The 72,089-nt window shown below is 35.9% G+C and overlaps 4 protein-coding genes and 1 long non-coding RNA gene across 10 annotated transcripts in view; 4 read left to right on the plus strand and 1 right to left on the minus strand.

The window, feature by feature from the left end:
* LOC111374842 overlaps positions 1-505 on the plus strand; it is a 10,964-nt gene extending 10,459 nt beyond the window's left edge. For all 6 annotated transcript variants that reach the window (XM_022997580.1, XM_022997583.1, XM_022997584.1 and 3 more), the window contains one exon: positions 1-505. This exon is cut by the window's left edge and continues 214 nt beyond it. In XM_022997580.1, the coding sequence (XP_022853348.1) occupies positions 1-21 (21 nt within the window). In that variant the 3' untranslated portion in view covers positions 22-505.
* An 11,279-nt stretch (positions 506-11,784) lies between these two features.
* On the minus strand, positions 11,785-13,635 carry LOC111374828 (ubiquitin-like-specific protease ESD4). Its single transcript, XM_022997564.1, has 5 exons — positions 13,038-13,635; positions 12,733-12,790; positions 12,558-12,642; positions 12,013-12,479; positions 11,785-11,926 (listed from the first exon to the last, which is right to left on the minus strand). The coding sequence occupies exons 1-5, from the start codon at positions 13,633-13,635 to the stop codon at positions 11,785-11,787; spliced, it is 1,350 nt and encodes a 449-aa protein (XP_022853332.1).
* A 6,599-nt stretch (positions 13,636-20,234) lies between these two features.
* Positions 20,235-23,476, plus strand: LOC111374843 (protein Asterix). Its single transcript, XM_022997587.1, has 3 exons — positions 20,235-20,420; positions 20,645-20,745; positions 23,106-23,476. The coding sequence occupies exons 1-3, from the start codon at positions 20,280-20,282 to the stop codon at positions 23,170-23,172; spliced, it is 309 nt and encodes a 102-aa protein (XP_022853355.1). The 5' UTR covers positions 20,235-20,279; the 3' UTR covers positions 23,173-23,476.
* Positions 23,477-23,749: 273 nt separating this feature from the next.
* Positions 23,750-25,367, plus strand: LOC111374823. Its single transcript, XR_002699209.1, has 3 exons — positions 23,750-23,930; positions 24,285-24,335; positions 25,128-25,367. It is a non-coding gene; the product is annotated as an uncharacterized LOC111374823 (long non-coding RNA).
* A 6,866-nt stretch (positions 25,368-32,233) lies between these two features.
* On the plus strand, positions 32,234-34,086 carry LOC111374844 (UDP-glycosyltransferase 83A1-like). The gene is made up of 2 exons (XM_022997588.1): positions 32,234-33,008; positions 33,143-34,086. Exons 1-2 carry the CDS (start codon positions 32,513-32,515, stop codon positions 34,030-34,032), a joined length of 1,386 nt encoding a protein of 461 aa, XP_022853356.1. The 5' UTR covers positions 32,234-32,512; the 3' UTR covers positions 34,033-34,086.
* Positions 34,087-72,089: the final 38,003 nt, after the last annotated feature.

Genomic DNA, 72,089 nt, shown 5'->3' on the forward strand with positions numbered 1-72,089 from the left:
GTACAATGTCTATCTCTATAATTGTTATATTGATTGGTTTTCTCAGGTCAACTGTCTCCTTGGTTTTTTCTGTTTCCCCTTGGTTACGTACTGGCAGTTGCCTGGACACAAATAGGATTATAGTATGAAATTGCAGAAGGATGGACATGAAGTTGTCTCCTCATACATGATTGAGGCTGTTTGTTCTTTTGAATTTAGGCCATTGATGTCATTACCAAGAAATACCAGGTTCAGTTCATGTACACCTGTTTAAAACTGAGAAATTTCGGGTGCCCCATCATTTTGGCTGACCAGAGATAGAACAAGTGCGACATGGTATTTCAAATATATCTACAAGTAGAAAAATTTCTTTATATATAGCAGCAGGTATAAAATGTCTTTTGATTGACAAATTATGGAGCATATTTTTCAATTTGCAGATTAATGGGTTATTTCACTCTGGAGTCTTCTATAAACTCAGTTTATGATTTATGAGTTCTTTTTATGTGTAAGAAAGTTATTTATATACTTTTTGTTCTTGAAATGATCATACGTACAATCCCGAGCAATGTTTGTGCGTGCCACCGTCGACTTTTCTTTCAGAATTCAATTTTCACATCCTTCACGGCATTTTTCAGCGGGCGACTTTGACGTTCTTTCAGGATTCTGTGGTATCTTCGGTGTTGCTTAGTTTTAGAATCATATTTGATGGTTATCTCATATAAGATTGACTGAAAGTTGTAACAGGTTTCTTTATTATGATTCCACTTTTTAAAGGTTTCTGAATTTAAAGAAATTTTTGCCCCATTTCCCCCAAAGGTCATTCAGTTGTCAGGTATGAAAAAATTAGGGCTGAATTCCCCAGCATTTCAGTTGAAATGATTTTGAGTCCTTGACCTTCAAAAGAAACGTTCTATGCGTTCAATCTAAACTTATTTAAATTTGGGAATTTGGAAGCTAAAACCGTGAAGGATAAATCTTCTTGGACAAGGGCATATAGCATTTCCCAATTGCAAGACCACTTTGAGTCGCTTTATTGTCATGTACGATTTTCTCATTGATTCTTTTTATCATGATTTCCTTGGGGATTCAAATTAAGTCCCGTTTGGCCTTCATTCTCATTCTCATTCTTTTTCTCTCTTATTTTAAACAACACAATCTTTCATAAAATAATATTATACATAAATGAAAATTTTTTCATTCTTTTTCAACCATAAATTATTTAAAAAACATTATTTCAATCATTAAAATTTGGCAAGAATGAGGGCGAAACGGGAGCTAAATAATTGAAGAGATTAGCGATTTGGAACTTTACTCTCGAAGGTTAGAGACGTAAAACCTCTCTAAATAAGTTGTGGAGTCCAACACTAATTTTCTCATTTAGGATTTTATGATATATATGATGTTTAGTGACCATGGCCCACAAGTCTCCTCAGATATTATTAACTGTCCTACTTGCGACTATCTTACAAAGTTGTCACGAGGATGTGATAAAAATCCAACTCCAATATGAGAAAATAAATGTTCATGCACAACACATACTAAAATATCTACAAAGCAATATATTTCACTTCAACAATAAAATAAAACAGAATAGAAGTTTTATTTTATATCCCAAAATTAAGAGTTTTAAGATCCATACACTGGCCGGAGTCAATTTGAAGCTCGGAGGATTATAATATAATGTGATTTGTTGACGACCAAATGAAAATGTATCATGCTAATATAATGTTCGGGTTAATTTACGTACACATCCACTAATCCCACGGTGCCTTACATCAGTGATCCTGAGGGACTCGAACTGATGATCATTGTGAGCAAATTAAAAGTTTGACTACTGAAATATCCCTCAGGATTGTCATTTGAGTAAAATATGAACCATCTGCCTAGTTTATTGCCATAGGTCGATAATTGGTGTAAATTTTATCGCATTGTACAACGTGAATCCTTCTACAAATTAAAAAAAGGATTTTTGTGATTGAGACAAATATGCACATTGAAAATTTGAGATTAATTGAGCTGTAGATGGCTTATTCAGGTTACAGACTTTAATTAAATTATATTTTTCCAATATTTAATGAATTTATTAAAAATAAAATTCTGTTTCATAAGTATTCTAATGCATTTATTAATCGAATAACTTCAATCTTCAATTATTATATATGCCCATGGTTTATCGCTCACTGAGTACGACTCTTATGTCACAAAGGCGGATTTAGGTGGGGCTGGGCTCTCAGGCCCAATAGCTTTGTTTTTAAGGTATTTTTTTTTTATGGTAAAAAATCAGTTTTTTATGTGATTTTTTTTTCATAGAAGTCTAGTTTGAAATTTTGTAGCTCGATCTTGAATCTAAGCCTGGATCCGCCCCTGCTTGTGTACGTATTGGTTAGCAATTAAATTAAAAATAAATTCTCAGATTTCCTCGATATTAATATAAAGGAAAATTTTGTTGGTTAGATAAACTTTCAGATTTCCTCGCGGCTTCAATGTTATTGCACAACTATTCTCAGTGAAAGATTTCCATCTCAAAATACGTTTAAAAGTCAGTTTTTACTTGAAAAATGTTATATCTTTGTTTTAACTAAATTAAAAATAAATTGACATGAAAGGAAAATAATTTGAGAAAATGAAGGAAATGGTTGTGCCAAATTCACTAGTTTTACCCCAAATTCAATAATGCTACATAACACTAGACTAGAACACTAGTATGGGAGGTATAGTATAAGGAAAAATTTCATATATAAGAAATTAAGTATAACATATTTCAAAACTAAGAAACAAAGTTTAAAATTTCAAAAATAAGATTTTTTTTTTAAATTTTATTTATAAACTAATTAATTAAACATATATTTTATTAATTAAATATACTAAGATCACAATTCTATACAATTTGGTCACAAAGTGTAAATTAATTAGTCACAAATTATTCATTGACCACAATAAAAAATTTATAGATCACAAATTATTTCACGATCACAAATAATTTTTTTTATATATCATAATTTATTCATCGATCACAAATTTATCAAATTAATAGGTTACATATTATTCATAAGTTACAAATCACAAATTTTACAAGTCATAACTTATTTTATAATCACAAAATATCTAATTAATTAGTTACAAATTAAATTTCGATCGCAACTTATCAAATTATTGATTAGAACTTATTTTTCACTTACAAATAAAATTTCTTATAGGTTACAGATTATTTTTCAATGACAAATCAAAAATTTTGTAAGTCATAGATATCAAAACTTTTATTGTCACAAATTTTCGATCAAACTTTAATTTTTAGTCACAAGATATCCAAATGATTGGTCACAATCTCAAATAATTGGTCGCAAATCCTCCACCGTAGTACCAGCACTTCCAAAAAACTACCATTTTCAATTTCACCACTACCACTTAACCCACACAACCACTAACAAATCACCGTTTTCAACTACAAAACCACAACTGCCATTGACATATCCATGCCAGATCCACCACCAAAAGCCACCCACCACCAGATCCAACAAATCCCTTTCAAATCCACCATTTTAAACTACAAAACTAACACTGCGATCGACACATTTATGCCAGATTCACCACCACCACCATTTCTACCAACAAAAGCCATCCCTACCACTAGAGATGGATTGGGGGGCTGGGCTGGGCTATAGTCCCCCCACTTAGGCCCAAGAACATTTTTTTAAAGGTATTTTTTATTTTTTTGGGTAAAAAAATCAATTTTTTATGTGTAATTTTTTCCGTGAAGTAGTCTAATTTGAAATTTTGTAGCCCCAATCTTGGATCCAATCCTGGATCCATCCTGCCCACCACCAAATCCAACAAATCATTCTTAGATCCACCACCACACCAACAAAAACCATCACCAAATCATGATGCAGAGCACAGATGCCACCAACATTGCACTCCACCATCGTTGTCTTAGCAACGATTGCGAACCATTGGGCACCACAAATCGGTAAAACACCAAAACTTAGGATCTGGTACAGATCAGGGGCCCCTACGAGGTTGGACTGTACAGATCATTGCATCTTCTACACCTCTGCACGTAAAGGCTCTGTTGTCGTACCTACCATGTTGCTTTGTGCGTCAATGCAACGGTGTTGTGAGGGAGGAGAGCAGCGTCGTCGGAAGGGGTGGTGGTGCTGTGAGTGGCTGATAGAGTAAGACGAGAGAAGATGAAGAGAGGGAGATAATGGTGGAGAAGGTTTTAGGATTTGGGAAGAAAAAGACGTGGGTACGGATAGATATAGAGAGAGAAAGAAGAGGGAAAAATAAGGGGGATTCATTTAAAAGGCTTGGACAAACTAAACACTTGTTCAAGAAGACCAAGAACTAAGACTTTTAGTTGATAGACCTAAAGTTATTAAATATGAAAAATAGAATTTGTAAAAGACTAAAATATCCTTGTATGTGAAATGATGATATTGCCCTTATTTTCATTTCAATTTCCTGTCAACCTTAATCTCCTTCCCTCTTCTATGAACGACTCAACCACAGCAGATGCCTCCATGCTGATTTTCTTATCATCATTTTCTTCTCTACTTAATGAAATCACAAAATCTACATTCTCATTCCCTTGAACATTCATTTGGTTGAAGTGAATAATAAAGTCTTGCTATATTTTTATTGAGCATTTGGAGAAGAAGAGAGGGTATGGTAAATTTTCGATATTTGAGCCACTTTCTTTCTCCATTGTTTTGAATCATTCGTTCATGTTGTTGTATATGTGTTTGTGGTGTTCATTTTTCAATAATGATTTTGAATTTATTTTATGATTTGATTGGATTTAAAGGGTTACTTCCCAATCTTATTCTCATTACCCCTTATTTGTATTCCTTAGTATTAATTGAAGTGAAATGTAAAGTGGTGAAGGATGATTGGCTTTTTTCACATTGTTTTCACGTGAAACGTGTATTTGATTTTTTCAGTACAGAACGACATTCATATCGTTTTATGAAATTGTGAACGACATAGATATCGTTTTCTGAAATCCATGACAATGTACATATCATTATCAATACTATATGATGTTTGAAATTTGATGAAATTTATATGTTGAGTTACAGGTTATGAACACCATGGACATGGTATGGATATCGATTTGTTATCCAATTGAATATGAGCAGACAGTTGAAGGTAGATGGAAATGAAAGTATTCTGGAAATGGCAAAGGGAAAACAATACCTATTCTTGTTGCAAAAACAATTTCTTACATGGAACTATATGATAAAGTTAAGGAGGCATTGAATATCGATATGAGTCTATACAAAATGGAGATTTCAGCTTTTGTCCCGATAATGTCTAAAGCTCCAGTTGCACCAATCATAATTGATTGTGACAACAACGTAAAGTGGTTTATATCTGCCTGTACAGAAACTTTTCTTTGTGTAAGTATTTTAAATGAAGTTGTTGAGAATCAGGAAGATTTTGGTGATGAAGGATGTTTATTAGTAATAGATGGTGGAGAACAAATTGGAAATATGAACAACGAGGAGGAACAAGATCGAACAGACAACGATGGTAATGATGACAATGGTGATAGAATATTTGTAGATTGTAATGGTTTTGACGTAAGTGAAGATAGTCCCCGAAGGGTAGATGACGAAGTTAATTCTCCTGTGGCAGATGACAATAATTTTGAGTTACGCAAGCATGAACCTCGCAGTAGGGATATAGTGAATGGTAATGATGTTGAATGTACTCAGATTGTATCTGAAAGTGTAAGTTCGCTCTGTTACGAGACATCAGTAAAAATTTTGGAATGATTAGATGTGCGAGTCAACCAGTTGTTTCCATCGAAATATGACCTAATATCAAAATTATAGTTGCTAGCTGTGAAGTGCCAGTTTGAGTACAAAGTTAAGAAGTCAAATAAGAGCACTTATACAATTGTTTGTATTGATGAAAATTGCAAGTGGCGCTTATGGGTAACCAAGATCGTAGAAAGTCCCATTTTCGAAGTTCGAAAGTACAATGGTCATCATTCTTGCTCCATGAGTGTTCGTCACAGAGATCATAGGCATGCTTCATATATGATTATTGGAAACCACATCGCTCCTAAGTATGAAGATGTCAACCGAGTTTACAGACCAAGGGACATTATTAATGACATTCGTCGAGAGTTCGGCATAACCGTAAGCTATACTAAAGCGTACATGGCTAAAAATTTTGCTTGTGGACTGATTCGTGGGAAACCCGGGGAGAGTTATGCGAAATTGCCAGCGTATTGTCATGTTTTGGAGATGCAAAATCCTGGTACACTAACATTCATTCATACTAATGATGATCGGTGCTTCAAGTACATTTTTATGGCATTGGGACCAAGTATACATGGATTTGTAAACTCAATGCGAAAGGTAATTTCTGTAGACGGTGCATTCTTGACATCGAGAATGAAAGGTACTCTACTCGCAGCAACTCCTCAGGATGCAAATTTTCAAATATTTTCACTCGTATGGGGAGTAGTTAATTCGGAGAATGATGAATCCTGGACTTGGTTCTTTTAGAAGTTGAGGTTAATAACAGGTGATACGGATGACCTCGTGATTATATCTGACTGTACAACGTGCATCAAAAATGGAGTTAGAAATGTATTTTGATTTGCTTATCATGGTAATTGTACATATCACTTGCAAAAGAACTTGAAGACAAATTTTCCACGATGTGATGTTGCAACTTTATTTAGGGCAGCGTCAGAGGCTTATACTGTAATCGAATTTGAGTCCTACATGGCAGCTCTATGCAGTAAAAAGGAGGGCATCAAAGAGTACCTATTAGAAGAAGATTTTCAACGTTGGGCTAGAGTGCATTTTACCGGGGTACATTACAATATCATGACTACAAATAATGCGGAATCTATAAATGGTTTGTTGAAGAGTGCTCGAGAATTTCCAATAGTTGGTTTACTAGAATATATTCGTGGGATACTACAAAGGTGGTTTTATGAAAGACATGTTGAAGCAGAAAAATGTGTGACCCAACTCACGCCAGCATTAGAGAAAAAGATGTGCATGACATATAATGAGTCAAATGGGTTGGAGGTAAATCAGGTTTCTCCGGACATTTATCAAGTTGGTGACAATTTAGAACACCACTTTGTGGATTTTTACGAAATGACATGTACGTGTAGAAGATTTGATTTGGACAAGTTTCCATGTGCGCATGCAATTGCTGCAGCAATGTTTAAAGGAGACGAGGGCTATAAATTATGTATCCCCTTTTACACTAGTATTTGTTGGAAGCAAGCTTATTCTAAATTCGTATATCCTTTGCCAAATGAGGTCGAATGGCAAATTTCTAAGAATGTGATAGCGAGAGAAGTATTTCCACCATTGGTACGAAGACAGGGTGAACGACCATCAAAAAAGAGGAAAAGGTCGGCCAGAGAGACGCATGTGGCTCATAAGTGCAGCAGGTGTAAGAAAATTGGTCATGTTCGATCCACTTGCACGGGCCAAGCAGCTAGTAGTGAACATTAATGTTATAACACTATCCTGTTTTGTAACTGTACGACTTCGTACTTATTATATCAACTGAATGAAATCACTTATTAGATTTTGTACTCATTGTGTTATTGAAATATTTTTGTACCGTTGGAATCAAATTTTAGTATTTTAGGTATTCATGTTCCTATTTTCTCACAGGAAATGCAAACTACGTTCATGTCGTTACAGTAAACATGAATGTCGTTCCAGTTCAAAAAATGTACAGATTAACATAACGAGTTATAAATCGTTTCTGAGACACAAAACAACATTCATATCGTTTCAATGTTAAATACACACTGCTTCTCTGATTTTTTGTAACGACTTAGAATTCGTTATGAACATAAATAACGACTTAAAAGTCATTTCAGTTAAAATTAATACTAAAACGATTTCTACCTCGTTTCTGGGACACAAAATGACATTCATATCGTTTCAATGTTAAATACACACTGCTTCTCTAATTTTGCGTAACGACTTAGAACTCGTTATGAACATAAATAACGACTTAAAAGTCGTTTCAGTTAAAATTGATACTAAAACGATTTCGACCTCGTTTTTGGGACACAAAACGACATTCATATCGTTTCAATGTTAAATACACACTGCCTCTCCGATTTTGAGTAATGACTTAGATATCGTTAAAGGCACACATAACGACTTCTAAGTCGAGTTAGTTAAAATTGATACTAAAACGATTTCTAACTCATTTCTGGGACACAAAACAACATTCATATCGTTTCAATGTTAAATACACACTGCTTCTCTGATTTTTAGAAACGACTTAGACCTCATTATGACAAAAACTAACGACTTAGAAGTCGTTTCAGGTAAAATTAGTACTAAAACGATTTCAAACGCGTTCTTGAGACACAGAACGACATGAATATCGTTTCAATATTAAATACACACTGTTTCTCTGATTATCATTTCTTCTCGTTCAGAACGACATTGATATTGTTCTAGCGTAATTGTTCCTGAAAGTTGATCCATCTCGTTTCATTATAAACCGGCCGAGTTCGAAATCGTTTTAGCTGAAATTATAAGTGCAACGACATCAGTATCGTTTCTTCACAGTTGAAATGACATTAGTATCATTATGCTTAAAAATAACGTTTCGACCATCCACGACCACCGACATACCTCCCACCGTACGTATGACGATGAAAACGGGTCATCGAGCTAGCTCAGTCTCACTCGAACGACGCTATGGTAACGTTTGTTATTTCATAGTTGTCTTTCACACTCAGATTGTTTCCATGGAAACAGGGCATCTCCGTTTGCTCTTTCGGGCCATTCGCGAGCTACCAGCCCACTTGTTACGCTCTTTCGATCATCATACACATTTCGGAGGTATGTACAGCGATCGAGGAGGGTCGAAACGTCGTTTCTAGGTATAATGATATAAATATTGTTATGTTCTTGAAGAAACGACTTTGAGGTCGTTGTAGATATTATATAAACTGAAACGAGTTAGAAGTCGTAAAATTACACAAAGAACGACATACATATCATTATGTACCAAGTACTGAAATAACGTAACGTTGTCCATCTCGTTTCTTTACAAATCTACGAGTTCGAAGTCGTTTCACCTGGAATAATAAGTACAACGACATCGGTATCATTTCTTCACAGTTGAAACGATATTAGTATCGTTATACTTAAAAATGGCATTTCGACCAACCACGGCCACCGACATACGTCCCACCGTACGTATGATGATGAAAACAGGTCATCGAGCCTGCTCAATCTCACTCGAATGACGCTATGGTAACGTTTGTTATTTTATAGTTGTCTTTCACACTCAGATTGTTTCGATAGAAACAGGGCATCTCTGTTGGTTCTTTCGGGCCATTCGAGAGCTATCAGCCCACTTGTTACGCTCTTTCGATCGTCATACACATTTAAGAGGTATGTGGAGTGATCGAGGACGGTCGAAACATCGTTTCTAGGTATAACGATATAAATATCGTTATGTTCTTCAAGAAACGACTTTGAGGTCATTGTAGATGTTATATAAATTGAAACGAGTTAGAAGTCGTAAAATTATACAAGGAACGATATAAATATCGTTATGTACCAAGTAGTGAAATAACGTAACGTTGTCCATCTCGTTTCTTTACAAATTTGACGAGTTCGAAATCGTTTCACCAGGAATAACAAGTACAACGACAACAATATCGTTTCTTCACAATTGAAATGACATTAATGTCGTTATACCTAAAAACGACGTTTCGATCCTCCTTGATCGCTCCAAATACCTCTGAAATGTGTATGACGATCGAAAGAGCATATCAAGTGGGCCGGTAGCTCTCGAATGGCCCGAAAGAACCAACGAAGATGCCCTGTTTCTATCAAAACAACCTGAGTGTAAAAGATAACTGAGAAATAACAAATGTTACCATAGCGTCGTTCGAGTGAGATTGAGCCGACTCGATGACCCGTTTTCATCGTCATACGTACGGTGGGACGTATGCCGATGGTCGTGGATGGCTGAAACACCATTTTTAAGCATAACGATACTAATGTCGTTTCAACTGTGAAGAAGCGATACCGATGTCGTTGCACTTATAATTTCAGTTGAAATGATTTCGAACTCGACCGGTTTATAATGAAACGAGATGGATCATCTTTTAGGAACAATTACGCTAGGACAATATCAATGTCGTTCTGAACAAGAAGAAACGATAATCAGAGAAACAGTATGTATTTAACATTGAAACAATATTCATGTCGTTCTGTGTCTCAGGAACGCGTTTGAAATCGTTTTAGTACTAATTTTACCTGAAACGACTTCTAAGTCGTTATTTTTTATCATAACGAGGTCTAAGTCGTTTCTCAAAATCAGAGAAGTAGTGTGTATTTAACATTGAAACGATATTAATGTCGTTTTTTGTCCCAGAAACGAGTTAGAAATCGTTTTAGTATCAATTTTAACTGACGCGACTTAGAAGTCGTTATGTATGCCTATAATGATATCTAAGTCGTTACTCAAAATTGAAGAGGCATTGTGTATTTAACATTGAAACGATATTAATGTCGTTTTGTGCCCCTGAAACGAGGTAGAAATCGTTTTAGTATCAATTTTAACTGAAATGACTTTTAAGTCGTTATTTATGTTCATAACGAGTTCTAAGTCGTTACGCAAAATCAGAGAAGCAATGTGTATTTAACAATGTCGTTTTGTGTCCCAGAAACGAGGTAGAAATCGTGTTATTATCCATTTTAATTGAAACGACTTTTAAGTCGTTATTTATGTTCATAACGAGTTCTAAGTCGTTACGCAAAATTAGATAAGCATTATGTATTTAACATTGAAACGATATGAAGTTCGTTTTGTGTCTCGAAAATGATGTAGAAATCGTTTTAGTATCAATTTTAACTGAAACGACTTTTAAGTCGTTATTTATGTTTATAATGGGTTCTAAGTCATTACGCAAAATCAGAGAAGCAGTGTGTATTTAACATTGAAACGATATGAATGTCGTTTTGTGTCTCGAAAATGATGTAGAAATCGTTTTACTACAAATTTTAATTGAAACAACTTTGAAGTCGTTATTTATGTTTATAACGAGTTCTAAGTCGTTACGCAAAATCAGAGAAGCAGTGTGTATTTAACATTGAAACGATATTATTGTCGTTTTGTGTCTCGAAAAGGATGTAGAAATCGTTTTAGTTTCAATTTTAACTGAAACGACTTATAAGTCGTTATGTGAGGTTATAACGATTTCTAAGTCATTACTCAAGATCAGAGAAGCAGTGTATTTAATGTTGGAACGATATTCATGTCGTTTTGTGTCTTGGGAATGAGGTCGAAATCGTTTTAGTAATAATTCTAACTGAAACGACTTAGAAGTCGTTACGTGTGGTCATAACGATGTCTAAGTCGTTACACAAAATTAGAGAAGCAGTGTGTATTTAACATTGCAACGATATGCATGTTGTTTTTTTTATCTCAGGAACGAGTTTTAAATTGTTTTAGCATCAATTTTAACTGAAATGACTTCGGAGTCATTATGTGTGGTCATCGCGAGTTCTAAGTCGTTATGCAAATAAGGATAGCAGTGTGCATTTTACATTGCAACGATATGACAATGGAAGACAATGGAAAACATGTAGGCTTGTACATGTAAAACTCAACAACCTGAAATGGACAATATCTAAGCTTTAAAGTTATAGAAGACAATGGAAAATATGTACATTGAAATTGTATTCAAACTCCAAAATAGATGCTACTCCAAAATCAAATCTACCAAGTGACTACATAATGTTATAAAAATATAAAAAAATACGAGCAAAGCACAATCTACGGCTCAAAATCCCAAGCCAACAACTCTGCAACCAGTTTCTTTTTCCATACTGGTATGTAATCCGATCGAATTGTATTTACGTCCATATTTGCGTGCAGAAATTCTATGAATTTAATAGCGAATATTCCACAATCGGATCTACAAAAAAGTTGTAAAATTTTTGTATTAATTTTCAACACTCAAGATAATATGGTACTACTAATTATGAAATTAGTTATTCTTACCCGTTCACTTGTTGGGGAATATCTTTTACGTTCATAACTTTGAAGTTCTCCGTACTATATTTGCTTTCACTGGTGACATGAGATTTTATTATCAACGGAATAAGCACCTGTAGAGGCAAAAGGTAAGCTTCCAACGCTGCCTGGCGAATGTGACCCTTCAGACTATCAAACATTAAAATGGCCCGTTCCTCCATGTCAACTTGAACTGCAAACCAATGGTCGCGGGACCAACAAGGAAGATACAAATATTTACAGTCCTTCCAAGGTTTACCGAGCTCCGTAGTAGCCCTTCTCACAGAATTCATTAGACTCTTACTACATTTGAGCTCTTTACTGGACTGTAATTGGCCATATGCATTGACAACAAATTGATAGAAATAAGTGTCCAATATGCAACATTCTTGCCGAAACAAATTGGGAAATCTGGAAGCCCTTTTTCGTATCTGATATAGGGCCTCGTTCATAATCTACAAAAATAAACTAATAAATTCAAACTGAATTCTTTTGTGACATTATCGTAAAATCATTAAAGTTGGATTACTTACACTGTCATTAATCCAACCATCCTCTTTCGAAAGATCCATCAAACTTTTTGCTTGAACATCATAGAAGCGCAAAGGTATAATTTGGCTGTACATACAACAAAATCAACACGAAGTTATATTTAGGTAATACTGTCATTACTTTCACATGTACTTACAACTATATGTAATAATTTACCACAAAGATGTAGTTTCTATCCATTTGCAAAAAGCCTTAACCTTGCTGGGATCTACTTCTTGATAAGGATTGTATACATTGATGTCCTACAACTTTCTCCTCTTCGTCGGGTCAGTGTACGGAGAACTCAGTAAGCGCACTTTTCTCTTCCGACGATACCCTCATCCTTTCGATGGATCGGATCCCGCCTCATCGATTTCTACAACGTCCCCTATATGTTGCAAATAACAACAATTAGAAGTGGAAAATTTGTTTCATTTGGATATAAAGATGTAAAACTTAACTTTGAATTCATTTTTACATACCTTGAGTGGATTCATTTGTATCTACATCATGCTTTTCAGGTGTCACAAAATCAGCAGTCCCTTTCTCCACGTCGGGATGCTCTTCCTCTAATATTATTTCTCTTCCAACACTCTCCTTGATCATTTTTTCATTTTCTTGCTCATCTATATCATTCCCAGATCCAGCTTCATTTTCCAAGTCCTTCCTTCCTACATTTTTGCCTCTAACCTCCTCTTCTAACTTTGGGTCCTCCTCACGCGCTTCTACATTTGCTTCAGCGGCAGGCACATCTCTCACATCATCAAATCCAGGCTCAGTTTCCAACTCCTTTCCTCCTACATTTTTTCCTCTAACCTCCTCCTCCTCCTCTAACTTTAAATCCTCTTCAGGCAGATCTACCTTTCTTTCAGCAGCATGCACGTCTATCACATCATCAAATCCAACCTCCTTTTCCAACCCATCCTTCGGTTCATTTTCTGGTACATAAGTTGTGCTACTAGTGGCACCATCAAATGCACTAGTTGCTAGATGGAACTGACCCGCCACAGCCAATTCAACTAACCTGTTAACCTTTTTTTCCACCCGATCAAGTTGAGTCGATATAACTGCTTGTAGCATTCCCTCAAGTTTTTCAATTTCCGTTCTCAATAAATCCTCTATGTTGATCTCAAAACCACACTGTGGTGGTTGAGCTGCTCTAGGAGACTCTTCGTGGTATGCATGCTGTGGCTCGACATTTTGCTTAGCCTCGTCTCCTTCGGAATGATGTGAAACACTCTCATCTTCTTCCACGATTGGTTATAACTCTTTCCAATAGGCCTCTTCGAGTTCAGCTTCGGTGGGAATCAATGTGGAATTAACCTCCAACTACAAATATTAAAAGGTGGAAGTCATTAGCCATTCATGAAGCTAATTCCACAATTTGTTCCCATTAAACTTAATAAAGACAATCTTACCTCCTTCGAATTCAAAACTTTCTCAATAGTAGCAGACATTAACCTCTTTGGCATTTCCCAAGTGACCATTCTTGGTATTACGTATGGATATTTCATACCAAACTTCATTCCCAAAGTTGGGATCGCTTCAAATGCCCAGATCTATTGCAAAACAAACATTTATATTATCTCACAACACAAATTTATATATATATAAAAAAAAATACGAGTCAAGTGTATTATTTGTTCATACCATTATAGCGAGGGGAAAGGCGTGCAATGAATATCGGCAACGTGATTCGCCTCCGACGTCCGAACTTTTCAATTTATCTCCCATCTCATGTTTGAATATACTGATCATGTATTCAAATGAAAACTATCCTCATGGATACGTCTCGAACCTATCAAGATCGTCCACCAAGTCTAGCCACCATAAATCGATGTATGTATTCTCCTCCGTAGCCTACAGGACGTATGCCAAGATTACGATCAATCCTAACTTACATCTCCCCTCGTTATCTTCCCCCCACTATTCTTAAAATACTCTTTCACGATCCGACACTCTTTCCCCAAGGTCTTATCTACATCGTTATCATCACCCGCATTTAAGCCCGTAACTAAAATAAATTCTTCCAACCCAAATTTTGCATTTTTCTCTCCTATCTTAAACCAAACTTCTTTTTTGTTGGTCCTTATCTTTTGCAATAATACCTGATGTATAACTTGTGAAGCCAACTTTATGTCCTTCAACCTAAGGAGAGATCCAAAGCAGCTTTCACTAAGCTTGTTTTTGTAATTTGTATTGAGCTTCTCATACACATCTCGCATTATTTGCAATCTGCATCTCGTCGTAATCGTAGCATCTACTTGAAGAATCTTCTCCATAGCACCGCAAATTATAAAATATGTACTAATATTAGAACTGATGATAGTAAAGCACATAATAACAAATAAAAAAACTAGAAATATTAAAACAAGCTACCTAGTTCTTCTAGTAGAATTTTTTTGAATATGAAATTTAATAGCAGGTATTATCATTGCTAACAACAAAGTATATTTTATTTGATATTCACTTATTAGGCGTTCTTAGCTTATGTGCTTTATAGAACTTGTAAGTACAATGTATTATAAATTGTGCATGCGGTGGTTTTATAGTTAAATGCCTCACCTTAGTATAGTAATTTGTTTACAAATTCAGCATTTTTCATTTTCTAGATCATTTAAACCTAACATAAAGAAGTCATTTTTTCTTTTAAACATTTGGTAAACTTTCTACAAATTATTCGATCTTTCCTGGAAGAATGAAAAGAGATGACTTTGGACTTGAAGAAAAAGAGTTAAATGTCGAAGAAATAGCTAATAACCCAAACAAAAATAAGAAACAAAAGAATGATGGAAACAAAATAACCATTAATCCAAAACTCATAAAAGAGTTCATGGGCGATGCTATTAAAGAATCAAGAATGATCTCTTTTACAAGCAAAGGCTGGAAATAAATCAAACTTTAAACTATCAAGACAAAATTGAAATTGAGAAGCTCAAACTTTTCATTGCAAGAAAGAAACAGTTAGTTTTAGCCTTGCAAATCACATATATGTAGCCATCACCACCATTAAATTTTTCAAGAAACTACTCCTCTAGTATGTAGCAAACAAATGCAGAAGCAAATCTACCAATAGGAAATCAAATATGTGAGACTTTTAATCCAATCAGCAGATAAATTACAAAGTACTTATTGCTAGGTGCTTAGGTGAATCATAATAACGCAGATGAAATGAACATTAAAACAGTGGGAAATAGAACCATCATTTTTTTCTTTTCACAAAACATTATGATTTTTCTCTCTTACAAAAAGAGGAAATCAGAACATAACCTTTACAAGCACACCTGAGGCCGAATATTGTCAATTTTGTGCCATAAAACTATCATAATGTAGATTAATCGCTCAAAAGATTTGGCTACAGGTACGTAAAGACCATTCCATATATAATACAGAAGTTTTGACTTCCTAAATCTGAGAAACAGAAGTTTTGGCTTCCTAAATCTGAGAAGGGGGTGGGGAAACAAACTTCTACTACAAAATCGGAGGTGGAGAAACAAACAAAATACATTCAGCTGCGCGATACACATTACCTGAAGGTGGTCCAACGAGTTTCAAATTTCCGAGAACAGAGATAGAGAGTGATCGACGGCGAGCCTCAAAAGTGGAAAAAGACAGTGTTTTGATTCTTCAGACCTCTAATTTGGGAAGTATTGGGTTCTTTCTTCTTTCGTTTGGGGAGAAATAATGGAAGGTTATAATTGTCTTTTTAAATATTTGCATATTTATATTTTATGTTATTTTCAAAATTCTGGTCAAAGGCCTTTTAAACAAAAACCACTTGAAAGCAGCCTTCCCAACTCATATCCCCGAAAAATAATTAGGGTTTTGGATGAAAATTGTATATTTAATATTTAAATATGTAATATTTGATTTGTGAATAATGAAACTTTCTCATTGTTTTTAGACTAATGATCTTTAAAAATAGGATGGGATGTAATTTTCACATAGTGTAATATGTCCAATAAAATTTAATTGAATGTAAGAACATGAAATTCACCTAATTGGACTAAACATATTTTTCCACATAAATTGTCGTTCAAGTATTAGTAGTGTTAGATAACATTAGTCCATCTAAATTACACTACATTTACTTCTCGAAAGTTGATAGTTAGAACATGGATGCTAAGTCTTCATTCAATACATTTTATGGAGTGTTATTTAGGTGGGATAGAAGTTGAAGCTTTTGGCCTACATAGACATTCAAGTCGAAAATTGGTCTCCGATGTATTTTATGGAGTGCTATCTAGGTGTCTCTTTTTCTTAAACAGCATAAATTTGGAGTTTAAAAAATTTAAATTTTGCTAAGTCAATCCGTTAGGCAAAGTTTTTGAGCTTAGACGAAGCTCTAGACATTATTTAATTTTTTTCTCTACCATGTCTGTGTCGGACTTCCTAACAGCTAGCATTAGAGAGGAATGGTTTTAGACACAATCTATTTTACTTATGTGATTTATTTTTAAGCAATCTACGTTGACATTGTAGATGCTGAAGTGCTTTTCTTGTTAGAGATGAAATATATATATCTATAATCTTATTTTTAACAACAAAAGTTTATGTATAATTTTGCTGTAATGAAATGACGATTTTATAAAATTAAATATTATTTTTATTTACTAATGTTATTGTATTTATGTATATTGAGTGTGCGAATATAAGCGTGAATGATCATTTGCAATCCATGGTAGAAGGCATTTAGATAGCATGGGCCGAATAAAACTGTTGAACAATGCGAACTAGGATTTTTCGCATAACACCGTCGCTCGAGCTCCAAGCCAACAATAGGCGAACGACTGGTGCATCGCTCAAGCGATGCCTCAAAGACAGGCAGGCGACAAGGTTACTGTTTTTTCCACTCGAACATCAAATGGGCTATTAAGCTAGCGTAAATTCGGTGACTCCTTCTTCCTCCTTATTCCAAACTCGAACCCTAAGATACCTATTTTATCTATACAATATTCCAACTGACTTCTTGACTTTTAAAACTTTTCATATTAGTCAATTTGTCTAAAGAATTGGCAATACAACATAAATCTTAACACGACTTTTGGACAATTGACCTACGAGAAGCTACTTTGGCGCATGGACAAATAAGTGGAGAAGATATTTCGGAAGAAGTATTGTCCAACATATTCAGTTAATCCTGCATTGGCAACTAGTTTCGTACTTACGCGAGTAACACTGAAAAATAATAAATTTCACTACATATCTGTTTGCAATTGCAAGTGAATGACTACATTTTCTCTCTTTTCCATTAAATGTTCTAAAATAACGAATAAATATCAATAAAAATATTAAGAAATGGTAGAGTGGTGTAATTTTCAAGCATATTGGTTTGTTGCTCTCATTCTGGAAGCCCAACTCCCCTCCTTCTGGGATCTTCTTTTCAATTTTAAAATCTGAATTTCCCATTTATCTCTTGATGCTTCTCTACTTCTTTCCTCTGTGCATTTAGAATCTTCATCCAGCAAATTTTCACAAGCCTTGTGTAAATAGACAAAAATCCAAGTCGATTCTTCAGCCATAGACGGATCACAAACATTGGGATGATAAAGAAGTGACATTTTCCTGTAAGCTTTCTTGATTTTGTCCGGCTTGCATTAACAGAGAGCACTCTGTGAAAGTCGATAGCTGCCATTTTTGCTGATGGTAAGGTTGTCTTGCAAGATACAGAGGCAACCTTAAATTTGAGTTGCATAGGCAAGCTCTTAGAGTGGGAAAATGGCATAAATACAGTGCCACTCTTCAGTGTAAACTCAATTATTCTCTGTGAACATTTTGTTTTGGTTCTATCATAAATTTCATCTCAGATCTCCATTTAAAATAACTTAGTTGATGGAAAACTCATAAAAAAATTAAAATATATCATGTGATAAACTGAAACCACAATATATGAATAAAATACAAACATCCCATGTACTAAAAATGCATTTGTTACAAAAACTAATATTTAAACATGTTTTGATATGTAACCTGATTAGCAAAAGAATTAAGTTCACACAATGAGAATGATAACATACCATGATACTTTAAACCTACTCACCAATGATAAAATAAATAAATAAATAAATAAAAATACAATAGCAATGTGACATATTATATATGACACTAAAATGCTTACTACTACACAACATGTAATTAATTTCATGAAAAAAAAAAATCTAATACGCTGTTATATGAAAAAAGTAACGTATCAAATAAAAGCTATTCCTATATTTGTTACTAACTTTGCAACAAAAATACAATTAAACAAATAATGTTATAGGAGTAATAAATATTATACTTGAAACAATCTTCAATAGATATTCGTTGATAAACAAAAGTAAAGAATAACACATTTTAATTTCATAACATCTCATTATACAGAACAATAGATACAAATTATGATAAATTAAAATTTCAAAAGATCCAAGTTTACAGGACAAATACAGCTTACGTACAAAATATAAATTCTAGCAAACATTAGGATTTTAGAGAAATGCAGTTCACGTAGCCATCAATAGAATGTGATGCATTGTAATAAATTCTTATTAAAAAAAAATAATCCAATAAAATTTGAGAAAATTAAGGATTTTCAGTGATAAGTTGTTTTCTTATTTGAATTCAAAGTTAAATCTAATGTTACTAATCTTCTTTGAACTCTTTTGCAGATGAAGGCTGATTTATAAATTATATGTTTGAAGATGAAATACAATATAGAACACAAGATGTTTAATCTTGGCTTTAGGGATTAGAATTTCTCGCAAGATGACAATTGAAAATGGAATCCACATGCGATCGAAGGAAACTTGAATGAATCACAGAAAAAATTAAAGGCTTGGAAAAAGGGGATTTTGATTAAGGAAAGTCTTTGAAAAGATGTGGTGGTCTTATCGTTTGAGCTTAAATTAGGGAAGCATATATTGACTTCTCTTTTTAATTTTTACTTCTAAAATGTTAGTATTTTTGGTGTGAAAAATGTGGAAATGTAATATTGGAATTAATATCTTAATTAGGGCGTCTTGTGCAATTTCCACTTTTTAATCCTCTAAAACCCACTCTCTAAATTAAAATATTAATTTAAAGAATCTCTTGTTTACATAATTTTTAAGATTAACTATTTAAAATAGAGAGCATCTCATATTTAAACAGTCTCTCGAAGATGCTCAGAACCATATGTACCGTTTAACAAAGGATTGAAAATAAGAATTTGGGAAAAAAAAGTGTGGACGCAAGTGAGATAATAAGCAATTGAAGATTTTAATGCAATTAAAAAGTGGTATAACTAAAACAAATTGTGGCGTCAATGTAGACATCCTTTTCATGTTTCAATTTTATTTTATTTTATTTTAACTAATTTAAACATAAGGCTAAAAACTGTCAAACAAAATTTAGCTCCTCTTTGTAGACATTATAAATAGAAATAAACGTAAAATAATATTTTGAATAGTAATTTTTTGGAAAATGAATAAGTAAAAAGTATGTAAAAATTTTGAATTTACGTGTAAAATATTTTATTGAGTAAATGTGTGATTTAAAATGATATGAGAACTTAGTTAGTTATGAAAAGATAGGAAATGAGGATTTTTGATCTTTTCCAAACGTTGAGGATCAAAGTGTAATGATGATCGAAGAATTGAGACCTCGTCGACTATTTTCCTCAATTTCAATTATATTCTGGGGCTGACTGTGCAATTTACAGTTAGCTCTCGGAAGGAAGAGAGAGAGAGAGAGAGAGAGACAGAGAGATGGCGTCGCAGTCGAACGATCCAAGGCAACCATCGGCCGCGCGGCCATACAAGCCGTCAGTCGTAGCCCCGCAAGACCTCCCCGTAGATTACTCCGGATTCATCGCTGTCGTATTCGGTGTTTTTGGAGCCATGTTCCGGGTTCGCATGCTCTCTTAATCTCCGATCTATTTTAAACTTTTAATCGGTTGATTGGCTTACATAAAAGTGTAGATACATACTCCGGAAACTTGTGCGGATGTTGTAATGATTGTTTAGGTTTAAATTGTTCATTGAAGCATGAATTTCACGAGCTGGTAAATGCGTTATGATGATAGATCTGGTTTTTGAAGTATAATTTATTGATCGATTATTGATTTATTCAGTACAAGCTGTGCTCGTGGCTCGCTATTATATTCTGTGCACAATCGCTTGCTAATATGAGGAATGTTGAGAATGACCTCAAGCAAATCTCCATGGCCATGATGTAAGTTTCAACTTTTCAAGGAATAGTTTACACTTTTACACATGTAAATACACGCAGATACGCAATTTTATGACCCCTAGACAGTTCGGGAAACCCTTCCCCCTTCCCCCCCGGATTTGCACTTTAACAAGTATGATCCAATGCTTTGTAGCTTTAACAGTTGAGAATTTTAGAGCCTTTTTTGCATTTGGAGGTGCTGGATTAATGATGGAGGAGTGGATTTTTCTTTTTTATTTTCGGGAATACTACACAAATAAATGCTTATACTGCATCATGCGTGCATCAGGCTTGACAAAGCTGAAATTAAGATCTAGCCCCCGTTTGGCCCCAATTGTTTGATGTTATGATTTTTGGAATAGTGCTTTTTGGTGAATGTGTGGTTGAAAAAGAAAGAAAAGTTTTTCGTTTATGTGTCATATTATTTTATTGGATAATGTGTGGTTAAAAAAAAATTGCGAGAAAAATGTATTATAAATTTAATGGTGACTTGGCGAAGTCCCATATTGAGCATTCAGATAAATGTCTTTTCAACGGGGCTGTCATGGGCGTATTCTTGGGCATAGTATCTTTCAGGCAGTTTTATTACTAAAAGTTTCTTGAGGCTTTTGCTTAAATTAACTGCTTGTTACTGGCAATAAACTTTCTATTGTTTTTAGTAAATATGTCATCTACATAAAGTACTAGAATCACAAAAAGATGGATCAAAGATCCAAGGAAATCTGAGATACCATTATAAATATTCGAGTTTGTGAACATATATTGTCTGTTTGCGCTTGCATACTGTGCATATCTGTCTGTCACTCCACTCACACTCACACTCACACTCACACATATATATCTCTTCTTCCAAATCCTCTTTAGGAAATTAAATGCTAACTTCCATTTGGTGCATTCTGGATCCATATCTTCAACAATTTTTAGAATGCGGCGAATCAAGGCAAACCTGATTACTGGCACTGAGGCTTCCTCATAATCAATTCCCTCATTTTTGCAGAACCCTTGGCAATAAGATGGGCTTTATACCTATTAGAAATGATTATTAGAAATGATCTCCTAAAGCACCGGTGACATGGCACACCAATTGATTGGTAAACAATTAAATTCATGGGACCAACCATTAATTTATTCACCAATTAGTGATATGCTATGTCATCGTTGCTTAACATAAGCTAAGTATCGTTACTTAACATAAGTTAAGAATCGGTGCTCATTAGATACTTACTACTAGATCTATCAGCCTTGAGTTAGATCTGATGTACAATTTCCCGATCGTCTTACAGATGGGTGTAGAGCTCTCTTCTCGTACTTCCATCGATTTCTTACTAGCGGTTTAGGCTCTTGATCATCACTTGAAGCCATGAATGCATCCTCTCTATCTCAAATATACATGAGATCCCAACATAGTTACTTTATGTAAATTCTTCTGGACGTGTTCTACATAGCTAATCTACTGTATTCATAGCTCATCAATTCACAGAGGCTAAGCCCATTTGGAAAATTTATTAATGATTTATAAGTTGGTCAGGCTTCATTTTCAACCATACATTCTAAGAAATAATATTTGTTCCTCAACTAGCTGACTAAGTGCAACAAGATTTGGATCTTCCATTTTGTTAGGTTCGATACCTTAATCTTTTGCCAACCTCAGCTTTATGGCTTGTTTTTTCCTTGGCTCAAAACATATGAAGAGTATTTATTGGTTAAACAAAACCAAACAAATTTAGAGAACGAACAAGTGTTGCAATCCCTAGCCCTTTACTCATTGCGACCCCCCTATGAAAAGTAGCAAATTTTTGGTGGCAGGAGACCGTCGATGCGTGACTTTTACTGTACTTTCCCTTTTTCTATATATTTTTCTTATTGTTGTGTCTCTATATTTTTTTTTCTTGGGGTTGATTTGTTGGAATAAACTAGAGAATCTGTTGTTGCCTTCGGAAAATTGAAATTTGATAATTTTCATAAATGAAAGGAGATGAACATACGTGTTTATGTGAGTTCATGACTGCATTCTGTGTTTAGATGATACACTTGGCAAAGCACTTACCATCTCATTACCTGCATTTATATTAGATGTACACTGGATGCTTGTGCAAGGTGACACAACTTATTATTTTGACATCATCTTGTTTCAATCAGTGAGGATTTAAGCAATTACTTAAAAAATAAATTTAAAGCCAAATGCTTACTGTAGGTTCAGTAATAACGTATTTGATCTTGTGTCTTTTTTGGTCGAAGGGTAGATACATGTCTGATTATTGACCCTGCAGTAAAGACTTGAAGCTTGCTTTATTTTTCATCTGTTCTCCTTGTGCACGCTTTGTAAATTGTAATGCTTGCCATTGTTATATTTCTGGAACCAGGTTCGGCATTATGGGATTGGTGACAAACTACATGGGCTTAGGACCTCGGGCAAGCCCAAAAAAGTAACTTGGATTTTGGATTTATGCTCTAATCATCATAAGCTTTTACCCGTCTCTGTACCCTCGAGAATGTGAACACTCATTTACAGTATTTCGGTATCTGTTTGACTTTTCCTTTAGATATTATGATAGTTTTAATTTCCATTCCAAAGTAATTGGATATATTGGTCATATTGGGGAGGCAGGGTGGATGTTTCTTATGGATATTCACCTATACTTTAGAAGTTAGACTCAATGTGAATTTACCGTTTGTGGTTTTCATTCCCAACTTGGTTTTACTTTGACGGATATCCCCATTGGATCTTGCTACATATACATCAAAGATTACATAATAATTTACATAATGTTGCATCACATTTTGTCATTTGTTAGTTTAAGACACCGTCAACTTTTTCAACCAATCTTTTCATCCATATCATATTATGTAAATCCTTATGTACAATTTTAATGTACAATTAGCAAAGGGTTATTCTATGGGTACATTAGGGGGTACATAAGGGTGTCCATTGGCGGCTCCCTATTGGAGACACCCCTCCAGTAGGGGGCCGTTTTGGACACCCTCATGTACAATATTATGTACCCATAGAATAATTGGACACCCTCATGTACAATATTATGTACCCATGGAATAATTCATTAGCAAAATTCATCCCCATTTATCTCATGTGAAGATTTAAGAACATTTCGTAACCATAGTTTTCTGTAGGCTTAACGTGTTCATCACTAAGCATGCCTCTAAAGTTCAACAAGTGAACAAGCTCGCAGGTGATGCTGCTTTGATTCATCTTGTAATATATCTAATGCTTTGATTTATCTATAAATATATGTACTCGGTTGCCAAATCATCATCTCCCTTGCAAAATCAGACCGAAAATGTTCTCTATAATTTTCATTGAAGTCTTTATTGCTTATTGTGATCGTAAAAAGCACATCGCAAAATACCTTTTTGATGTTGGTGTACTTCTGTTCATCGTAAAAAGTCTGTCTCCAAAACTATATTTTGTTGAAATTTTTTGAGGCCTCACTCAGCATGGAGCGTACTGTTCAATTACTTTAATCATTTTGTTTCACACTTTTCTCAATAGAATTTTAAACTTAATTGGTTATTTCACTTCTCAGGAAAAACCTTAGTGTAGCTATTTATGAAGCACGAAGATGGCAAAAATGGAGGTACTTTTAAAATTGACCTAGTTAAATGTTCTTATTTTCATTTTGAGTTTTAAAAACTTGAAAATTATCACATTAACCTCTTAAATGGTAAAAGACAAAAATGTCCTTAAATATATTATATAATTACAAAATATTGGATAATTTAAAATACATTATTACCCTTTTAGTTAATAATTGAAAATCAAACACTTCCCCACTTATGAAACTGCAAAACGAGTTTCGAACATAGAAAAGCTATCATTTTTCATCTGTTTAAACTTCAAAATATCAAAAAACTTTCAAACGTCGAAGTCATAATTTTTTTCAGATCAATTATTTCAAATCGGTAAGTATATTTACACGTGCTTAATTTCGATTTCAATAAATTAGTGTACGTTTGAGTAGTTAAATAACACAGTAGTTTATAGAATTTTTTTAATAGATCTATAATTTTTTTTCTTTAGAACCATAGAAAAATAAAGTCTTACGCAAAATAAACAATCCGACAATCAACTGTAGGATGTTAACGAAGACTGTTAGTCAGTCGACTGTCATAAGACTGTCTAACAGTCGACATTCGGCTTTTAGACGACTGTCTAACAGCAACAAACGACTGTTTCTAATTAAAAGCTAATTGACGGCTGTAAAATAGTCCACAGTCGGTTGTTTTTCTCGACTGTTTTACGAATTTTTTTTATTATTAATTTCTGTTTTGGCAATTGTCTTATAATTTTAATTACAAGTTGATTAAATAAATAAATATCTGAATTTTTATTATTGTAATTGATTTAACAATTCTATATTGTCATGCAGATATGATAATCCCGGTCTGTTATTTCGGTGATTTCGAACTAAATGAAAATAATAAATGGGAATGAAGATGGACGAGTGATGTATGTGGTTGTATTGCAATTCCCGTAACAGAGAGTATATCATATGCAGAAGTGTATCGGGATTTGCAAAATAAGTTGAATGTCGATTCTTCTCAGTACAATATACAACTGAGATATTTATTCAATGGTTATGGGGATTCGTCCATTCCGATTTCATCTATATTTGTTACTAATGATGATGAATTGAATTATCTATTAGAATTGAATAAAATGCATAGGACTCTGACTGTTCTTGGCGTAACTTTAGTTAAAAAGGATATTGTCGAAGGTAAACGCGAAGATTCAGATGGAGCGGATAATAATGATCGAGATTTTTGGAAGACAGTGGAGATAGTTCCTGCAAATGATGTAGTTATTCCCAAGATAGTTGCTACTGATCGTGAAGTCACTATTACGCATAGAATTCCATCGACAGTTGAGGACAACGAGAATATAAATGATTTTACAAATGAAAATTTAATTGCTTTATCCCAACAGAGACCTGAGTGGGGTGGGAGCTCAGGGGGTGGAACAAGTGAACCGTTCTCCAATTCTTCACGTGTGGTTCCCGATGATGAGAATTTGTATGTCGAGCAACTATTTGAAATCAAGAAAGATTTGCAGGAAGCTGTGCACCAGATGACATTAAAATATAACTTTGAGTTCAAGGTAAAGAAATTAACCAAGTCATTGTTGACAATTGCTTGCGTTGACGACAATTGCAATTGACGCTTGAGAGCGACTAAGATGGATTTGAATGAGTACTTTATAGTTCGCAAATATGCACGGGAACATACTTGCAAAGTGAGAATTTGTCGAAATGATCACAGGCAAGCTCGAGTATGGTTTATTGGTCGACAAATAATGCACAAGTATCGGGATTCACAGATGATCTACCGACCTTCGGACATCATCAACGACATTCGTCGAGAGTATGGAGTGGTCATGAGCTAGCAGAAGGCCTGGAAGGCCAAAGAATGTGCGTTTGAGAATTTAATGGGATCAGCCGAGGAAAGTTATGCTAAATTGGGCAGGTATTGCCATAACATGGTGATAACTAATCCTGACTCGACATTTTTTATTGAGACGGGGGGCGGTGATTGTTTTAAATATTTCTGCATGGCTTTCGGACAATGTATTCAGGGTTTTCAAAATGCAATGCGACCCGTAATTCTAGTCGATGGTACAACTCTGAAAGCTAGATATCAAGGCAAGTTGATTATTGCTACATGTCAAGACACCAACATCCAAATTTACCCTCTTGTATTTGGCATAGTCGACAACGAGAATGATCTGTCAATGCGTTGGTTCTTTTCTAAACTGAGGGAAGTGATCGGGGAAGTCGAAGACCTTGCCTTTGTAACTGATCGGGGACAATCTATAATAAACGGTATTGCTGAAGTTTTTTTCGAGGCACATCACGGGTATTGCATGTACCATATACAAGGCAATTTGAAGACTAGGTATCGGGGTAAAGGTATCGTTTCATTGTTTAGGAGAGCAGCCGAAGCTTACAATGTTAAGGAATGTAATCAGTTCATGGTCGAGATAGGAAGTAAATCATTAGCGGCGTGGGAGTATCTAAAGAACATGGGGATTAGACATTGGGCGCAGTCATAATTTTCAGGACGTCGATACAACATGATGACGTTGAATAACGCGGAGTCTCTCAATGCATTGTTTAAGAAGGATCGAGAGTTACCAATTCTCGCAATGATTGAGAACATTCGTAACAAGTTGCAACAGTGGTTTCATGACCAACGTGTGGCATCACAGAGTTGTACCAGTGTGCTAGCTCTAGCTCAAGAGGAGAAACTCTTCATGGCTGCAGATGTTGCGAGAAAGTTGAATGTGGAAGCACTTGATGAGTTTCGCTTCTCCGTGCAATGTGCACGTAATACAACATACATGGTTGATTTGACAGATAACACATGCACTTATACGAGATTTCAGTTGGAGAATTTCCATGTGAGCATGCAGTCACAGTGGCCATGTATCGAGGTTTTGCAGCGAGAATATTATGCTCTTTGTACTACACGGCTGAGTCATGGAGAGCGGCATATGCTGACACTATATTTCCTCTGTCGAATGAATCCGAGTGAGAAGTTCCTGACCATATTCTCTCGTTCAATAGTTTGTTGCCACCAGCAGTTGAACCGCGTGGTCCTGGACGTTCAAGTACATCTAGAATGCCATCTACTGGAGAGTTTCCTAAACCGCGTAAGTGCGGCAGGTGCAGAGTCATAGGGCATACTCGCCAATTTTGTACCAGATAAATTTCCCTAAATGACAATTAAACTAATGTGTTCAATGTATAATATTTTCGTTTACTTTTACACTGTTCAATGTTTATTCGAGATCACAAATAATTACGAAGAACAGTTACAAATAATTAATTACAAAAAAGTTTTACAAAGATTAATTACAAAAAAATATTTATAAATAATCTATGGATCACAATTAAATTCGAATAAGTCGTAGACTAACTTATTCTGCAAATTTTGTATCCATCTATGTACTTGATTATGAAAATGCCATAGTCGCCCTTGCAAATGAACAATACTGTGTTAGTTTGGTTCCAATTTAATTTTAAAAAAAGATTACAAACACTTACGATATAGACTGTTTAGTCGTCGTCTTATCCCGCATGATGACTAGTCTGTCCTACATAGTCAAGCTCGCCCGTCTAGTCATCGTAGGAACGATCACAGTCACCGACTCTAAGTTTTGCTTGAGCTGCCCCTATGTCAGACATGAATGATCGGGGTTATATACATATATCGTCGACTTAGAAACACGATCTCCAGTGTAATGCAGTGATGATTGACGATCACTAGAATGTATATATGTGTACAGCCCTCCCACAGCTTCCCCCCAACAGTCGGTGACAACCCGATGACCCACTCGAGTATATATGCGGGCAGCACGTACTCGTTACCCATAAGCTGGAGCGACTGATACTCAATGGTAACGGCACGGAAGAACTCGGTGTTCAGTATTATTCGGTCAGGCTTGTAGAATGATTGTGGATATCTTTCAACTCGATCGTACAATAAGTCCATAGCCATATCGATGTGCTACATAAATGAAAAAGAAATAAATAATTATTTCATTTAACAAATTAAACGTAATGTGTACAAACAGTAACAATAATATTTCACTTACATCGTCGGTGAGCTAAGCCCCCTGAGTGGTGATATCATGGAACCACTTGTATGCGTCCGATATCGTTCTTCCGGCTATCATACGGGTGGTGTTGAAAAAAAAGAAAATGTTAAACGAAACTTATATGAGTATTGCTACTCTACTAAATTATACAATACTTACCCGGTAACATTGCTCGCCACTGAGCCTCGAATGCTTTCTATTTGGCATGGTCGACCTCCCGAAACATATTGGGATACGTCCCATCGACGAACCTCCTCCTCTTCGTCTCAGTGGTGAAGGGAGAGACGTCGTACTATGACGGCACTCTCGGCACGTTAACAGAACGCTTGTTTGCCTCAATCACGACGGCCGTCCTCTCCTCCTCCGCCTCGACCACCGTCACCTCCTCCACCCCGGCTATCGTCACCTCCTCCACATCGGGGCTCTCCACCTCCTCCATCTCGAGGCTTGCCTCCTTCTACGCCCCGGCTACCATCACTTCCTCCACCTCGAGGCTCGCCACCTCTTTAATCCTGTGATTAGGGAAAACTTGAACATCGAAAAACTGGTAACTTTGCCCCCGATTGCAAAGTGGAGGGCATTGCCATCAACTAGACTCAGCAATCGACATGGAAGTCCATCAATAATCTGACCCGAGTACTTCAAATCTCTCAACAAGTACAAGGGCCACAGGAGGGACTGGCGCAACATATCAGCATGTTGATCATCAAGCAGCTCTAACACCATAGTGAAACTGTCAAAGCTACTATTCCACGTAGCTTTGCCTGGCATCTGTCTCAACTCACGTCGATATGATAATCCATCCCTCTCAAAATTCAAAGTGTTAGAACATTGTACAAGAGATAATAGAATAAATATAATAATAGAAAATTAAGCGAACGAAATTGTAATTACAATTCGGAACACATAGAGTCATAGTAATTAAAATCATTAATACTGTGAAATGTTTACCCTATTCTCAATAATGTCAATTTTTTTCCTTAATATCAAAAAACGATAATAAATATTAAAATTAACATTAAAATTTAAAGAATTATTTAAAATTACAATTATAAAAATTAATTAAATTTGATGAACGAAAAGAATATTATTTATCAAAACTATTAATAAAAATAAATGCGAAATTTAAATTTAAAATTAAATAATTATTAAAAATTACAATTACAAAAATTAATTAAATTCGATGAACGAAAAGAATATTATTTATCAAAAACAATTAATAAAAATAAATGTAAAATTTAAATTTAAAATTAAATAATTAATAATAATTATAATTACAAAAATTAATTAAATTCGATGAGCGAAAAGAATATTATTTATAAAAAATAATTAATAAAAATAAATATGAAATTTAAATTTAAAATTAAATAATTATTAAAAATTACAATTACAAAAATTAATTAAATTCGATAAATGAAAATAATATTATTTATAAAAAATAATTAATAAAAATAAATGTGAAATTTAAATTAAATAATTATTCAAAATTACAATGACAAGAATTAATGAAATTCGATTAACGAAAAGAATATTATTTATAAAAAACTATTAGTAAAAAAACGAAATTTAAAATTAAATAATTATTCAAAATTAGAATGACAAAAATTAATGAAATTTGATTAACAAAAAGAATATTATTTATAAAAAAAATATTAATAAAACTAAATATGAAATATAAATTTAAAATTAAAAGAATTATTACAATATAAAAATTAATTAAATTCAAGAATGAAAAGAATATTATTTATAAAAAACAATCAAAAATTAAATATGAAATTTAAATTTAAAATTAAATAATTATTAAAAATTACTATTATAAAAATTAATTAAATTCAATGAACGAAAAGAATATTATTTCTAAAAAATAATTAATAAAATTAAATATGAAAATTAAAAATTAAATAAATTTTCAAAATTACAATAACAAGAATTAATGAAATTCAATTAACGAAAAGAATATTGTTTATAAAAAACTATTAATAAAAATAAAAATGAAATTTAAAATTAAATAATTATTCAAAATTACAATGACAAAAATTAATGAAATTCGATTAACGAAAGAATATTATTTTTAAAAAATTGTTAATAAAACTAAACATAAAATTTAAATTTAAAATTAAAAGAATTATTAAATATTACAATTATAAGAATTAATTAAATTCGAGAATGAAAAATTATTATTTATCAAAAATGAGGAAATAAAAATAAATATTCAAATTAAAATTAAAAATTTTATTTAAATTTGACAAATAAATAAATTATTATTTATTAAAGACTAATAATTAAAATTATTTAAAATGAAATTCTTAAATTTATGTAAGAAAAAAATAATAAAAAAACTAAAGACAATGGGCTGACCGTCGTAGTCGGTCTGCTTAATAGTTAGTCAGCCCAAATAATGGGGCCGACTGTTAATCAGGTCAAATTAAAAAAAATAATTTATTGGGTCAACCATAACAGTCGGCCCATGAAAAAGCAAAACACAATCATGGGCTGATTGTAACAATTAGCCCATGACAATTGGGGCCAACCGACTGTTAACAGTTGGGTTAACCCGACTGTTAACAATCGGGTTTTTTTCCTAAAATGCCAGCTGCAATCGGGTTAACACCCGACTGTTAACCCAATTGTTAACAACCAGATTTTTTCCCAAAATGTCGGCTGCCAACAATTTTCCCGACTTTTCTCGTCGGAAAATCTCCATTTCCGACAAGAAAAGCTTGCAAATTTCAAAATCCACCTATTATTCTCCAATTTAAACCCATATTCATACTTCTATACCTACATAACCAATAATACACTCCAAAAACCTCCACAAATTCAACATTCACACACAATATGAAAATCTAAACATTAATCTAGTTAATTAACAACTCGAAGCTTACCTTTAACAAGAAGAAGGTCGTCGGAGATGAACTGAAAACGTTTTTGACCGACTGGAAATCGACCGTAGCTTTTCCTTGGTTTTGGTCGACTGTAAGCAAATGAGAAAGTGACCGTCTGAGGGTATTTTGGAATTTTGACCTTTAAAATCAATTTTCGCTTTTTTCTTTTAAAAATTGGTCAAATGTTACTTTGGAAATACACATGGGTTATTGGGTCATTTTCAATGATTTCCTCGCAAAAATACACACAAACACACGCATACAGAGAGACATTGATAAGATAGATTAAACGTTAAATGACAACAGAGATCAGATTCTCAGTGCAGGCAGGATTTTGCCTCATTGAATCTAAATACAAGTGATGTAAAAGAAAACACACAATAGCTTGATCTAAATATTCGGAAGTTTTCACATATGTTATGTTTGGACTAATTTTTAGATCATTAGAAAAATGATACACATTGCACGAAAATTATACGCATAAGAATGTGATCCATCGTCCACCTATCTTATTTGAAGATGGCTGAGCAGTCTAATCAGGTTTTTTAACCCTTTTTTTCTGTAGAGATTTAGTTAGGAATAGAATACTGAAGCTTGAATGACATCCTACTTATATTCGAACATCAACAAAGTTGATTCATTTATGACTAAGCGTAAACATACAAGAAATAAGGGAATGCAATTTATATACTTGCTACATATGTAGCCCCTGTTGATGCCAATTAAAAAGCGGATCTTCATTTTTATTTTTATTTTTGGGAAAAAATAGATTTGGAGTAGTGATGTTTTAGGGCATGTGTAGTTAGAAAGTAGGGAAAATTTTTGGATTTACATGTAACATATTTTATTGCGAAAATATGCAGTTGAAAATTAATTTTAGAAAGAATTTATTTTTGGAGAATGATAGACAAGCACGGGCATCGTAAAATGAATGAAATAACTAAAAAATTGACTTTAGTCATACTTAGCTTGTACGGGGACAGAAACCAGATTTCCCATTCAGGCAATCGTCAGCCTCATCAAGCCTAAATGGCAAACAAGAATGCCAAGAGAACAAAACAATAGCTTCATCTGTCATATTAGATAATTTTCAAATCTGCTATTTGTTTATAGGCAAAGTTCATAGTTGATTACATCATTGAAAAGTTCCAAGCACATAAAATATTACCAGTCCTAATCTATCGTCATTTCTTTTATTAATCTCTCGAATTTGTTCACTCACGAATACATCACTGGCAATAATACCTAAAGGAGATTAGTCAACAACCGAAAAATGGAAGTTAAGGGCAAGAGAGCACATGTATTGGCTGTGCCAGGTCCTGCTCAAGGACATGTCCGACCACTCATGAAGTTGATGACCCAAATTGCGAATCGTGGGATTAAGGCTTCATTCGTTAACACAGAGTACATACATGCCAAAGTGATGGCTGCAATGTCTGAGGAGGATAAGAGGCAAAGCCACATAGAACTAATGTCGATTCCAGATGGACTGCCTCCTGAGGATGATAGAAGTCAGTGGTTAAAGCTACTAGAAAGTCTCGCAAGAACCATGTCCAGAAATTTGACAGATTTGATAGAGAAGATTAATTGTAAAAACAAGGATGAAAAGATTAGCCATATCATAGTTGATACTACAATTGGGTGGATTCTGGACATTCCCAAAAAGATGGGAGCTGAACCAGTGGCCTTTCAACCTTCTGCAGCTGCAAGCATGGCCCTCAAACTTCATATTCCAAAGCTTATTGAAGAAGGAAATCTCGATATGAATGGTAAAATTAAAGTTTCAAATTTTGTTTGTTTGTTCGTTTTGATCCTTTTATTCTTCTTCTTTAGTTTTCATTTCCTTCTGGTGGTCGAGGTGTTGGAGATTGGAATACATATAACAATTTGCTCTCTTTGCCAGGATTCATGATGGAAAATGAATTGATCAAGGTGTCACATGATGTACCTCCATGGAGAAGAAATGAACTGCTATGGAGCATCCCGAGTGACCTAAAGGGTCAAAAGATATTGTTTGAATGTATTCTGGCTGCCGGAAAATCAGTACATCAGGCCACTTGGATACTCTGCAATACTTTATATGAACTTGAATCATCAGCTTGTAATTTGATTCCCAACTTCTTATCAATTGGACCACTGCTTAGGAGTAATAACTTGAAATCTTGTGCCAGTGGTGGGAGCTTTTGGGTGGAGGACACAGCTTGTTTAAGCTGGTTAGATGAAAAACCAGATGGTTCAGTGATTTATGTTTCTTTCGGCAGCATTGCAGTGTTATCTCAAGATCAATTGAATGAGCTATCTCTAGCTCTTGAACTTTCAGGCCGGCCCTTTCTGTGGGTCGTTAGATCAAATCTTGCGAATGGATCCCGAGCTGAGTACCCAGATGGCTTCAGGGAAAGAGTGGCAGAACGCGCAAAAATTGTAGAATGGGCACCTCAAGAGAAAGTATTGGCTCATTCTTCTGTCTGGTGTTTTTTGAGCCATTGTGGATGGAACTCAACCATGGAAGGGTTAAGCTTAGGTGTTCCTTTCTTGTGTTGGCCTTACTTTGCAGATCAATTTCATAACGAGAACTACATTTGTGATATGTGGAGGATTGGTTTGAGACTGAATCGTGATGAGAATGGCCTCAGATCAAGGCATGACATTGTAAGTAAAATAGAAATGCTGTATTGTGATCTTAATGTAAAAGCCAATGCTCTGAAACTAAAGGAAATGGCTCAAGGGAGTGTCACTGAGTCTGGATCTTCTTTTAAGAATTTCGAATCATTCATCAGTCATCTGAAAAAATGAAGCACACTCTTTGTTGCATTATTAATATAATTATGCAGGCAGTCTTATTGAATTATTGAGTTTCTAGTCTTATTGAATTATTAAGTTTCTTTCGAGGTTTTTCTTTTGTTAGAATATTTGCAACTTGGGCCAATATTCCCCTCAATAAAACTGTAGACAATGTTGGAAAATGAAATGGGTATTGAGATAATATATGACATGGTATGAAGTATATGTTTGCAAACAAATAACTAGATAAAAGTCAAAGATTTAATGGGCAAAAGAATAGAGTATTTTATTCAATTGACGAATATGGAAAAATCAAATACAATAAATGTGCCTACATAATTGTTCTATATGTCAATAATACAAAACTTGTGAAAAGAGTTGAGTATTTATAGAGGTGCATGCCAAACTCTAGAAATACCATAAAAACGGAAACAAGATCAAAAATCATGTGGAATAAAGGAAATCATATCCCCCCAAAAAATATCCAACTTAGTTTGGGCAAAAAAATAAAAAAATAAAAAAATAAAAATTCCAACAATATCCAACTTGACACAAATTCCAATGCAACAAATGAAACTTCAAAATTTCTCTACTTGAAAAACATATTCGATTGTAACGAAAATTTCAAACTTTTCAACAAGAACCAAATTTTCTCGAGCACAAAATCTATTTCACGGTATCCAACACGGATACATGAACCCAAATATTGGGTTTCCCAAAATTCACAAAGAATTAGGGTGCATTCTCTTCGTATTTTAGTTTTGTAGTTTTGAGTTTTGAATTCATTTTGAGTTTTATGTTTTGAGTGTGTATTTTGAAATTATTCAAAATACGTTCACTTTCACATTTTGAGAAACGTTTTTGAAAACAGAAAAATGGAAAAAATGTTCACTATGAAATTCTTTGAAATTTTGAAAAATTTGTTTACCACCAGGTCCACCACCGTCAACCACCGTCGGTAGACACAACCACCACCATTACCATCGACCAAAATCAACACCACTCTCGCCACCATCAACCATCAACACCACTGCCACCACCAACCACTACCACCACCCTGAACCACTCACCACTGCCAAAATCAACACCACCCACCACCACCATCAACCACTGCCACTACAAACAGACCATTACATCAACATCATCGCCACCACCATCAACACCCATCGCCTCCCAAATCCAAAAAACAAAAAAAAGCCCAAAAGAGAGAGAAGGCAGATTCTGGACAAATTTGCAGGTAACCCATCGCCGTCAGATCCCCATCACGATGAATTGCAGCTTCCCTCTCTTCGATTGTCGGTAGAGATGGGCCCAAACCACAGCAACGTCGCCTCCCTTGGGTCACAATGAATGGGTTGCCACACTGTGTTCACAGCAGCGTCGCATCCCCAAGCTGGCGTCGGCGCATCTCCTTCGTCGCTGATTGAAGTGTGCGACCATCCACAGCCGGCGTCCAGGAGAGAGAGAAGGCAGAGAATGGTTGGAAGAAAGTGACGAGATTTGGTTTTGTGTTTCAAGATGCGTTTTCTGTGTTTTGTATTTTTCTCGAGTTTTGTACATAAAACAACCAAAATGACATTTTGGTCATTTTGTGTTTTCTTCACAAATTTTTTTTGTGTTTTTGAAAATGCGTTTTCGAAACGAGAAAGAGAACACGTTTTCACTATTTTGAAAAATCGAAAACAGAAAACGACCCGAAAACGAGAAAGAGAACGCATCCTTAGAAATTACCAAAATCCAATGGGTCTATTCCTAACAATTGAATACGATGGAACTATAGGGAATGGTGCAAAGCGGAATTACTCGTATCCTCCAAACAGGGCTGAGTAGCATTTTTCAATATGGTCCCTGAGCTAAATCCCAAATGCATAATAGTATCACACTGAATCTCCACTACGGTACTAAATCTATGTTGTCTTTTCTTCCCAAATTCTGCCCAATATAATGGGACCTCTTATGCCTCTCTAATACCCTCAAAACTCCATCTCCTTCAGAGAAAAGTGTACCATTTTGAAACAAAAGTACTCAATGAAACGAGATTCTTCTTCAAGTTTGGAATATGTTGAAGGTGATCAAGTGTTCTACATGTTCTATCTACCAACTTTAATTTGATTCTACCAATACCAACTACCCGACAAGGTTCGTTGTTACCCATGAAAATGACACTTTGCATCATCATTTCATATATTTCAAACAAATTTCGATTGGAACACATATGAAGTGCACAAGCTGTATCCAAAATCCACTCTTTGTCAGGTTTGGATTCCATGTCAGAAATCGTCAAAACATCTCCATCAATCAAATAGTTTTTGATTATGTTGGTCTCATCTGAAGTATTTGATTGCATTTCATGATTTGTAGTCAATTACCTTTGTCTTGCAATTTGTCACGATCCCTTTAATGTGTCCTTTATTCTTACAATAATAATAAACCTAATTACTAAAATTTGATCTCGACTTATCCCTTCTATGATCACTATGAAAAATACGGCCTTGTACATCTGTGACCTCAGATTCAACTAGATGCTTCATCTTCTCTTTTAAAAACGAGGTATCATACATGTCTTCAATGGTGAGAGTATCACAATTATACAAGATAGCATCTCTAAACGAAGCGGGCAGCGAACACAAAAATATTAAGGCCAAATCTTTTTCTTCATAATTTACCTCTAAAGTCTTTATATCGCGACGATCTACTTGAACATAATTACATGATCTTCTAAAGATCCGCTTTCAGCCATTTGATGAGAATACAACATCTACTTCAAATGCAATTCACTTGATAGACTTTTAGTTATGCACAATTGCTCTAAATTCAACTACAACACAGTTGGAGAATGATGTTAGAGGGATGAAGATATATTTATAAAAGTGACTTCCGATCCTTCTATTGTGTCTCCTCTGTCCTCCAAGTCATGGGTATCTTATCAAATCCTAACAATGCACCATCCAAATTCATCTGTGTGAGTATAGTTCATATCTTCACTTGCCACAACGAGAATTTTGTATTGCGACCCAAGAGCGGAATTGCATACTTCATGGCTACCATCAATATCCAAAACCTCAAACAAATCACAACCAATAGCTCTGATACCACTTGTTGGAAAATAAAACGATATGATACAATATAAAGTATATGATCGAAAACAAACAACAAGGTAAAAGACAAAGAATTAATTAGAAGAGGAACGAAGTATTTTATTCAATTAAGGAATATGGAGAAAACAAATACAATATTTTTATAAGACAAAATTTGTGAAAGAATCTAACATTTATAGGGGTGCATGCCAAACCTTAAAAATACCATAAAGATGGAAACGATATCAAAAATCACAGGGAATAAAAGAAACAATATTTTATTAAAAATCCAACCTAATTTGAGTCAAAAAAATCCAACAGATAATTGGCTTGCCCGTGCGAAAACTTGCTTCTACTTTTAAGGTGAAGGAAGAGAAATATCTCATTTTGTCTTGTGTGCATGTGTTTGCGTTTTGGATTTGATTTAAAATTAACTGAATATTAGTAAGACTTGTTGATTTAATCTTACCTTCAATTATTTAGTCTCTACAGTTTAGTGTTCTATATGTTGTAATATTTGGAGATGAAAAAACAACTTTTAAGAGAGGGGATAATTCTTTCAATTGACCACTCAACTCTATTTAATCAAATTGATTTATCATATTGACTCCATTCATAATCCCTTTATATTCTTCTTTTCTTTATTTTATTGAGGATCAATCCATTTCTCTCATTCTCGAATAGGATGCTTGACTTTAGGTCAGTTGCCTTGCAAGACTTCGCACTTATCACTTGAATTGTGCATTGAACTTAACCACTTATAGACTTTACAAATATGTGTCTATACAAATCCCATTACTATTCATGTATATCTATAATTTAAAATATCACATCAAGTGAGAATCATTTTTTGGATGATTTTAACCCCCTACAATTCATCTATTTCAATAATACCTTACTTCTGGTTTTTTGATATGTAATAAATACTACATAATAATGGTCATTTATGAAATTTGTGTTATTAATTTTCAGTTAATTAATATTCACATTAACCTAGATTCAATGAAATTTCATTTGATGAATCTTGAATTACATGAATTTTGAATTATTATAGATGAATTTATTCATATTTATGTATCTAAAATTTTTAATGGGTGTTTAAATTTATATATTAATAATTAATTTTTATGTATCAAATGTAATATAAAAAAGATTGCTCAGTTATAGTATTTCATTATTCCAAAAAATTTGAATCATAGAAATTGAGTTTTAAGAGTACAATTTGAGTACAATTTTATTCAATTAAATTTTTATGTTAAATTTTATTTTCTTTAATTCATCCAAGACTCATCAAATCCTCCAATAAATTGAAACCAAATATTACTTTGACTTCACTTATAAAGTATTTTAAAATAATGTGCTATGCACGTTCAACTTTGACCAGTTAATCTAAGAATATAAATCCACTAAGGCATAAGTTCATTGTATACGTATTCATTAATTATAATACATGTATCACACAGCTAAATACCCGAATAATATAGAAAAAAATGAATTAATTATCTACAAATAAAGGTTATTTTTCCAACATCGCCATCAAACTTGGTTTATAGTAACTTCGAGTAAACTTTGAAAATTTATCAACCTTCAATGGTTTACCTAGACTTCAAAACTTAAACACCACATATTGTTTGTAAACATAGTTTTGAACAAGATGATACTTCATGTCAATGTGTTTGTTTAGATAATGAAGAACATGATTTTTAGCCAACAAAATTCTGACTTGTGATAAACAATAATATGAGTCGGATCATTTTATAGCAAATGAACTTTCTTTAATAAATTTCTAAAGTCAAATTGCTTGTCAAATACGGGATGCAACAACCAAATACTCCACTCCACAACTTAAAAGCATAAAGATATGTTGTTTTATCAAAGATCGTGTAAAAGTCATATCATTAACTACACCAAAAAAGGGCTATTGCAACGACCAAAAAATGTCGTAAAAAGTCATTTGCAGCGTCTGTTGCAAAGCTTGATGTTACGTTGAGGTAAGAGTTTTTGCAGCGTTTAAAAAACGTTGCAAAAGCATGTCTATTGCAACGTTTGCCGAACGTTGCAAGTGTTGAGGTAAGAGTTTTTGCAGCGTTTAAAAAACATTGCAAAAGCATGTCTATTGCAACGTTTGCTGAACGTTGCAATAGCAGGCAAACGTTGCAATAGCCTGTTTATTGCAACGTTTGACAGACGTCGCAATAGATATACTTTTGTAACATTTTTTAAACGCTGCAAAAGCTTATCTATTGCAATGTTTGTTAAATGTTGCAATAACTTGTCTATTACAACGTTAAAAAGATGTTGCAATAGCAGACTATTGCAACGTTTAAACAAACGTTGCAATAGATAGGCTTTTGCAGCGTTTAAAAGATGTTACAAAAGCCTATATATTGCAACGTTTGTCAAACGTTGCAATAGATACGCTATTGCAACGTTGGAAAGATCCAAAATAATAAACTAACTAACATGTACTCATTAAATTTGTAAAATATTCAACACATAATCTTTTCCAAAATAAAATTAAGAGTCTCCAAACATGTACTATCAAAATATAATTAGGAAACTACATAAACCATAATTTAAACTAGAAACCGTTGCATGTTACTTGATCAATACCATTGCCACTGGAACAATTTCTGTCCAACGAGCCTAGCATCAATCTCACTTGAAAAAGAAACTTTTTGTTGGAGAAAGATCGACGTGTAATCAATAAGTCCCGTAGAGGTGTTTTTAGCCAACAATCACCGAATAAAAATAAACATTCAAATAGCAAAACTTTTCCTTTTCATTGAGACATACTTAATTGTGACAAACCAAGACAATCACAAAGGCATTTCAGGCTTAGCACAAAATCATGTTGCCCACACATTAACAAATTACCCACTAAGAATTCTAGCCTCAGTATGAAATCATGTTTCAACCATTCAATAATTCAATAACAAAAAACTTATTGAATGAAACCTAAGAATTAAGCCAAGTAACCTATTAAACCTCACTGCCAAAATCTCACTAGCTAACCAACCAATTACATGAAACTACTTCATACGTACCAACCAACCAACCAACACTAAATACTATTTGGGATGGAAAGAAAACAAAAATAGGACATGTATATGTTATAAATTCAGAAAATATACCTTAATCAATAAGTCTAATACTGCTATTTGGCAAAGCAACAGTACTTCACATGGCTTCACTAAGAGTGCGGAATTCATTTGTAAGTCTGTATAGAATCAAATTACCCATATAGACTTCTTCAACCTAAAGCTTCCAACAGTTTCGACCGAGTGGCAAGTGATGCACTTTTGCACTCGGGTCTATTGTGGTAATCTTCTCTTCTACTACGACTTCTTCCTCCTCAAACACGTACCAATGCAACAGTTGACATCTTGCATTTGTCTTGGGGGTAGTAGTTCCTTGGACACCACTTCCTTGGTGTGACTACAAATTCATAATAAACAGAAAGTATTCTTTTTTAAAATTAGAATGCTACAAACTGAATATATATTAAATAAATATTTAATAATATAGGAAAAGGAAACCTGAGTAAAAGCATTTGAATTCTTATACTCCACATTCTGTATAATGATACAAAAATTACAAAAAGTTATTATACATGTAATTGGCTATATAAAGCTATATAATCATAAAATGTATAAAAAGTAACTACTTATAACCTGCCGAGAAAACCTGATAAATGCTTCCATTTTTTCTTCTAATGCCCCCACCTTTGTGCTTGAATCTGTAATTGGCTTTCAATTCTCTAACTCTCCCACTACTTTGTATTTGTCCATCCACCTTTGATGGTACAACTACAAATCCGAGTCCCCTAACTTTCCAAAAATGCAACAGAAAACTCAATCAGCTCATGGTTCATCTTGTTCCCTATTTAACAGTCAGTTAAGACTCTCCCCAACCATTCTTAAGAGCAGTTTTCAACATGTTTCGAACCCATTTACATGATGGTCTTATTCTTCGTCTCCCTATGCTATTTTTCAAGGTTACATAGGAACATGTCAAAGAATGATGATGCCATGTTCTTCACTAAACTTCATAAATATATTACCAATATATTCACTACCACGATGTTAGCATAAATATTTGACCTTGTAGCCACTTCGATTTGCAACCAACGCCTTGAAATTCTTTAAAGCCTCAAATGCATTGGAATCTAGGAAAATACACCCATGTTTTGCAAGAAAAGTCATCAATACATAGGAAGAAATAGTCACTTTTACTACCAAGTGATGTTGATACACGTCTTCAAGCACTTAGCTTCTTCCCTTTTAAATGTACAACAAGAACATTTGATTCTGTCACTAAAACCCAAGCAAAAATATTTTATAGTTTGTATCTCGAATTTTCATTATAATGTTATATCATTTCTCCAAAAATATCCTTGAGCTCTTTCACTTCTATTGTTGTTCTTTTCCTTGTTTTGTACAATTTGCTACGTAAACCGGTTATTGCTTTTCTTCAACAATCTTTTGTTGTGAGCTTGTAAAGTGCCTACAATTTCATCAATGGTAATTTCTTTTCAATCCTTTGATTCTAGGATTGCCATCATAACAAAGTTGGATTTTATATGTAAAGATTGAAGAATTCTTTCGATCACTTAGTTCTTTTCCATGTCTCTTAATATCACTAACAACCACCAATACTCGTGGGATAATATAAAATTGATTTAGGTTCCACTTCCTTCATTGAAAGTGCCTCATGTTCTCTGGATGTTTTTTACTTCGTTCGCATCCTAATATCAATTAGCACAAAAAACCACCTCCAATGACGAGCGAGGTAGATCACTACACGCCAATGTAAGACCGTTGACCCTCCGAGGGCTCTCTACCTCTACGTGAGGCCATCGACCCCCGGGGGCACTCCACCTCAACGCGAGACCATCGAACCTCCTGGGAGCTCTACCTTTATGCGAGGTTATCGACCGTCATGGAATTACCTACACGGCTACCCCTAACTTAGCCATAAAATCTTTGATAAATTGACAAGGTTCCATGGCGGTTATCACAGACACAACCTCTAGGCGGGAAGTTAAAAACTCCCTACTCAGAATGTGGGGATATGGGAAAGCCAATGTGGGAAACGTTGCACTAGGGATGGCAAAAAGGCTCGAGGGCTCGGGCTGCCCGTGCCTGGCTCACAAAATCAAGGCTCGGGCAAAAAAAACTAAGGCAATTACCAGCTACCTTTTAAATGAGAAAAAAAGAGGAGAAAAATAGAAAAAAATGAGTCGGCTCGGCTCGGCCCAGCCCGTTTTGGCTTGATAAGGCTCGAGTTGAAAGCTCGGTAGAGCCTCGGGCAAAAAAAATTCGTCTTCAAAAAGCTCGAGCCGAGCCTGAGCCTTGATTTTCACTTGCAAGCCGGCTTGGCAACCTACGTGGTACCACGACCGCTAGGCACTCACCCCGCTTTCAGCGTCTATAAATACTCCTGAATGTGACACAGGTATGAGGGATATCATTTCTCTTAGCCATCTGAATTCTATCCTTATATTTCCTAATACCATATACTGATTATCATGTCGGAGGTAAAACATAGGAGAAAGCTTTGCCCTCATTTTTTAAGTTACACACTTCCGATGGAGTAGCAGGAACGCCAAACGCCACTAGGTAGACAAGGAGGTGTTGATTTACCACCATTTCATTGGCGTCGTCTGTGGAAAATTCTTCCACTGAACATAAAAGCTATTCAAGAAGATGAACAAGAATTAGAATCAGTCACCAGGGGCCCCGACCTGCCACCACCGTCGTAGTATGTGACACAAAGTCAGTTCAGCGCCTTGGAGACCTAGTTAGTTGCTATGATGACCTTTCGACAGAATCAAATGCAAAGAGCCACCCTCCCGTCGATACATTCGGTAGAGGCCGCGCCGCCATCCTAGGAGACGCACATAGAAACACCACTTGTCATCCAACTGGTGACTGCAGGCTCGAGGACTCCAAGGATGACGGTCGTGCAGGCCGCGCCACCCATGGCAGATCTAGAGTGGAGGATGGAGGAGATCATGATACAGAAGATAGATGATGCATTATCCAGGAGAAAGGACAAGTGTAGACAGATGGTTTTAGAAGAGGAATTGTTCGGGCTTGAAATCATTGCAGTCTCTCTACCTAAGGGCTTCAAGCAACCTATGATAGAATGAGGCTGGGTCACAGACCTGCTTAACCATCTCCGGACCTTCGTTGATTTAATGAGGCTCTTTGCAGCGCCCGATGCAATGATATGCCAGTCATTCCTCCCGACCTTCAGATAGGAAGCTAGAGATTGGGTGGAAATAGGGATGTCAATAAGCCAAGTCGAGTCGAGCCGACTCGCGAGCCGAAACTTGAGGCTCGGGCTTAGCTCGGGTAAAGTGAGCAAGCTTTTTTGCGAGCCCAATTGCTCGGTCAAATTTTTTTTTTGCTCAACCCGAGCTTTTGGATCAGGCTTTTATGGGTCGAGCTAGGCAGGCTCGCTTTTCTTACCTCTTTTTTTTAACGGCTGCCTTAAAAGGCAGTCAGCTATGACTACCTCTTAAGGCAGCAGTTGTGCTGCCTAATTTTTTTCTCCTTCTCAGGCTCGCAGGCTGGCTCGAGCTCGGCCCATCCTCCCAAAATGAGGCTCGGCCCAAGCCTCGAGCCGGGCCAGCTCAGGCTTTTCCTGAGCCACGCTACGGGCGGCCCGAGCCGAATTGCCATCCCTAGGTGGAAACATTAGCCCCCGATCTATCCAAACGTTTGATGAACTCTCCAGGAGCTTTGTGACCTACTTCCTCAGTAGCAAGAGGAAGACGATCATTGGACTGATGTAGGTCGTCCAGGAGAAGGATGAGTCTTTGCAAGAATACCTGGCCCATTTCAGCCGCATGACCCTTGGAATAAAGGACCTTCAGATGTTAGCAGTGGTGACCGCGTTGATGAACGGAACTCGGAATCAAGCCTTTAAGATGTCGCTTTCCAAAAATCCCCCAGAGTCAATACACGACCTATTGAAGAAGGGAGACAAATATATTGATGCTGAGGAAGCAGAGGTCACAAAAGATCTTACAGAGGAGTGGGATATGGAGAGTCACAAGCGAAAGACAGAAGACGAGTTAAGGTCTGCCAACAAAAATAAGTCAAGGAGTGAGCAAATGGGCAAGGGGGCCACCCAAGACCGACTGATTAGGCAGAAATGGGAAGAGGCCATGATGTTCACCCCTTTAAATACCCCTGTACGATGCTATTGATGGAGATATGAGACCTGAAGGAGCTTAAATAGCCGAGGCCCATGGTAACGCCATCTGGCAAGAGAAACCAGAGCAGATACTATCATTTTCACAAAGATCACGGGCACGATACTTACGAATGCCTACAGCTAAAGGAGGAGATCGAACGCCTTCTGAGACGGGGGCTCTTGAGCAAATATGTGAAGGACAATCGGGATAAACAAAAAATGGAGGACCGTCCCCCGCCCAAGGCTGGAGTGATAAACATGATTGTAGGGGGGATAGCAGGCGGCGGAGATTCAAGTTCAGCAAGGAAGAGATACGCGCATTTCCTTGGGATCTGTTCTATCCAAAAGAAAGCGAGGTTTCGTCAGAACATCACTTTTGGTAAAGAAGATTTGGTAGGCGTAGCACACCCACATGATGATGCTTTGATAATAATAGGCGACATAACTTATTTCGACGTTAAGAGGGTACATGTCGATAGAGGTAGCACAACAAATGTACTTACATAGGATACTTTTTTAGGCCTGAAGATCTCCCCTGATAAGTTAAAAATGGTGACTAGCCCCTTACAGGACTTTGGAGGGGCTACGGTAATTTCGGAAGGGACTGTGGAGCTCTCAGTCACGCTCGGCACATATCCGACCACTGTAGTAATTGTGGCAAGCTTCTTAGTTGTCCAAACTCCCATGGCCTACAATGTGATCTACGGTCGACCACTGCTAAATGCAGTCGGGGCCATCCTCTCAACCTATCACCAGGTCATGAAATTCCCAACTAGCAGGGAGGTCGGGTATGTGTTAGGGGATCAACAAGTATCTAAGAAATGTTATGTCAACAGTATATCAATCAGAGGAGCACCAGCGATCATGATGTTGGAGGTCGAACCTCTAAAAGGACTGATCAAACCACTTAACATGATTGAAAGGGTCTCGGTATCAGAAGGACGGGAGTTCAGCATCGGGGTCGGGTTGGAATCTGATGAAAATGGAAAGTTTGTGAGGTACCTGGTAGACAACCTAAATATTTTCGCATGGAGCCCGAGCAACATTACTAGGATCAACTCAGCAATCGCTCAGCATCGCCTCGGTGTCCTATCCGGAGCCAAGACAGTGAAGCAAAAGAAAAGGAACCTCGCTTCCGAAAGCAAGAAATAGCAAAAGCGGAGATGGAAAAGCTACTACAAGTTGGTTTCATTCGAGAGGTGCAGTATCCTGAATGGCTGGCCAACATCGTGCCAGTAAAGAAGTCAAATGAAAAATGGCGTATGTACGTAGATTATACCGAGCTAAACAAAGCGTGCCCAAAGGACTCATACCTAATCCCTTGGATAGACCACCTAGTCGATGCCAAATCAGGGCATGGAAGGCTCATCTTCCTGGATGCATTTTTCGGGTATCATCAAATCTCTATGGCTAAGTTTGACCAGGAGAAGACGTCATTTATCATGGATTCTGGAACCTATTATTACACAACCATGCCATTTAGCTTAAAAAATCAGGGACAACCTACCAGAGGATGGTGAATATGGTCTTTCGGGAGTTGATCAGGAATGTCATAAAAGCCTACGTCAACAACATGGTGGTAAAAAGTATCAAGGCCATCGACCACATGGCCTGTCTACAGAAGGTGTTTAACGTAGCCCGACATAATAACTTGAAGTTCAACATGGAGAAATGTGTTTTTGGTATAGCCGATGGAAAATTCCTAGGTTTCATGATCACCCAGAGAGGTATTGAGGTGAACCTTGACAAAATACATGCAATACTAGAAATGAAGAGCCCCACTAGTAAGAAGGAGTCCAGCGGCTGACAGAGGGCGTAGCGACCCTTAACCGTTTTATGAGTCAGGCAGCAGATAAGTGCTACCATTTCTTTAAGGCCATAAGGGGTTCTACAAATTTCGAGTGCACTCAAGAGTGCGAAGAATTGCTGGAATCCTTGAAGAGGTCACTATAGCAGCCTCCTATTCTGACCAGTCCATGCTCAGGGGACGTACTGTGTCTCTACCTCGCAGTGTCACCACGGGCAGTCAATGCAGTTCTTGTGAAAGAATTTTCAAAGGCACAAAAATCGATCTACTACGTCAGTCAAGTCCTCAAAGAGGTACGGTCTAATAAACCTTTTTGTTACATATTCTGATTTAAAAATATTTGGGTGTTTTACTTATGCTCATGTGGATAATGGGAAGTTGGAACATACGTCTAGAAAGTGTATCTTTTTTAATATAATTAGTTGCGATGGGGTATAAATTGTTGGTGGTCAGTAGAGATGTAGTATTTGATGAACTTGCTATAGTTCCTATAGCTATAGAGTTGCTTTGATTTAAAGTTCCTATTAATATAGCGTTTCATTTAAAGTTGTCTTTTAGCGATAGAGTTGCTTTGCATGATAAAGAATTTTCTAAGAAATCTGAATATTGTCAATAAATGAGGGGTTACAAGCATATTTTTAGGACCTTCTAAGGTCATTTTAAGCAATAACTTCCCAACTACTACATTTATTTCGTACATAGACTATTAAAGCTGAAAACACATTAAATGCACACTAAAACTAACGTTATTAATTCTATTGATTTCCACTAATTCTATTGTCTTGAGAAAACTCGGCCTCATGAGTTTAAGTTGCAAGGTTTTAGATTACCATTAGCCAACATATTTACCAAGTAATGTGTCATAGAGTTGCAAAATTCTATTTAATTGAACTAAGGATGAGATGTTCCATGAGAGGACTAAACACATTGATGTGAGACATCATTTTGTGTATGATGTGATTGCTCATGGTGATATTATAGTAAACAAGGTTGATATAAAAAAAATTCATATATCAATATTGATATGATGATAAAACCACTTTCCATTGCTAAGTTTAAGCATCTTTGAACTTAGTTGGTGTTTGTCAGCGATTTAGCTCATTGGGGTTTGTTTTGAAAGATGAGGGGTGGTGCTTACTTTGAATATGTGTTTTGAAACTTCTTGTATTCAAATTTAGTTCAAGGTGGAGATTTATTGTAATTTGACCCAAATTCTAGCATGTATTGGAATTTTGATTGAAATGGTCTTGAAGAGATCAAAATTATGGACTCGAAAGAAAAATTGTAACATTTTTGCTATCCTACCGCTGCTATCCGCTTGCACAACGTCTACATATTTTCTTCCGAGACTTGTCGCTTGCCTTGCGCTCGAGCGGTGGAGCTGTCTCTCTCCTACCACTAGCCTATCGCTCGAGCAACAAGATTATACGGCCTAAGCTTATTTCACGTTTTAACACATTTTCTGGACTTCTATATATATAAGGCACGTCTTGTATTGTTTCCATGACATTTATACAACATTTTGAGAATTTTAGATCTTAATTGAGAGTATTGGGATCTTGTTGTAAACATAATTACTATTGACTATAGTGAATTACTCCTTCTCTACTGTGTTTTTTTCTCATCTTGGATTTCCACAAAAATCTTAGTGTGTTTATTTTTGTTCCTGTTTATTTCTTTATTATCATTATCTTGCGATCAACTCTTCCTAAATTTTTCATTATTATTGCCTATTATTTATTTATTATTATTATTATTATTGTTTTTGCCTAAGCATGAAGGAGGGTTTTCTTTGTTTGTTCTACTTTAAAGTACCTCCTTTTCATCAGTGTTCTAAAAGGCGTAATGCGTGATGATGCGTGAAGGCCAAGCTATGGGCTAGGTGAGCTTAGGCGAGACATAAAATGCATTTTCTTAGTTTAATATTATTTTAATTTTTAATCAATCAAAAAAGTGTTTAATAATTAAAATTAATACCTACCAAACATCTAAAATAAATTTATAGGAAATTTATACATTTTCCCAAAGTTTTCAACAAAAAGATAAGTTTATAAATATTAAATAGTAAACAAATAAGAATTTTTGGGCGATTTCCTTTGTTCAAGGTTTCAAATTGCTATTTTGAATTTAGAACCTACGATGTGAAGAAATCAATATTTAAGTTTTAACTTAGAAAAATTGTAAAATAATAATAATAATAATAATTTTGCGCGCCTTGCCGCTAAATAAGGCACCAAACCACCTGATTTGGCGTTTCTGCCAATGCAAGCCTTTTAGAACATTGTTTTTCATACAAACATGTTTAGACAATTAACTTACTCTTTTTGCTCTAAAGTTGTGTTTAAGGAAGGGTCTGGAAGAGAGTTAATACTTCCACCAGTTCTCAAAAGAAGAATGGCCATCCATCAGTTGCCTATTGTGACAGCATATGGTATATAGAATAGAAATTAGAAGAGGCAAGTGGTAGGGCATGGAATGTGGAGTTGATTATCATCGACCTTCTCTTTGTTTTGCATGAATGCCATGGTCGAAGGTTACCAAGAGAAGGAAGTAGTGGCACACATTTGTGCTAGTGATGTGGAGTAGCACGTACCAACGCGTGATAACATGAAAATCACAAACAACTTTTCTTGCCCATGAATGTCATAAATCTAGGCATCAAACACTCATAATTCAATAGAATAAGTAGAACATGGACACATAACAAATAGAATACTCAATTTCTCATATCATTAAATTTCACCTTTAAAAATAATTGAATGGTCTTATTTATACAATACAATTGTAACGTCGTGTACCTCTTTTCATGAATTTGCTCATATGTATGATGTTGTGTAGTGATATATTCAATGTTAATTTATCATAGTTAACTAACTATATTTGCAGTGGGAATATACCTTGGACACCCTAGACGATCAACTTGCCAATTAAAGTTAATTATAATATGCTTAATATCCTATAAAACATATAATACGCACCCACCTTGGAGTGAGTAGCCCATGCGAATGCGGGGAGCCCCTCAATAAAAAAGCTAGAGATCTCTTTCCGCTAAATTCCTTTGTGCTTGATTACTAGTCACATAACAACAAATAATATCATATCACAGTTAATACATCTTAAGATTAGGCGCTATTGTCTCTAGTTAATGTGAGATTTTAATCCAGACTTGAAAGGAATCAATAGATCCTTTCACCAAAATCGTAATGCTCCACGTTGAATCAAAGAGAACAAGAAAGCGGAAGCGTACCTTGATCCATAATTGTAATTGATTTTGCTCGGGTTATGATCTTCCAACTGTTACGTGATTTCCTTTGAAAATCTTAAAAAAATCAAACTCTCTGTTGATGGGGATGTAGAGAATCTAGAAAAATTTTCACGTACAGTTGGGGACCATGACCCTATGATAAATAATTGTAGGCAGTTATCATCTTTTGTTTATTTTAAATTGGCCCCTCATCAATTTAAAACAACAACCCGGTCTCTACACTTTAATCCCATAACGCTTAATACCCATAAGTCCAAAATTAAACCCGATGGATCACTTTAATGGCTTAAAACTTTAAAATAGCAACACACATTTTAATTTATATACATATGTGGCCCTATATATGTTAGAATTTTCCAACAATCTCCCACGGGGCCATACATGTAATCTTTTAAATGTGCACAACTTATGAGCTCAAAATTTGCTATCATTATTAAGGTTATTTCTAAACAATCTTGTCCATTAGTCATATTGATGTAGGATTGAAGCGATTTTCGTCACACTAAACGTGATTAAATCCATCGACGGTCACGTACACCCATACAACCAAATGACATAGACCAATCATGGGAGCGTAGCATGGAAATTACATGTTATGTGATCCAAACATGTCTATTTCCAACTGGTCCAACCTTATTTCTTAAGTGAGATCAATACTGAATATAATAACAAAGTGAAATGAACTGAATACTTTATTTCTGTATAGAAAAATATCCAAATATACAAATGTGTCCAATTAAACATAAAGCAATAAGAATACAAACTCCCACTAAAACACTATATCCTTAATAAATCTAACACCTATACGAGCAGTGTGCTCATGAAAGACTTTGGGTGGCAATCCCTTAGTAAGCGGATCCGCAATCATAGAGTTCGTCCCAATGTGCTCTATGGAAATTTGTCTACTCTGTACTCTTTTCTTCACGACTAGGAATTTAATGTCAATGTGTTTTGACTTAGATGTGCTCCTGTTGTTGTTGGAATACAGAACTACCGAGTTATTGTCACAATATAACTTTAGTGGTCTTTCTATGCCGTTCAGAATGCGCAACCTAGTGACAAAGTTTCGCAGCCATATTCCTTGGTTAGATGCCTCATAGCATGCTACAAACTCTGCAGCCATGGTAGAAGAAGCTATGAGTGTCTGCTTGGCACTTTGCTAGGAAATAGCTCCTCCAGCTAGCATATAGATATAGCCTGATATGAATCTTCTACGGTCTTGGCATCCAGTAAAATCAGAATCGGAGTACCCTATGATCTCCAACTGATCCAATCTGTTATATGTGAGCATGTAATCCTTTGTTCTCTTTAAATACCTCATAACCCTTTTGACTGCTTTCCAATGATCCATTCCAGGGTTGTTTAAATATCTGCCTAGCATTCCAACAATATATGTTATGTCTGGATGTGTACAAACTTGAGCATACATTAGACTCCCAATAGCTGATGCATAGGGAATCTTCTGCATTTCCTTAACTTCAAGGTCATTTTGAGGGCATTATTTGAGACTAAATTTGTCTCCCTTAGCGACAGGGGTGTCACCTAGTTTGCAGTCTTGCATGCCAAACCTCTTAAGTACTTTATCGATATAGCTCTTTTGTGACAATCCAAGAACACCTCGAGAACGATCTCGACGTATCTGAATCCCTAATACAAAAGAGGCATCACCAAGATCTTCCATCTCAAAATTCCTTGACAGAAATCTCTTGATTTCGTGCAACATGCCTATATCATTAGCGACAAGCAATATGTCATCAACATACAAAACCAGAAAAATTTGCTTACTCCCACTGAACTTGTGATACACACAATCATCAACAGCATTCATCTCAAAACCAAATGAGATAATTACTTGATGAAATTTGTGGTACCATTGACCAGAACCTTGCTTGAGCCCATAGATGGATTTCTTTAATTTGCAAACCACATTCTTCGGGTTTCCAGACACAAAGTTTTCTGGTTGCACCATATAGATCGTCTCGTCAATGTCGCCATTGAGAAACGCCGTCTTAACATCCATCTGGTGTAACTTAAGGTCAAAATGCGCAACAAGTGCCATAATTATCCTGAAAGAGTCTTTCGTTGAAACTAGAGAGAAAGTCTCTTTGAAGTCAATGCCTTCCTTTTGGATAAAGCCTTTAGCCACAAGACGAGCCTTATATCTTTCCACATTACCTTTCGAATCCCTTTTGGTTTTAAAAATTCATTTGCAACCGATGGGCTTCGCACCTTCTAGTAACGGGACAAGATCCCAAACCTTATTATCTTGTATAGACTTATACTCTTCATTCATGGCATCAACCACTTTTGAGAGTTAGAACCCTGCATGGCCTGATGGAAATTGATTGGATCATCTTCCATCATTCCATTATTTTACTCATGTTCTCGAAGAAACACTATAAAATCATCTAATATAGCATTTTTTCTTTCTCTCGTGGATCTCCTTAATGGCATTGATTGTTGAGGTTGTTGAGTTTGCACTTCTGGATTAATTACCTCATTTTGGGTGGGAAGTTTTTCAACATTGTCTTGTTGAGGTTCTGGATATACTTCTTGATCAATGACAAGTATAGAAACCTGTAAATTGTCAAAAGTAATAGTAGGAATCGAGACCGATCCTCCCTCAACTTCTTCCTCAAAGACAACGTTTCTAACCTTATTTCTCCCTCCAAACTCAACATCCTCAAAAAATGTTACAGTTCCCGTTTCAAAAATTGACTTAAGTGTGGGATCATAAAATTTGTAGCCCCTAGATCACTCAAAATAGCCAATAAAGTATCTGCTTACTGTTTTGGAGTCCAATTTCTTTTCATGTGGCCTATAAGGCCTAGCCTCAACTGGACATCCTCAAATGTGAAAATTCTTTAGACTAGGCTTTCTGCCTGTCCAAAGCTCATAAGGTGTTTTAGCAGTAGCTTTAGTTGGTACTCTGTTCAGAATATAAGCTGCGGTCTTTAATGCCTCTCCCCATAGTGATTTTGGTAAGTTTGAATGACTAATCATACTCCTTACCATATCCTTAAGAGTTCTGTTTCATCTTTCAGCTACACCATTCATGCTAGGCGATCCTGGCATGGTGTATTGTGAGATGATTCTACATTCCTCTAGGTATTTGGCAAATGGTCTCAGACATTGTTCACCTGATCCGTCATATTTGTCGTAGTACTCACCACCAAGATTAGATCTAATGCTCTTTATCTTTTTATTGAGTTGATTTTCAACCTCAGTTTTAAAATTTTTGAACATGTCCAGTGACTCAGACTTTTCATGAATAAGATATCAGTATCCATAACGTGAGTAATCATCAATGAATGATATAAAATATTGTTGACCATTCCAAGAAGCCGTAGGGAACGGTCCACAAATATCTGTGTGTATCAATTGTAAGATATTCAAAGTTTTGTTAGCACCTAATCTCTTTGTTTTGGTCTGTTTTCCCTTGATACAATCAATACATACATCAAAATCAGTAAAGTCAAGAGAATCCAAAATACTATCCGACACAAGTCGTTCAACTCTAACTTTTGATATGTGACCTAAGCGCTTGTGCCATAATTTTGCTGAATTTTCTTTATTTAATTTGCGTTTAGTACCACGTGATTCCACATGCAAGGTTTCATTATATGATGCAATAATATCAAGCAAATATAGGTTATCATATGTAGATAACGAACCAATACCAATAACATTTGAATTTAACAAAAGACTAAACTGATTATTTCTAAATGAACAACAATATCCAAATTCGTCCAACGAAGAAACAGAAATTAAATTCCGTCTAAAAGACAGTACAACGAAAGTGTCTTTCAAATCCAAATATTAACCAGTTCTTAGTGACAATCTAAAAGTGTCTATTACATCAACTTCCACCGATTTGCCATCACCCACATAGATGTATCTTTCACCATCATTTGACTTTCGGTAGTTCAGGCAACCTTGCATAGAAACACTTATATGAGCAGTAGCACCAGAATCTATCCACCAAGTGTTTCTAGATACTGAAGCTAAATTATCCTCAGAACAGACCAAAATAAGAATTGTACCTTTCTTTGCACGCCAATCGTGATATTTGGCACAATCCTTCTTCACATATCCAGTTTTGTTGCAAACGAAACAAGTTCCTTTGTCTTCCTTCTTTTTCTTTTGTGCTGGACCCTTATGCACAACTTCATATTCCTTCCTCTTTTTCTTGCCCTTATCCTTAGAAGTGCTTGCCAAGTGAGCACTTTCAGTCTTTTCTTGCTTCAGCCTTTCTTCCTCTTGCACACAATATGAAATGAGCTCATTTAGAGACCATTTCTCCTTCTGACAGTTATAACTGACCTTAAATTGACTGAATTGTGCAGGAAGCGAGTTCAATACCAAATGGACGAGCAAGTCATCAGACAGTTCAAGCTTTAGTCCCTTAAGTTTTGAAGCAATGTGAGACATCTCCATGATGTACTCCCTTATGTTCCCCTTACCTCTATACTTCATTGAAATCGAGCTCTGCAAAAGAGTGCTTGTTTCAGCCTTATCGTTTTTCGCAAAACGCTTTTCAATTTCAGCAAGGAACTCCTTGGCATTAGATACATCTTCGGTATCTGCACCTCTAAAGGTTTCCAGAATGCCGCGCACCTCTAAAGGTTTCCAGAATGCCGCGCTTAATGATCATTAGAGTCGTGCGATTTGAGCGATCCCACTTCTCAAAGTTCCTCTTTTCATCAGGTGAACTTTCTTCCGTAAGAGGAGTGGGTTGCTCGATCCGAAGAGCAAAGTCTAGATCTATGCAGCCAAGAACCATCAATATGTTCTCCTTCCAATCCTTGAAATTTGTCCCACTAAGTATGGGAATAGAATTAATATTGGCAGATATATTAGTAGATGAGCTAGCTGTAGAGAGAACAAAATAAAAAAAAAAGATTAATTATGCTCGATTTAATATCCACATTTAATAATTGATAAATTCAAATAATGGTAAATCCCATCTCAAGATACCTAGTGCAACATCAATATCAAGTCTTTGGACAGTGATATTAATTGCAAGTGGTACTCTCAGTGTAGTGGTTAAACATTGACAATAACTCCTATTAAATAATAAACCCATCTTTGGATTGATTTATTATTCACATGGAAACCTTATAATTGTTACACATTCATCACCACAAGTGTGTATGTAATTTGGCCAGATATTAACCTTCCTTTGGGCCAGCTAATTTTCGCATGAAAAGACACACACAAAACATCCAAGCATCCTAAACAAACCAATCTACACAAAAAAGGTCGCTTTGATGACATATTGTTTCAATTAGTTTACTTAAAATGCTAGACAACCTTAATTTTTCATAAATGATTACCAAATTTTGAATTAGATTGTCCCAAATAATTAAACCTTAGTTAATACCTCTTAAAGAAGTATTAGTATCGAAATTTGAGAAAGAGAAACCCCAATTTGCATCAATAGAAGATGCCTATTTCTAGGGACCTAAGGGTTAATAATTCAATACTTTAGGAGTTAAAATTTGAAAAACTTAAAGCTTTGGGGCCAATTTTAATTAATTATGAACATTGAGGGCTTTAATTGCAAAATTTGAAAGTTAAATGGCCCAAATTAAATAATTTTCAAACTTAGGGGGCTGAATTATTAAACCCGTAACTTAAAAGGCCCAATTGGATGAATTCTAAATTACAGGGGTTGAATCCTTAAATTTTAACCTAAATAAAAATTGCAAGAAGGTCCTTGGAATAACCCATATTGCACCTAAAGCCCCCGTCCCCAAAATCACCAAGAAATCGATTTTTTTTATCTCTCTCCCTGCCTTCTCCAGCGCCGACGTAGCTTTGCACCGAAACAACAGGGCCGATGCCACTGGTAGCAGCACTGCATGGTGCAGTGATCTCCACCTTCATGGCATAACAACAATGACCAACATATGCAAGAAAATTCGATTTTTAGAAAGTTTAAGTAGGAAATTGTAGCGCCCGATTTCTCATACAATTGATCCAAATTTCATGCCAAATTCGAATAATAACGTGAAGAAGATCAAATAACCCAAAATTTCTCAAAGATTCAACAATGGAGTGGCTCTAATACCACATGTGAGATTTTAATCCAGATTTGAAAGGAATCAACAGATCCTTTCACCAAAATCGTAATGTTCCACGTTGAATCAAAGAGAACAAGAAAGCGGAAACGTACCTTGATCCATAATTGTAATTGATTTTGTTCGGGCTATGATCTTCCAACTGTTGTGTGATTTCCTTTGAAAATCTTAAAAAAATCTAACTCTCTGTTGATCAGGATGCAGAGAATCTAGAAAATTTTCCATGTACAATTGGGGACTTTGACCCCATGATAAATAACTGTAGATAGTTATCATCTTTTATTTGTTTTAAATTGGCCCCTCATCAATTTAAAACAACCATCCGGTCTCTACACTTTAATCCCATAACACTTAATACCCATAAGTCCAAAATTAAACCCGATGAATCACTTTAATGGATTAAAACTTTAAGATAGCAACACACATTTTAATTTATATACATGTGTGGCCCTATATATGTTGGAATTTTCCAACAGTTAAAGATAAGAGCTAGTCTTTCGTTGAGTAGACATTGACAAAGGTTATATATTTTCAAGAGAGTTGTTGTAGGGTTTATCCCTATAGAGTTATAAGACTGTATAGGGCATTTAATTTTATAATAAGTTTATAATGTTATAATTGGACAACAGAAAAATTGAACATAGACTTGACCTTAACAACATTTATATCTTTTTCTTTAATTTAAATACACACTTATTTTAATTGGATTTATATTCGGAAGAGAAAGAATGGAACCAACCAACGAGTCACCTTAATGAATTTGCTGATTAGGTAATTAGCACCATTGGACTCCAATGAATTTTCTAATTAACTAATTGGCACAATCTCACCCCTAAATACCGGTCCTAAAATTAGAAAGAAACCTTACACCTTCCTTTACTAAAGAATTATTTCTTTGTTCCTTGTAATTTTGAAATAATTTGTGATTGACGTTATATTTTATGATATAAATGAATACACCCGTTTTGTTCAATAAGAGATATCATTATATGTTCATCATAAATTAATTAAATCATGTGTTGAGGGTTTCGTTTTTCTGCTAGATGGATGAATTTCATGTATAAATTCAAGCGAGAGTCATTACCATTTAGTAATATATGCCGTCAAAGATAAACAAATAATTATATAAATAGGAGTTTTATATATATTAATTATAATTTATGTGCTTTCAATTTATGATTTTATTTAATTGTTTTATTTGTTTTACTTCAAGACTCGATAAACATGAGGTATCTTTTTTGTTTCAATTCGCTAAGTGTTTTATTCATTTGGTCCTTCTAAAGCAATAATTTGTAGCTAAGTAATTTCGGAATTAATTGAATGTCTCGTGAGTAACGGTTTAATATCATAAAAATTCAATAGAAACTTGAAATGAAATCATAGAGGTTTCTTACCGAAAGTGTCTCCAAAGGTTGTGTGTGATGTTATAAAAGTATTAAAGTATTTAGAAGTCCTTCATCGATAAAAAGTCTATACGTTTATATGTAATAAATATGGTCTTGTCACATGCTTAAATACTTTGATCTCATATTTTTGAATGAATAAAGGGCCAAACAGAAAATTGAATGGCTTGATATTAAGGATATGTCTAGATGGTTTAAGAAAAAAACATATGTACAGTAAAACTTCTATAAAATAATGATGTTTGGACCGAGAAAAATTATTATTTTAGAGTGATTATTAATTTATCGATAAATGAACAATTTATTGATTTATCGATAAATGAATATTTATTAATTTATAGAGTATTTTATATTTGTATAACATGTATTGTATATTACCATAATTCATGCAGGAGATAATTATTATTTTTTAAATATTGAACGTGGTGAAATTCAAAATTTAATATGGAAGCACGCAAAAAGGCACACATACATACATTAAAGAGGAAACATTAATGTACATGCAAAGGGGAAAAAAAAAAAAACTTTACATGTATATTTTGAAAAAGAGGCAAATTAAAAAAAATAATAATGTCAAATAAAAAAAAAAATTGTATTAGCATGAACTTTTATGAATCTACACAATTATTATATATATCCGTTTGGTCTCAAAGTATTTTTAAAAAATTTATTATCTTATGCATTTAACGGGGTTATTAATTTACTAACCAAGTCGGAATCAAAAAATTTTATTATTTAAGCTAGATTATTAATTTATCAAACATTCATTTATTGAGATTTTACTGTATATGTTGAATTTTTTTTAGTAAATTGTAATTATCTAAGATTTGACACATTGACTTCATGGACGACGAAGAAACATCTTTATTTGCTATTTAAAAAGTAGATTACCAACGATTTAAGGTAAATAAATCTCCTCTCGTCTTCATGTATACATTACTTTGTTAAATGCTTAAATGTATTACCCGACTTTGCTATTACGTGAACATGATATTTGATTATTACGTTTATATCATTAATGTTTATCAATGCATCCATAAGTATATATGAAGTTTTAATAAATAAATAAAATTTGAAATGTCAACGAACCAAGTTTGAGTGGTAAATGAGACGTGGGGGACGGATGCATCCGACTAATGTTCAATGTTGAGGTATAATGTTTAATGTTAACCGGTTTGTGATATTAACGGTAGAATAAATCGAGTTTCAAATAACAATGACCCACTGCATTCTGGTTGGCTACACGATACACTAAGTGGGCTAACAATTTTAATGTTAAGCATTTAAAGAAATAGAAGAAAATGCGACACATATTAGGAAAAAAGCTATATATCTTAAAGTAAATTATATGTATATCATAATAATGCATTAAATGCATAAAGTTTGCTTACTAGGTGTTAGTTCATTCTCGTTATTCTTCTTCATTTCTCAGATAATGAAAGCAAGATGATTCAATACGCCTACTTGTAGTGCGATAGACTCAAAATATACACATTTAAATATTGAAATTGTTTTGAAAATAAAGTCCAATTCTAACATCTCCTTGATGGCATGCTTACGAGTGTACTGATCTTTGATGCCAATTGAAATAGAGTAGCAGACATAGAAATATAAAAACACGAATATCAGAAATAACTGTCTCATTAATTTACCTATATATGGATGTTCGAAAGCTAGATATCAAAAATTAGTTGATTCTGCATTCCAGAAAACTGGGACACATAACTCAGAATTCTCAATTTTAAAAATCATTTAATTCCACTTTGTGAAAGACCCTAATGATCATATTTGTACAAAGCAATGGAATCATATCCTTTGAAAAATTTCAAGACACTATTGACACATAAAAAGTTCAACTCAAATCGAATAGCCTAAGGAATGAAGCCCAATTGGAGGATCTCCAAATCAGATAGCCCAAAGAACGACCCAATCAGGCAATTCAAGATAAAGGCTCAAATAGGGAAACCCATAAACGCGGTAATACCATCGTCCAAACTTGCAAGTCGCCCAAGATTTGAGCGAATGAATTGCCATGCAGTCGCCCAGAGCTGTGACCCTGCTCTCGCCCAAACATTCGAGTCGCCCAACATCTTAGCAAACATAAGATGTGATGGTTATCTAAAAGTGCAGTTATTGGATAGTCCTATCACGTTCCACGATTCAAAGAATTCAATTGAAGACGGTTGAACAACAAAAAGTAATGACAGCAGTTAGAGAAGGCAGTTCCACGACAAGTTGGCCACTACGAAGAAAGTGGACAATTATAGAGCGATCAAGCAGTTTTTAAGCGGTTGATCACGAAGAGATCATTCAGGGAGTATAAAAAGAAGAAAAGACATAGAGCAAGGGACCCCAAATCAAACACTCTCAAACAGAGAATATGTAACTTTCAATTTTTTAGTTTAGATTTAAACACTTCTTTTCAGTAATTCTTGTGATTGCGCCTCTTGGAGGCATTCTGTTTTTATTTTCCAATTGTAAAGTCATTGCCAATAAAAATACCATTTTTTGGGACTTTGTCTCAAGAGGTTTGTCCCTTACACAATCGTCTGATCCCTTTTTAATTGTTAGCGACTAACCCACGCGAAACAATTTGACACGCCCGGTGGGACAGTAGTGTTTGGTGTTGAAAATACAAAAGGTGAAACAATATGCCTCAGAGATCCAATAAGGAAGCAGCAAGTCAGGGAGGAGTCCAGTCTATGATCGAGCGATACGAGGAGCAGCATAGCTTTCTAGGAACAGATGGACAGAATCAGAGCAGTAACAGTCGTTACGGATCAATGGCAGAGTTGAGTCCTCAAACTATGCGTTTGCACTACTTGGAGAACTCACACAAGATGTCGTTGAACAGGTAAATTTTCGAAATATTCATAATATGGAAAGATTTACTCAGAATGGGAATACACATTATGACAACATGGTCAAACAACTGAGTACTTTGAACGAAATAATGAATAAGTTAGTAGGCCAAATTTGTCAACCAGTTATGCCTCTTGCAAACCACTTTCAAATTAGGACAATTGTGGGACATAATCCCCAGGTCCTAAATCCAAGTCAAGAGGTAGAACCACATTTCGGTCCCTCTACTTCAAACCAATGGGATGGTGTAACGCCAAATCAGAATAATGGTAGTGGTATGCCTAACTTGGGGGATAATCCAAATGTAAGAGATAATATCCTAAATAACGGGCAGAATACCCCACGTGTTAATGAGGGAATAAATGTTCAGGCTAATGGTAACAATGGCACAAATCATGGTAACTTTATTCCTAATCAAGGACCAAATATCAGGCCTCAAGTAAATCAACCGGTCAACCAACTTGTAGGGATTCCATATGACCCCAACGTCATGTTGAGGAATCAGATTATGGAAATCGTATAGGACCAGATGGCTTTTGGGGTACGTCCTGTCATTAGGTCGACTTACACAAAGTCATATCCTGATTGGATAGACCAAGCATATCCATGGCCCAGAGGGTATAAAGTGCAAGAATTCTCACTGTTTACCGGTTTAGGGGAGGTGTCTACTCTAGAACACATAGGACGATTCACACTGCAAAGTGGTGACATAACTTATTATCATAAAATGAGGCTTTTCCCTAATTCATTAACAGGAGTAGCTTTCTCTTGATTCATCAATTTGCCAGCGAACTCTGTTCAAACATGACAACAATTGAAACAATTATTCCACGCTCAATTTTATAAGACTGAGTCTAAAGTTACTTTGGCTGATTTGACGAACCTACGTCAAATGCCAAACAATGGGCAGAAGGTTTCCTCCAAAGGTTCAAGACAGCAAGAAGTAAATGTTTTGTACCTCTGCCCGAAAAAGAGTTTGCCAAAATCGCTCAAGGTTGTTTGAGCTTTGATTTGAAAAAGAAATTTCAAGACAAGGAATTTCCTGATCTTTTCCAATTGAGCGCGAACGTGATTAGGTATGAACGATTGATAAGAGAAGAAGAGCAGATAAAAAATTCTAGCGAGGGGACTTATTATAGAGACCCAAGTTTTGATGTTCATACCATCAATAACGAGTCATATGATCAGACCAAAATGTGTTTGGCCGAACTAGTCAAAGGAGACACGTATACTTGTCCTGTAATGGCTAAGCCTAAACCATCAGGCAAGGATGAGCCTATGAAAGATGAAAATGTAAAAGCTAGAACATTTTCGTTCGATGTAATCAAAGCTGACCTTATATTTGACAAATTATATAAGGATAAGCAGATAAAGCTGAGCGATAAGCATAAATTGCCAAACCCTGAACAAATCAAGGGTAAAAAATATTGTAAATGGCATAATGCATGGTCACATTTGACTAACAATTGCTTGGTTTTTCGCCATGTGTTACAGGATGCCATTGAATGAGGACGAATTACGTTCGATGATAAGAAGAAGATGGTAGTGGATGAAAATCTTTTTCCACAGCCACTTGGAGTGAATATGGTAACATCTGGTTTCAAAAATAAGTTGTCAAAATTCAAATTGGTTATAGATGATGGAAAAGAAGACCTTGGACCACATCCCAGTATCTTCAAGCGTATTAAAGGGAAGGAGCCAAAAAAGGCTGAAGACGTCTTGTGTGCAAGATGTAAAAGAGAAGTGAGTGGAAATACGGAGAAACCAGGGATATGGCAGCATCCCAATCGCCCTACTTTCTTCCCAAACGCTCAGCCTGGTAGAGGGCGAGGTACATCGTTCTATAAGGGACCGCCTTTTGAGAGGCAATTTAGGCTAGTAAATAATAGGAGAACATTCAACCCGCAACCTCGCCAACCAAATGTATGGTATTCATTCCAGTATAATGCAGGAAAAGCGATACCCTTCAACGAGATGACTAGAACCCAACAGAGGCGTTTCCAATGAAATTATGGACAAATGATGAGGCAACGACAGGGAGTGTCACGTCCTAAGGCGCCTAAACTACTCGAGGTGGCCAATCAAAATGTTCTCAAAGACAGTGAAGAGACTGGTACAGATGAATCAATGAAAGAGTTGCCAGAAACCTCTTCTGGGAGATTGAAGTTTGAGCGAGACAGAAGGGATGGAAAAGATCCAGATCAGCCCCTTACTATTCAGTTCGGTACGTTACCTCATGTTGTGGCTAATAACTATTTACTAGCCAATGAGTTCAAGAATAAAGAGAAAGAAGAAGAAGAAAGAGAGGACAACGAAGGAGAAGCATGCGTGCTAGAATATGAAGAAGACCAGACTTCTGGAGAGGCCTACAATGGTGAGGAAGATGATGGTATGACGGATATTGAAGAGGAAATCGATCTAGAAGCAGAAAGAAGAAGGAGAGGAGTATCATACAATACTCTGTTGAAGCAACTACATCGAGAGGGAGTTCGTGAAGTAGATTTATTGGAAGAACCATCTGGGCGTTCTTTCAATTTTTACGTGCTGTACGGGACACCCAAAAGGAAGAAGAGAATGCCTCACTCTGAAAAGTATGGATCACCTTCAAGAATAATGCCTCCTCCTACAAGTTGGGTAACGGACGAGGAAGCATCAGAAAACAGTAAAAAGAAAATTCAAGAGACAAAGGCTCAGTGCGATATGCTATACGTTGACTTATCACAAAAGGATAACTCGACAGAGAACGAGCAGGACGTAGAAATAGAGGCTGCCGAAAATGTTATTTTTAAACGGCTAGCCATGAAATTGACTAAACACTTGAGGCCGTTGTACGTTAAAGCTCTAGTTAAAGACATACATGTGACAAAAGTGCTTGTCGATAATGGAGCAGCTATAAACACAATTTCATCTAGGATGATGAGGAAATTTGCAAAGACAGAAGGGGATATGATTCCAACAGAAGTCATCCTTACAAGTTTCAATGGAGGAGCGACTGCAACTAAGGGAGTTATGCCATTGGACATAACTATAGGTACAACTACTAGGACCACAGTCTTCTTTGTAATAGATGGTCCTACTAGTTACAACGTGTTACTAGGAAGTGATTGGATACATGGACGTCGCTGTATACCCTCATCGCTCCATCAATGCTTGGTTTTTTGGAATAACAAGGGTGAAGCAGAAGTGGTGCAGGCCGATCATAGGCCTTTTGTCGCAAAAGCAAACTCAGTGGAAATGTTCATGTACGAAGAAAACTATGGACTTGTCAGGGTAGTCCAAGATGGGGAAGAAACTCAGATTGTCGCGCAGAGTGAAGAGCCATTTTCAATGGACGCACTCACCGAAATGTTCAGTCAGATGAGGCCAAATATAGTGGCCCTAGAAGAGCCAGTAATTGGCAAAAGAAGAATCAAAGAGTCCTGAATGAGTTCGAAGCAACAAGAGCAAATGGTCGATATTCAGGCCTTCAAAGCCAAATTAATATCTTTCAATAAAGAATACAAGGACAAGACGAAAGAAGAGGCATCCCTGAAAGCGTTGAAAGACAAATTAGCAGTATTCGAATTGGAACAAAGTATTGGCCGAGAAGTCAACAAGGTGGATTGTTTAGAAGAAGAAGTGCTTACAAGGGAGCTGGACGATGGAGTAATGCGGATCATCAAGCCTGGATATGCTCAAGTACAAGACCCTCTGATTAAAGTAAATATTGGCAATGAAAGAGAAGATCATCCAACATTCATTAGCCAGATGCTCGATCAAGATATTAGTGATAAATTAATCGCTTTGTTAAAGGAGTATAAAGATTGTTTTGCTTGGGAATATGAACAAATGCCTGGTTTAGATAGAGACTTGGTGGAATATAGATTATCAGCTAAGCATGATTTTAAACCTCATAGGCAACCTCCTAGACGTTTTGCTCCTAACGTACTCCCTGAGATTAAGAAAGAGATAGAGCGATTATTAAAAGCAGGCTTTATTAGAACAGCCAGGTATGTCGAATGGTTGTCCAATATCGTGCCAATACTAAAAAAGAATTGTAAACTAAGGGTGTGCATAGACTTTAGGAATTTAAACATAGCCACACCCAAAGATGAATATCTAATACCCACGGTAGATTCTTTAGTATACTCAACTGCCGGACACGTCATGTATTCTTTTATGGATGGGTATTCAGGATACAATCAAATTTATATAGTTGAGGAAGACATACACAAAACTGCTTTTAGATGCTCTGGGTCTCTAGGATGTTTCGAATGGGTAGTCATGCCTTTCGACCTGAAAAATACAGGAGTAACTTATCAAAGGGCAATGAATTTAATTTTTCATGATATGATAGGCAAGTTTGTTGAAGTGTATGTAGATGATATAGTGATCAAATCCATTAAAGAAGATGACCATTTCGAACAGTTAAGATATTCATTTGAGCGAATGAAGCAGTATATGCTAAAGTTGAATCCCTTGAAATGTGCATTTGGTGTTAATGCCGGAAACTTTCTTGATTTTTTGGTACACAAAAGAGGGATTGAACTTGATAAAATAAAGCGAATGCCATTCTAGAGGCCAAACCACCTAACAACAAAAAAGAATTGCAAAGATTTCTAGGCCAAGTAAACTTTTTAAGACGCTTTATTTCTAACTGTGAAGGGTGAACTAAAGTTTTTTCGCCACTTTTAAAGCTGAAAAATCAGGACGAATTCGTCTGGAAAGAAGAACATCAAAAAGCTTTTGAAAGCCTGAAAACATATTTATCCAGTCCACCAGTGTTGGTGTCACCAATCCAAGGACGGCCAATGAAAGTGTATGTATCAGCTGAAAAAGAATCAATAGCTGGAATGGTCGCGCAAGAAGACCAATTTGGTGAAGAGAGGATGATTTACTTCTTGAGTAGACGGTTAACAAAATGTGAATGTAATTACTCTGCTATCGAAAAATTATGTCTTGCATTGTATTTCACATGTACAAAATTAAGGGTTTATTTACGACCCGTAACCGTTTATTTGATTTCTAGAGTAAATTTAATTAAGTATATGTTCTCTCGCCCTATTTTACACCAAAGGGTAGGTCTCTGGACGTTAGCTTTATCATAATTCTAAATACAATACATACTCCAAAAGGCAGTCAAAAATCAGGCTTTAGCTAACTTTCTAGCCGATCATCCATGCCTTGATATGCCTGAAGAAATTGAATTAGAAATCAATTCGTTCGAGCTAAAACCTTGGGTGTTGTATTTCGATGGGTCAAAAACCTCTAACGGTGTAGGAGTAGGAGTAGCATTGATAAATCTTTTAGGGATTTGCTACAAGTTCGCATTCACTTTGGATAGGATGTGCACCAACAATTAGGCCGAATATGAAGCCTTAATGGTGGGTCTAGAACTAATGATAGATATAGGGGTAAAAAATGTAAACATTAGAGGCGATTCTCAATTGGTAATTCACCAACTGATTGGTGATTTTAAATGCCAAAGTGATTCCATCATGAGTCAATATGAAATCGTCCAAGAGTTATTAGAAGAATTCGACCAAGTAGAACTTCAATGCGTTAATAGGATATACAATGACGTGGCAAATGAGTTGGCTCAGATGGCATCAGGGTACTCAAAGGTTTTAAATTGAAAGTCTACTTATAAGTATGGAACAATATTGCCCGTGATCCAAAGAAGGGCGAGAAGGATTGAACTTCGTTGCATACAAGATAGAGATGTAATGGATTGGAGGACAGAGGTTAAGGAGTTCCTTAAAGAACCTAATAAAAGAGATAGTACAAAAATGAAGTTGCGTTTGCTAAACTATGCACTGATAGATGAAGAGTTGTTCAAGAAACGCTCTGATGGTATACTGCTAAAATGTGTAAGTTTGTGAGAAGCCAGGACGATCATGGCTGAAGTGTACGAAGAGATATGTGAAGCTCATCAAGCTGGCCAAAGGATGAGATAGTTAATTATTAGGGGTGGATATTTTTTGCTGAAGATGGGAGAATTATGCGTTCAGTATGCAAAGAGTTGTTTAGCATGCCAAAAGCATGGTCCAATACAAAGGGCGCCAGCACGAGAGATGGCACCTATTATTAAACCTTGGCCGTTCAAGGGTTGGGCGATAGACCTGATAGGGAAGATTTATCCCCTATCGTCAAAGCAACATACTTTTATTATAGTTGTAACCGATTATTTCACTAAGTGGGTAGAGGCGGTACCTTTAAAGGAGATCACCCAGAAGTATGTCATAGAATTTATCCGTGATCACATCATTTATAGATTTGAAATTCCACAAATTTTGATGGTAGATCACGGGGCATCTTTAAATGGAGATCAAGTGAATAAATTCTTGAGCGAGTTTGGAGTCAAATTAGTAAACTCCACACAATATTACGCTCAATCCAACGGGCAAGCAGAATCTTCTAATAAGATTCTAAAAAATATCATAAGGAAAATAATAGATGAAAATGCCAGGAATTGACACAAATGTCTGAACAAGGCCTTATGGGCTTATAGGACGTCGCCTAGGTCAAGTACCAAAATTACTCATTTCCAACTTACTTATGGACAGGATACCGTTTTGCCTATGGAAATCAACGTGCAATCGATCAGAGTGTGTTTGCAACATAAGTTAAGTGATGATGAGTATACCAAGTCACTAGTTCAAAACTTATTAGAGTTGGACGAATTAAAGTTAGACGTCCTAGATAGATTGCAAGTTTAAAAACGAAGAATGACAAAATTTTATAACAAAAAAGTTATAGTCAAGTCGTTCAGCCTGGACGAACTGGTTTGGAAAACAGTACTCCCTCTGGATAGCAAAGATCCAAAGTATGGCAAATGGTCTCCCAATTGGGAAGGACCATATAAAGTGAATAATGTATTGACTAATGGAGCCTATCATTTGGAAGATTTAGACGGCACCAAGCACATGAGGTTCATTAATGGCAAATATTTGAAAAAAGTATGCTCCTTCCTTATGGGAAAGTGAACAAATAAAAGCATAATCAAATCGCATTGAACGATCGTAGAGTAAAAAGGGTTAGAGCAAAATACGTTCAAATAAATTCCTTTATTATCAAATGTTCATTACAAAGCTGCAAAATACAAGATGCTAAATGCTCTATAAACTACAATTAAGAGCAAACTAATCTCCCGATCGATCGTCGAGTAAGAGGGTGTACTGGCCTTGATCGCCATCCTGATCGCACTGCTGCAAAGGCAAGCAGAGAGGCCGAGAAGCACTCTCAGCAAGCAGAAAGGAAGATGAAACGCCCTCACATCGCCTTCCTTAAATGCATCGCTGCAACGACGGGCAAGGAGGTTGAGTAGCACTCTCAGCAAGCAAGGTGGCTTGCAAGCACCCAAAAAATTGTCTTCCATCATTGAACTCCTTGTAGGAACGGAGACGATGGGAAGAACTTTACTGCTGGCCAAAGAATATTTCCTATATCTTCGATACCAAAGGTGACATCAAGAAAGATGTCAAAGTGGGCGGATCAGATGATCCATTTTCATGGAAAACGAAAGTTTTGGATTGATTGTTAAAAATGCCAAGCAATGGCAGCAAATTGATTTTTTGAAGAAGAAAATGGAAATGAAGATGGAAAGTATGAAGTATACGTGCATTTATAGGGAGGTGAAGGTGAAAAGACAGAATATGATGTGCATTTATAGGGGGTGAAGGCGAAAAGACAGAATATGAGCAGCCACATTCGTACTTAGTAAATGGGATTAAGTGGCCCAAAGTCTATTAAAAAAAAAGGCTAGAAATATCAAGAGAAAATGTGTAAAAATTTTAGCATAAAGCAGTTAAATGCCTGAGCGATTGACGATTTAAAAACAAACGTCAATAAATATACAAGAGGCTAAAATAGTTATTCATTAACAATGATTGCTACTGTTATGATCAAAATTAGCAATGGATATCAGTACACAGTTACAAAGGCAAAGTCAATACGAAATTACAAAGAAGAAAAGTTAAGGCATCATATGTCTTAATTACAATTCGCCCCATACCAAACGAATTCTTTCCCTAAGTCTCCCCTAGTCCTCGCTCTGCCAAGAAGAAGTGATATTCAATTCAGCCACAACATCATCAGCAACTTCCAGCTTCTTGTACTGCTCGACCAAAGACTTGGTTCGCTCGATTCCTTGGGAGGCATTGCGTTTTTTTGCAGCCATTCTCGCCTTACAGTCATCCACCTTTGCTTGAAACTCCTTCATTTGTGCAGCCAAACTGGTCGTCAAAGAGTCTTCAATCATGACTTCAGAAGAGATTTCTTTCAATTCGTCCTCAACTTCGTTGATCTCCAGAAGCAAAGATTCTCTTTCAGATACAACGCGAAGATATTGAGTACTTTTGGCCTTCAGTTCAACATTTTTGGCCAGCAAGGAGATGACCTCGGAATGGACAACTTTCAACGTCGCTTTAAAATCAGCAGAAAGATTGAGCGACGGAAGTGTCAGTGCTTGCTCCAATTTCGCATTCAAATGCTCAAACTTATCCTTATGCTTGGCAGCACTAGCATTACCGATGTCCATGTCCATGTTCATGAAGGACACATACTCAAATATCGACTGTTTGAGGAACTTCATATCTTCCTCTGAAGAAGCAGAAGGACAACTGGTTGAAGCAGGGCGAGATGTCTTGACTTGCCCCTAGGAAGTGAACAAGTCTTGGATGAAACACACAATTTTATCAGCATCCTGCAAATAAAGTTGCCAATATTGAAGGTTTTCACTATACTAAACAAAGTGGAGGTAAAGGTGAAGCAAAGATTACCTCATCAGCAATCTTGAAAGGTGGCATATCCCCAGCCAAATCTACCACCTATGACTCCACCATTCGTGAGGACTTCCCCTTGTCTAATCGAGAAGACCTTGTCGCAATGGGCAGACTCATGGGAGCATCTGCAGAACTCAAAAAGAAACAAATCAAAACCAATAGCACAAGCAAAGGTAATGTATCAAAAAATGAATTACCTTCTGCTTCGACGTTTGGGGGGTCAACGCCCTGGGAAGAAGGTGGTTCGTCCATTGGTTGTGATGAAGATTCTGGGACTGAAGATTTCTCTTTAAGCATAGTCCCTTTATCAGTTGGTTTGGACGAAGCAGCCCCAGTAAAGGATGATGGAGCAGGAGCTGCCAACACCAAAGCCTTCAAGGGAGAGGTTGAACTTTTCTGAGAAGTCCAAATAAACTATCAGCACATAGAAAAGTTTCAAGTATGAAAATGTATGCTTATGAGTAAACCAATTTAATTACCTTCATCCTGACGATTAGAGGGGTATCATCATCATCATCAGCATCATCTTCCAAAATGGGAGATGCTGAGATTGGCCGTTTGCGGCTTGGGGCACTTTTAGCTGTAGTGGACTTGGCAGGAAGAGAAGTCGATGGACAGGCAGATTGTTTAGCACGAGCAGAGGAAGAGGGACTCCTAATGGACACAGGAGTGACCAAAACAGGAGAGGTGGAAGAAATGTTTGGCTGGTCCAGTGAATGGAAAGCACGATTGGCATCAGTCGCAAATAATCGGTTTCACTGACTGTCAGAGTCGTTCAAAAAGGGGATGGATGGCACGGCTAGGATTAAAGGGGGCTAATGAAAAGCTACTCGTCAAAAGAATATTGCGAGCATTTATAGCCTCTGCCTCTGCCTTATTAATGTTGTGGAAGTGGTCTATCAAATTCCTTGAATAGCAAGGGGGAATGGGCCAAGTTTAGCCAAAACCAAGTTCGCGAGCAAAAAATTGGGGAGCATATATTTCTACCCCAGCTTTGGCATTGGTCCCAGTCAAAATATCATGGAACAACTCCCTCCCGGTCAAAAACTGAATCGAAATGAACAAGGAAGTGTTCGCACTATTCAGAGTGGATGGAGGTTGCACATAATTTGGAGTCAAAAAGGGAGGAAAAGGAAAGAAGGAAGGGATTGAATCCAAAGTATAAAAGAATAAAAAAATGTCCCTTCTGGACATATTTACAGGAGTCAGGGGATCAATGGCTAGCCCATATCAGCTAGCAGAAGGACTAGAAAAAGATGGAGCACCAAGCGATGGAAAATAGGCTCTCAACCACATTTGAGTGAACCAAAGAGGCCTACTGCCAGTGGGAGATGCACCATTCTTCAATTGGGATTGAAGAAAAGCCATGCCTCTATAGAGGGCAGCTAAAAAGAAAGAACACAAATTCAGAGGCCTACCACGCGCTAATTCGTGCGCTATGGGTAATAGCTCATGAAGGGCTTTATGCTTGGCACACACAAAATGTATATACAAACCCAAATCAGAAGGAAGGCCACTCGCTTAGTATGAGAAGGCTCAACGCTCGAGTAGTTATGAATCGTTTGCAGGCTGGAATAAGACTTGGTGAGTCCTCTATCAAATTTTGGGGCAACACCAGAAATCAAAATACTAGGGAAAATGGTATCACCCAAAAGTGACAGATTTACTAGGGCCCTAACATCCCTTAATGTAATGGACATGCGACCAAGAGGGAAAATAAAGGCATTAGACTCAGAAGACCAAAAACTTAAAGCGATTGGAAAAAGTGCTGAGTCAAAAATAGGGGGTTGAAGAGAGATTTTTAACAGATCAGAAATTCTAGTATTATCAAAAATTGTCTTAGTAGGACCATGGTCCACAAGGCGAGCATGCCATCTACGAAAAACGATATCAGATTTAGGCCAAGTGCGAATATTTCTTTCGCGAAGTGGCCCCAGCGGCAAAAAATTTAGAAACGGAGGGCCTTGAGTACAAGGGAACAGCTGACCGACCGCTACTTGTTCGATGGCCTCGGCATTGTTGAATAAAGGACCTAGATAGAACTCGTTGAGTTCGACATTGGCTGGTGCAAGAAAGTTCGGAGTTATATATGGTCGAGTAAGGAGTTTCTGAAAGTCTTCGAAACTGAAGGAGTCACCAGACTGGGATTGTGAAGTAGCCATTAGGAACGAAATAGAGTTTGTCGAATTTTGCTTAAGAAACGTAGCAGAGAAGCAAAAAGATGAACAATAATATTGCGAGAGAGAAGCGCGAGAAAATGAGGCGTGATTTAGTGGTGCAATAAAATGACGTGTATTTGAGGGTTATAAGGGTTTGCAAACGTCGCACTTTTTCAGGCTATGGAAGAAAACAATGATTGAAATTCTTGGAAATTTCGAATGTTGCTGGGAAACACTAAGTGAATATGGCAAAAATTAATAATTGGTATTGATTCTGCCATATTGGGGGATAATTGTTGACACACAAAGAGTTCAGCACAAATCGAATAGCCTAAGGAATGAAGCCCAATTGGAGGATCCCCAAATCAGATAACCCAAAGAACGGTCCAATCAGGCAGTTCAAGATAAATGTCCAAATAGGAAAACTAATAAACGCGGTAATACCATCGTCCAAGCCTGCAAGTCCCCCAAGATTTGAGCGAATGAATTGTCATGCAGTCGCCCAAAGCTGTGACCCTGTTCTCGCCCCAAACATTCGAGTCGCCCAGCATCTTAACAAACATAAGATGTTATGGTTACCTAAAAGTGAAGTTAATGAAGCAGTTATTGGGTAGTCCTATCACGTTCCACGATTCAAGGAATTCAATTGAAGACAGTTGAACGACAAAAATTAATGGCAGCAGTTAGAGAAGGCAGTTCCATGACAAGTTGGCCACTACGAAGAAAGTGAGCAGTTATAGAGCGATCAAACAGTTTTTAAGCGATTGATCACGAAGAGATCATCCAGGGAGTATAAAAAGAAGAAAAGACATAGAGCAAGGGACCCCGAATCAAACACTCTCAAACAGAGAATATGTAACTTTCAATTTCTTAGTTTAGATTTAAACACTTTTTTTCAATAACTCGTGTGCTTGCGCCCCTTGGAGGCATTCTGTTTTTATTTTCCAATTGTAAAGTCATCGTCAATAAAAACACCTCTTTTTGGGACTTTGTCTCAAGAAGTTTATTCCTTACACAATCGTCTGATCCCTTTTTAATTGTTAGCGACTAATCCGCGCGAAACAGACACCATATAGAATTTCGAACCTAAATTATAAATAGAAAAATGACCATATCAAAATCTTAATTTAAAGGATAAATCTAAAAGTAGATAATACTAAAATCCTAAAATTGTCAAAGTAATCGATTATTTTCATATTCGGGCTGCATTATCCAGATATAGGCCATATTGGAATTTAATTGAAAAAGAAAAATTCTAGTATATTTTGCCTTGTTACTACAGGAGGCTTGTAGATTTATCAATCTTATAGTCTTTTGTTAGAATTGAGTTGTGACCCAAATTCTTATTGAGTGTTTAATTGGAAATACTGTTGAATGAGTATTGGGAGTTGGTAGTAGAATGAAATATATGTTAAAGAAGTCCAAGATGAATTTGACTCCCATTT

This window comes from Olea europaea, unplaced genomic scaffold (genome assembly GCF_002742605.1).
Source record: "Olea europaea var. sylvestris unplaced genomic scaffold, O_europaea_v1 scaffold1300, whole genome shotgun sequence".
NCBI classification, from domain to species: domain Eukaryota; kingdom Viridiplantae; phylum Streptophyta; class Magnoliopsida; order Lamiales; family Oleaceae; genus Olea; species Olea europaea.

Coding starts and splice junctions, on each gene's coding strand:
- LOC111374828 (XM_022997564.1), bottom strand. CDS start 13,635: ATGCTACAAGCAGTTATATCGACTCAACTTGATCGGGTGGAAAAAAAG. Junction 12,791..13,037: donor TACAAATGAATCCACTCAAG/GTATGTAAAAAT, acceptor ATCCTTATCAAG/AAGTAGATCCCAGCAAGGTT. Junction 12,643..12,732: donor ATAGAAACTACATCTTTGTG/GTAAATTATTAC, acceptor TTGTATGTACAG/CCAAATTATACCTTTGCGCT.
- LOC111374843 (XM_022997587.1), top strand. CDS start 20,280: ATGGCGTCGCAGTCGAACGATCCAAGGCAACCATCGGCCGCGCGGCCA. Junction 20,421..20,644: donor TTTTTGGAGCCATGTTCCGG/GTTCGCATGCTC, acceptor TGATTTATTCAG/TACAAGCTGTGCTCGTGGCT. Junction 20,746..23,105: donor CAAATCTCCATGGCCATGAT/GTAAGTTTCAAC, acceptor TTCTGGAACCAG/GTTCGGCATTATGGGATTGG.
- LOC111374844 (XM_022997588.1), top strand. CDS start 32,513: ATGGAAGTTAAGGGCAAGAGAGCACATGTATTGGCTGTGCCAGGTCCT. Junction 33,009..33,142: donor AGGAAATCTCGATATGAATG/GTAAAATTAAAG, acceptor TCTCTTTGCCAG/GATTCATGATGGAAAATGAA.